The following is a 72,089-nucleotide window of genomic DNA, read 5'->3' on the forward strand; positions in this document are numbered from 1 at the left end:
AAAATTGCACCCATGTTAAAGGGCTCATTAATTTTAAATGTAACTACAGGTTCAAGGAACATAACATCTTAGTTCCCAAGGTTAGTGGCACAAGTTTTCCCGTCCACCAAATTATGCCAAAATAATGTAATACTTTTTAGACATCTGGAATATTACTAAATACTGGTTAAAAAAAACTGATAGAAATGTAATTGTTCAAAATTCATTTGTAAGATAAGAATTAAGGGCCTCCAGACCTCCAATCTGGTTCCATGGGACATACCACTGTAGGTGTAAACAAGTCAACAATGTCTAGTCAAAGCACGCTGTTTATTTTATAGTTTTATTGAGAACTTGGAATTCCATTCTTGTCAAAACATATTCAAGAATAAATAAAGTACAGCTCGGAAATCTACGAGGTAGTCTAGGTATCTAATAAAGATAGTCGGTTGACAAACAAATCAGAAAAAGTTTCAGAAGTATTTTTCCTTTTCTTTATTTATAGAAAATCGAGTCTGCAGTATTTTTTATAAATTATTCGTATCATTAAGTTTTCAATACTCTCAATACCGAACAGTTCTATAAAACCTAACTCCTAAATTATACTTTGTATCAACATAATAGTCAGTAAACGTTTTATTCTACGGAATGGAAGGATTCTCTCAGTCAGAATGGCTATCCTTATCGGAAAAATATACAAAGTTGATGATAACATTGTATCATTAGACACACGTAAAGCCACTTATAACTATTGTAAGAAAAACTTCGTTATCATAAACTATTAACGATAATTTAGCAAATGTAACTACGTTTTTTTGCATCACTGGAAGCTATGTCCATTTCGGAAATTGATTTGTTTATTTATCAGGAATATCTACTTACTATTATTTGTTAGTGTGTGTTTTATTACGTTAAATAAGATAGTGTGTTTTATTGTATTAGATTATGAGATAAAATAGCTTTCATTTACTTCATAAACGTCATCTATATTTTCGTTTTGATCATTATTGTCACAACTTCAATCATCACCGCAACAGCCCATAAATTCCCCACCTCTGGGGTAAGGCCTCCCCTCCCTTTTAAGGAGAAGGTTTGGAACATGTTCCACCATGCTGTTTCAATGCGGGTTGGTGGAATACACAAGTGGCAGAATTTCTTATGAATTTGGTCACATGCAGGTTTTGTCACGATGTTTTCCTTCACTGCCGAGCACGAGATGAATTCTAAACACAAATTAAACACACGAATATTCACTGGTGGCTGCCTGGGATTATCGTTTAAGATTCGAGCATTCTAACCACTGGGCTATGTCGTCGAAAATATTATAAGCGTTCCATATTAATTGGATTACTAAGAAATTTTTGCGCATAGTCGGGAACAGCAAAGTAAAATCTGGAATATAAAATGACTATGATAAAGGATTATACACGTATATCGATTGACTGGGTCGAACTCTTTCTAAGTATCATCAAGTAGCAATCATCGGTTGCGATATACGCGTTCTAACCACTGGGCCATCTCAGCTTTTTAATTAATTTTTTTTTATTTTATTTTTTCACTTGGTGATAGGGCTTTGTGTAAGCCCGCCTGTGTAGGTACCACCCACTCATCAGTTATTCTTCCGCCAAATAATAGTACTCAGTATTGTTGTGTTCCGGTTTGAAGGGTGAGTGAGCCAGTGTAACTACAAGGCACAAGGGACATAAAATCTTAGTTCCCAAGGTTGGTGGCATTGACGATGTAAGGAATAGTTAATATTTCTTACAGCGTCATTGTCTATGGGTGATGGTGACAATTTACCAGCAGGTGGCTCATATGCTCATCCGCTAAGCTATTCCATAAAAAAAAAACAAATAATCATCACCGAAATCGTTATCTTCATTTCATGTTGATCGTCATCTTTCACAGCCAGACTTTCATCATATTACTAATATTATTATTAAGTAATCTCTTCTTGGATTGTGATTGGTGCAACAGATGTCCATAATGTACAGACCACTTAATAATTATCTAAACTACCAACTATTTAGGAAACTATTCGAAAAATGAATGCCACATAGATAAAAATATTTTGCAACTGAAAAGAAAACAGTTTTGTCGACGTTACATGAAGCTTAATTTATTATGATCGTCCGATCATAATAGTGACAATTTTAAATTAATTATCAATATAAATTAATCTCAGAGCATACAGCTATTATATTAAACGAATGAAACAACGTGTCATCATGAATTAATTTTATCGATAATTATGTATCATTTTTATTGGAAGCGTTAATATCGCAATGATGAAAGCGTAGAGATGTTCAGTCGCATGATCGATCCTGTTCCCTTGGGTAATTGGCTTTCCGCTCTTAAAACAAGCTTTAAGTTTAAATAGGTTATTCTTTAAGTAAATTGCGGCACTTACATTCTTTTAAATTATAATAATCAATCAAGTCGCTGATCTGGCCCTTCACGGACTTGAGTATAATTCAGAAATTCCCCTAACAAAAAGGTTAGTTTCTTAAGCTTAATTCTGAGGTCTAAGTAGGCTTAGTTGTGAGCTTATAATTTATTTCGTGCTCTGGTTAGATAAACTCGTAATAAATATGAAATTTGTCTATTGAAATTCTGTAACTTATGAATTCACTAACCTTCTCCTCGATCGAGCAAGTGCTCACTATGGTGCACAGACGATCACGCTATAAGAAAAATTGTTCATCCCTTCCATCGCCCATGCGTGACCAAATTAAGGAATTAAGATGTTATGTCACTCGTGTCTGTAGTTACACTGGCTCATCCTGCAAATCGATACACAATAGTACTACATATTAGTATTTGGCGGTAGAATGTATGATGAGAGGGTGGCACCTACCCAAATGATATGTACAATGCCTAGCCAAAGAATGAGATAAAACAATAATACAAAGTGTTATTCTATATTGATGGCGATAGGTCTAAATGGCTCCAACCTTGCGCGAATTCTTAGTGGTCTTGTTTTTATTACACAATAACTGTTAAGTGAAAGGTATACTAATAGATTTAAACCGCCTTTTATTACCCTAGAATAGATGACCAAATTCATTTCACAGGAGTTATATTTGATATTTTATTGGAGATAAAACCAAGTTGAAATAAAAAATAAGTTTTGAATTTAGAACATTTTGTTGATATGGATAAATGAACTGTTACTGCTACTGTTTTTATATATAAGTCTACAAATTAATAATACATAGAGTGATACAATTAACTCTGCATACAATTCTGTCGTGTTCAAATATTGTATGCGTTAATTGAGTATTATTGTAAATAATTGGGGGATATTAATTACACATAGTAACAATTGAATAGGGCTGAGTTGGATTCGTGCAACAAGCTTTGCATTCTAAACTTGGAATTGTATATAAATCATATTAGTTTTAAACAATAGTCTGTTAATGTCCTGATGCTTCGTATGTTTTCTTTTTGCGGAGGTTTGGAGCTTTTTCCATTAGAATTAGAATTAAAAGAAGTAGAAGAATTAGACATATGCAGGTGTCCTTCCTACACCGTTAAGTATGAGCTGAATTATAAACACATATTAATCATATGAAATATATGGTTTGAACCCTGGATGAGGTTTGAACTGACAATCATCAGTTGAAATGCACGCGTTGTAGTCGCTGGATCACCTCAACTCTATATTATATTATGTAATTTTGTACTGAATCATTATGGTTTGTAAGTGTTTATAAATCTACGACATATAGGTAAATAGGTACATGAGTCACGATTAGTAAAAGGATACTCTTTTGGTAGATAACAGAAGTCATTAGCTTCCACACTCGACCTTATTCCCGGGGCGATTTTTGATTAAGCCAGAGTCACGCAGAATTGCTGCCCGATTTGGTGTAGGAAAATGATATTCCTGTAATATATGCGTGAGCTTAATATTCGACCAAAGGTAATCGTGAAAAATATTACCCGAAGGCTTTATATATTTTATCAACGAAAAAACTACATGTATTAGAGTCCTTGATTGCTTTCAATTGTACGTCACATAGAAACAAACAAATATAATAATTATGGTCCTTCGAGCCGGGGTACTCCAGAAAATAAGCTTAACCCAACCGATCATTTAATAAGGCACGTGACTAAATGTTAGAGTACGAAGCAAAACTCTTTCAGTATTTTTAGAAGTTTATATGATATTAATTAATTCCGTAATTAGATTGATAGAGATTTCAAGTCTCAATTAGAAGTGGATTTGACTTGCCGTATATTTTTTTATATATGAGCCAAATTTGACACGTTTATGTCAAATAGGTTTTGAGCTATGAGGTGGTCAAAAGTGAAACCAAATGGCTCGTAAATTACACACTTTGTTGCTCGCCGAACTGGTGAGCTTACCTGACCTTGGCTGATACGCTACCACGTGTCTAGATTTCCTAACAACCCACACCAGCTTCGCACTGCAAATTATTTAAAAAAATGATATGACATAACCTTCATTTATACCCTACTCTGGGTAGCCCAAGAAAAAGCTTACTATCAGTTTCCTACTAGTAAAAAAGAAATAAGTATAATATGAAATAATGAAATAAAATAAGTAATGATTACAAAAAATCGTGTGAATTGAAAAGTATACAAAATAAGTTTTATTAGGAAGAGAAAGAGATATTAATTTCATCTCTTATTATTGGAAGCTCGCTCTACTTTTGGCTGCGTATATTATTTCCTCTACATACAAACAAATTTCACCTCTTTCATCAAAAGTATAACACCTCGCCTCATTGCCTCCACTGGAGACAGGAGGGCTGGTTCGTTTTTTGCCCAGAGGATCGGAATTGCGATTCAACGGGGAAATGCTGCTAGCATTCTTGCCACCATTCCACGCGGTCAAGATTTATACAGTAACTAGTTTTAGTTCATATTTGTATATAATATATATTTAAGCATTTAATGTTGTTAATTATTATGTTAATAAATTTATTATTTATCCTCTTTTTAATTACGGTATAGACGAACGACGACCAGGCGTTCGACCAGAAATGGGCACTTTACTAATCTACTTATTATATCTGTGCGAAAATACCCGGCCGTTGCTAATTCAATAGCTTGTACGTAATATTACTGATTATTATCAAAATACCGACAATATTTCGTGACTCAGCCGCATTCGTTTCGTATGACAATTTCTCTTTAAAATATTTTTTGTAAATACAAAATATTATCGTTTTATTCATTATATATTGACTACTAGCAGTGATCTTGATTCGCGCGTTTTTGAATTTCACGATAAATTTATTGTTCAGTTCGATCTTACTATAACTTATTTATTCTGTACTAGCTGTGCCCGCGACTTTGTACGCGTTTGAATTTAACAAAAAAAATTATTGTAGCCTAAGTTATTTCTTATTATATCAGTTATCTGCCAGTGTAAATCCCGTCGAAATCGATCCAGACGTTCCAGAGATTAGCCGGAACAAACCGACACACTGACAAAAATTGTAAAAAATCTTATTTTGATATGAGTACCGTGTGTATTGTAGTGCATTGAGTAAAAAAGGGTTCTTTTAATATTACAAACAGACACTCCAGTTTTATTATATTTATAGATTAGGCAGCTTTTGTAAGAGACGAGTGGCCATGCGCGATAGTGTTTGGACATCGCAGCGTGACTTTATTATTACTTTACATTTAATTGTAAAATAAAAGTAAGTTACCTCTTATAACATCAGCGAGATCAATCACCACTGAATTTTCTCGTACTCAATTTGTGTTTATAATTCATCTAGTGTTACGTGATGGAAAACATTGTGAGGAATGTGCATGTTACATGTGTACACGCTTTAGAGCAGCGTGGTGAAACATGCTCCTTAAAAAAGGAGAGAAGGCCTTAGCTCAGTAGTTGGAGATTTATATATACTGTTGCTATCTATCTTATGTAATATCTCGTATTATTAATGCAATGATTTATTGCGGAAAAACAAAAGGCTCGTTCGTCCATATTTCCACAGACATACATTTGTAACAATAAATTATAGGCTTCGTCCATTCGTACATTCTCTTATTTGGTATGCATAATTATATATTACTAGCTGGACACACGGCTTTACACGCGGTATTTATGAAATAAAAATTTCCAAATCCTGATTTTCCCCAATGGGGGTGAAGTTTCGTAAAATTTCTTAAGCGATGTTCTACACTCTATAAGAAACCTACTTGGAAAATTTTAAGTTTGTAGGTGTTATAGCTTCTGAGATATCATGATTGATCAATGAGTCGTATTTTGCTTTAACATTATCATCAAATCAAATCAAATCAAAATAAACTTTATTCAAGTACTTTTGAATCGTCATTTTACAATTAAGTGAAGCCACCACCGGTTCGAAAATAGATTCTACCGAGATGAACTGGCAAGAAACTCATTAATTACTCTTTTTCAACATTTAAAAAATACAAAGTCAAGTTAGTTTAATACAATTATTTAAATTAAAATATCCTGCTTGGAAGTCAACAGGTATTAATAAATCCACGCTTTTTAATCATCTATAATCATCATCATCATAACATAGTATATAACAAAGTCGCTTACTGTCCCTATATGTATGTTTACTGTCCCTATATGTATTGTATGCTTAGATCTTTCAAATTACGCAACTGATTTTAATGCAATTTTATAATGAGTAATTTGAGAGGAATATATTGTATATAATACATGGACATTATAGTAAAGAAACACTAATAACTTAAGAAATTTCTAATTGAAGATAAACAAATTCAGTATTATATTTAGTATCAATATTGCACCCGTGCGAAGATGGAGCTGGTCGCTAGTATATAAAAATAGATTATTTTCCAACATGACGTGTTATATGCCCGTATTTTTCTTACTTTAATAGAACATTTAAATGCAAAACATGAAATTCGCGTTTAGAAATAACTTAAAAGGAAACATACAGCGGTCGACAGTTTGAGAAATAGCGTACCGTACTTTTATTCACATATGCACTATAACAACTTACATACAAAATAAGCTTAAGCTGGTTTTAGAATATAATATTTAATAACTAAATATATCATGATAAAATTAAAAAAGTAAATTTCCCACTACTGGGATAAGGCCTACTCTTCCATTAAGGAGAGGGTTTGGAACATATTCCACCACGCTGTTCCAATGCCTGTTGGTGGAATGAACATGTGGCAGAATTACGATTAGACACATACCAGTTTCCTCACGATGTTTTCCTTCACCGCCGAGATGAATTATAAACTCACATTAAGCACATATATATGTGCTTGCCTGGGTTTGAACCCGTAATCATCGGTTAAGATGAACGCGTTCTAACCATTGGGCCATCTCAGCATGATATCATGATGATATTAAGATATTATTCAATAAATAACATTAAATGCTTAAATGTATACAAATATACACTAAATCTAGTTACTGTATAAATCTTGACCGCTTGGAATGGTGGCAAGAATGCTAGCAGCGTTTCCCCGTTGAATCGCAATTCCGATCCTCTGGGCAAAATACGAGCCAGCCCTCCTGTCACCAGTGGAGGCAACGAGGCGAGGTGTTATACTTTTGATGAAGCTTTTTGCACCACCACTCCAAGGGCCAAGCGTTTCGACAGCAAACTAAACTAACTAAATAATATATTTCGGACATATTTGTTTCAACAAATGAACAATTTAATATACTACTAAGTTTAGTAAGTAATTGTTTAAAATGAGCATATTTATTTAAAATCATATGCAAAATTATTTTAGGTTTATGAAATGTTAAACTACCAATTCGAGAGTAAATTCTACAAAGAGAAGGGCAAGAAACTCGGTTTTTATTTTTTTAATAGAATTTCAATTATTGTTGGGAATTATATAGGAACATATTTATAAAGCACAATAACAAATGCACATCATAAAATTACAAGTAAATAAATGTGAAAGTAACTCTGTCAGTCATGGTATCAAGGTATGAAGCAAGTTTGAACTCCAAAAAAAGACATGGACTAGTTTTTTCCTTGGTACATGACAACCAAGAATCTAAAACGCGAACGAAACCACAAGCAACAAATTTGAACGAATACGTCCTACCAATTAAAATAGAAAAGGAGTTGTTTTTCATTAATGAAAAACTTACAGTACGCGTTCCAACAGCAGATTAACCATCCGTATAATGTAAAAGGCTATTTCAAAGATTTGACATGAATGATATTAATTAGAACCGGCGGTTTTGTTGTTTGTTGTCATCATCTAATTACGTCACAAAGTTCCTCCCACACGAGTTTCCTTTCGGAGTTTTCCTTATTTCTTGATCACAAGTTAAGAGAAGACAAATCAGGCACTTTTGAAATACGGTATCCGTATTCAGACTTGATTAGATTCACGTGTCTAATGTATCTCAATTTAGTAACAGGAAAAGTATGTTTGTTAGTTAATTGTACGAGTATATTTCTTGATGTCGCCTCATTATGTAGTTATAACAAGTATACGTGTCGTATATCCTCAATCTATTTTTATAAACCGCAGCGAGTTACTACATGACTTTGCGTCATGAGTCGATATAGCCCAGAGGTTGGAACGCGTGCATCTTAACAGATGATTGCGGGTTCAAATCCAGACAAGCACCACTAAATATTTTTGTGCTTCATTTGTTTTTATAATTCATATCGTGCTTGGCGGTGAGGGAAAACATGCATGTGTCTAATTTCATAGAAATTCTGCCACATGGAGGAGTAATACCTTGTACTCCGTGGATGATAATGGATGATTCTAACAAAAACTTTAAAAAAAGTCGTAAACTAGATTAAATATTTTTGACTATTTAATGTTCCTGTTTACTCAAACCTGGGTTTTCAGTTTGGTATTTTAAACAATATGCTTGTTTGTTGACCGATATCCTTAAATCTAATTTTAAATAAGAAGGTTATATGTTTTGAAGTAAATCGAAATTGCTTAGTCTGTTTGTAATCAAATCAAATCAAAATATACTTTATTCAAGTAGACTTTTACAACCACTTTTAAATCGTCATTCAACAACTATTTTAGCTACCACCCACCTACCACAAATACTACGTATACATGTATATTTATATATGAATATATATCATAATAACATTTTTTAGTATTTTATCCGTCTACCAATTTTTTTCTGCTAATTTTTGGAACGGCTGGATCAGTTTTGACGAGACTTTCATTGCAAAAATCTGATGTCATAGGGAGTAACTTAGGCTACAGCAATAACTTTCTTGTTAAATTTAAACGCACAAAATACGCGGGAACATCTATTTAAATAAAAGAAAAGAAAAGATTCTATAATAAGATATAGATAAAAATAGATGTATATATGTTAGCTTGTCATTTAATTCCGTGAGATTCGTCATATTCAAAATATGACGAAACAAATAACGGGTCCTGGTCAGAGTAGCCCTTGTCATAAGTTATGTTGTCATAATAAGCATCATATTACGTACGTACGTGATTTTCGTATGTGATGTTGTCCAATATTTATTTTTATCTCAAAAGGCGGTTATAGCTTGCACGATACAAAATACCAAACAAAAATAAATATTTGGAAATTGCGAGTTTTATTTAATTTTTTACTCGCGACTCTCTCCGCCTACGCACGGGTGCAATACTGATAATAAACGTACTACATTTTTATTTTTTTTTTTTTTTTTTTTACTTTAAGTTAATTTTATTTCATATTTTGTCAGTTTATTATAATAATATTTTAATAATAATAATAATATTTATTTGGCAATAATAGAAGTACAGAAAATAAATGACACATACAGAGTACTTAGAAAAACATTTCACAATATAAGAGATTAATGACCCCATGCTAGGAAAATCCTGTGTTATGGGGAACATTCATCCGTCCACTACAACTAATTAAAACGACTATGTTTTCAAAGTAGAATACACATTTCATATTATAATAGCAGATAATATATATATACTTGTTTATTTATTTTTTTTATTTATTATTATTTTTATATATTTTTTTTTTGTGTCCCGACCAACGGTAAGATTTTGTTAAAAAGTGTAATATATGGTAATTATGTAAAAAGTAGGAAGTAAGAAGTATGTCTATTCGTGCGTGATAAGGTATGTATGAGAGTGGTTGTGGAGAGATGTGTGTGTGGGTGAGGTTGTGTGGGTGGGTTCGTGGGGTGTTGTGTATTTATTGAATTGTTGAATGTGGTATTTGTACCTGATAGCTATGGTAATAAGGTAATTAATATGTGTGTGACTGGGAATAATTGCGAAATTGATAGTTTTTGTTTTTTACTCCAGTTGTCCTTTATATGCTGGTTTAATAAGGTTTTCTGTTTCGTGATAGTCTAGCGACATTAGATATTCTTTGGTGTTGTTTTTGCATTGGTGCTTGTTTAATTTATGTAAGTTAAGTTTTGTGTGTAACTTGTTGTACAGTAGAGAGCTCAAGAATGGAAAATGACGTCGTGCGAAGGCTGTATTAACGTGGAGTTTCTCGCAAGCAGGAATTGGTCTTCTCCTTGGAGCGGAGCTGCTAATTTCAGGGGGCAACAGCGCAGCGTGTTTACGCATGATTGTGCGGAGGATGTAAAGCTGCCTCACTGTTAAGGTTTTATACTCCATATACAATTGACGAGTCGGATAATGGAACGGCTTTCCCATGAGAACCTTGATGACAGCACGTTGGGTGCGCTCCACCTTGAGAATTGCTGTCTTTGCAGTCCCTCCCCAGACCGTAATACAATACCCTACAATTGATCCACAAAGTGCATTAAAAACTACATTTAAGGTGTCAATGTGAGCCGATAGTCGAAGTTTTTTGAACACAAATATAAGTTTTCGTATGCGTGATGAAAGGGCTTGAAGGTGTGTTTTCCACGATAGGCAGGCGTCGAGTTGCAGTCCGAGATATCTTATCACTTTCACTCTGGTCAAGGCAGGGCATGTACAATTAATGCCCTGTGTGTCACATTGGTGTGCTTTGACTGTGATTGTGTGTTCTGCTGGTTGCACAGAGGGTCGAGAGGTAAACGTTATGAATTTAGTTTTGTCGACGTTTAAGGTAAGACTGTTCTTGGATAGCCAGAAAGTTATTTGCCTTAGAACTGCTTCCGCAACGTCTATTGCCGCCTGCCAATCATGGCCGTGTGTCACAATTGCCGTGTCATCGGCGTAGACCACTACGTGCGCCGATGGATGGGAGAGCTCACAGAGCTCATTTACGTAGATAGAGAAGAGTAGGGGACTGATCAGACTTCCTTGGGGCACGCCGAACTCAATCAACTCATCAGCACTAATGTAGTCTCCTATTTTGACACACTGTGATCGGTCGGAGAGGAAGCTCTTAAATATATCGAGAGCAATTCCACGTACCCCAATGGATTCTAACTTCGATAGGAGGATAGGAACAGAGATCGTGTCGAAGGCCTTCGAGAGATCTAGGAAAATGCCTAGGCACTTCCTTTTTTTGTCAATATTGTTTACAACACAGTTAAGTAGGTTGGAAACAGCATCTTCGGTGGAAAACCCCTTTCGAAACCCATATTGGTTTCGTGATATAAGTTTGTATTTGTTTACATAGTTGTTAAGGTTTTTATATAGTATTTTTTCCAGGATTTTGGAAAGAGCTGGAAGTACCGAGATAGGGCGATAGTTTGTGGCGCTGCCTCTGTCACCTGATTTGTATATAGGATGAACTAGGGCCTTTTTTAGGGCTCTTGGGAAAATTCCTGCAGACATAGAGAGATTGCAAATGTGTGTAATTGATGGAAGAAGTATGTTGCTAGCGGATTGCAATAGCTTGCACGAGATTCCGTCCCAGCCCGCGGAACTATCGGTACGGAGTTCCATAACCATTCGCTCAACCTCTTTTTCATCCGTCTCCAGTAATACCAATGAGTTGGGGGATGTTGTTGTTTTCCTGAAGAAAGATTGGGAGCAGTTCTGAGGAAGAATAATTTTGGTAGCGAGATTCGAATACATAATTTGTTTATTTACAACATCACATTAGAAACTTCTAAAATTATCAGTGTTTCTTTACTATTTTGTCCATGTATTATATACAAAATCTGTCTCAAAAATCAATCTATCTATTTAAAATAGCAATAAAATCCGTTGTGTATTTTCAAAGATTTAATAAGCATACGTAGGGACAGACAGCTGTATACATTTTGTTTCATATTATGTAATGATATTAATTTATATATTTAGAAGATGTGTAATGAATTGAGACTGGAAGCACTTAGTATTCCATGGGTTCACTGTGCCCTTCTGTCGTGATACTTTGAGCCGGATACTGGATACTTTGAGCGATTTTCGAAACTTGTATCACGGGCGTAGTTTTAAGCAATCCCCTTTTGCAATTAATTTCTCCTTTTCCTGGTCACGTTGCCATTAGTCAAATTTTGTAGGAATCTGTTAGCTCATCTTTGGAATACCTCTCCCTCTCCCTTCCAATAGGTACATATAAATAAAATAACCTCCTAGCCATATTTTATAAGCAGAAGTTGTAATCTTTATTAGCATAAAATTGTATGTGATTTGTATAAAATTGCCTTTAAGTTATATAAAACTTTGAAAGACCTATGTGTTCTATATAAGATTATAAATTAACATGTTTTTTTTTTTTAGTATTATAATTATTAGTCTCGTGAACAAGACATTCGTAGATCATGTCGAAATATCGAGCTGACCAAATAAATATAAAAAACATGGTAAATATCCCGTATTAAATAACTTTAGGAGAAAGACCACAGTGGCGTACACTTGGAGAGGCCTATGTCCAGCAGTGGACAAAAATGGGCTTAAATAAAACTAGTTTGAACGAATTTAAATCGCCTATCAGAGTAGGGTAGAGTCTACCCGTGACCACGAACGCTGTAAAGTGCTCGAAACGTCGGGATGATAAAAAACAATTAACATACGCGATTAAAATCCGTTCAAACTAGTTTTATTTCAATGTGTAATAATCGCGAAAATCTAAGACAACAAAAATGAGCTCATGATGATGATGATGAAATAACTTTAATAAATTGTTCTATATTATATTTATTTGTTTCAGGACATTACTACAAGAGACGTTTTTAATAACGGATCGCTGGCTAGACGACGAGTCTACGTTTCACGTTCCGAACTCGCTGAAGATAGCATTATAGTGAGTTTGTACATTTCCATTATTTAACAAGACCTGCTAAGTATAACAAAGGGTTTGTTACGTATTTTATACTAGCTGTGCCCTCGACCTTCTACGCAATTGAATTTAACAAAAAAATAATAATATTGTAGCAAAATGGGTTATTTTAATATTACAAATAGACACTCCAATTTCATTATATGTATAGATTACTATGCCTCATTGGTTGAATGACTGGCTTATAAACCTGCGAAGCTAGATCGATTGCGAATCTTACGTGGGACAAAAGGAAATTAATACTCTTTCTGTAAAAAAATAAATCCCCTTCTTTTTGGGTAAATAAAGTCCTACTTACCAATCTCATGGGCTTCTTTTACTCAGACGAGAAACATGGAGGGTAGCCAAACAAAACTAAAGAGAAGGTTATCGAGGCACAGGTAGGAATATTCTGATTTTTACTGGTTTTTTAAGCTATTGCATAGCTTCTATCGCGGGCCTTGAGCGCGGGGACCGAATCCAGAAATTCCGTAACGAAAAAACCTCACGCTCCCCACTCCGACGGGCCGTGCATCGTCTAACGTCGTTTCAGTTCGGCAGTCTTCGACACGGCGTTGTGTGCGTGCGATTAGACGTATTGTACGACTACGAAACTCGAATATTTATGTTTCTTATTTCAGTTATCATAAACCTATAGTTTCAATGATAAATACTCTTGAATAACCAACAGCTACTGTAAGATGATAAAACCCTATGTGGGTTTTATTTATTGCAAATTAATAAAAATATTTTAAACAATATTAACTTTTTATTTATTTAATAAAAGAAAAAAATGTTTTCTTATCGGTCACCACGCTCAAAAAGTGTAACTTGAATTAATATCAAAGAAAAAGAAATACTGCATAAATAAAATAAATAAATAAATATAATTTCATACAAGTTGATACAAAATACTATGCAATAGCTTTAACGCGGCAGTCCCCGAGTGCCACACGTCTTTTTTTTTTTAATAAATAAAATTTTAACAAAATGAAAAACCGACTTCAAACAAAACACTATTTTAAAACAAATGAATATGCACGAAAAAGTAATAAAAATAATTGCGTATTCAACATATTTTTTAGAGTCTTCCTAAGTTAAATGAAATGAAAAATATTAGACTACTTAAAAGTCGATTAACGATTATATCATGTAGTTATAGTTATTGGTATATTTGGAGCTGGTGTCTACCTTTCAAACAAAAAAAAAATTAAAATCGGTCCACCCAGTGAAAAGTTATGAGGTAACAAACATAAAAAAAAAAAAATACAGACGAATTGATAACCTCCTCCTTTTGGAAGTCGGTTGAAAAAAAGAATAAATCAAAATTTTAACAAAAAGAATAACCGACTTCAAACATAACACTATTTTAAAACAAATGAATATGCACTAAAAAGTAATAAAAATAATTGCGTATTCAACATGATGACAACAACAATGAAATGAAAAATATTAGACTACTTAAAAGACGATTTACGATTATATAACGTAGTTATAGTTATCGATATATTTTCATATGCATTACGTTTTCATATTCCTTTATTAGAACTGGACTTAGTTAAAATGGGACCACACGGGAAGCACTAGCTTTAACATAAAAAAAATACAAACTAATTGATAACCTCCTCCTTTTTTAAGTCGGTTAAAAAAATTTTTCCTCGAAAATAGAACCAAACACTTTACGTATAATGAAACTAAACTTCAACTAGAAAATGTGAGTGAAAATTTAGTCCGATTTAACGTTTTATTCATTTAACAGAACACTTAGCTAAACTTACATTTATAAGCAGCATCGCACTTCCCAACAATTCCGATGCAATTTATACCAACGCAAGTAGAATCAATATTGTTAAAGCAGTCTCGACGTCCAAGTACGATTCTTTTTCTTTCAAAGTTTCTTAGCATTTTCCAATATATTTATACTATAAATGAATAGGGTTAGGAAAACAAATAAATATTGGTCAACATCACATACATTACCCTGATCCCAATGTAAGTAGCTAAAGCACTTGTGTTATGGAAAATCAGAAGTAGTGACGGTACCAAAACACCCAGATCCAAGACAACATAGAAAACTAATGAATTTCCTACATCGTCTCTGCCGGATCGAACCCGCTACCTCGGAGTGATGCACCAGACCAGTGTACACACTACTCGACCACGGTGGTCGTCACAGAATAGAAAGATCTAATTGTATTGTGGAAACTGGTTCCACTAATTTCGAAAGTTAGCCAGTCGATTCCGTTTTAGTAGCAGTTGCAAGACTTGAATTCGTGTTTAAGGTAACCAATGTTCGACTATTATTCAAAACTAAACTTGCAAACGCAGAATAGTAATAACTTAGTTCTATTTTACTTGTTTACACTCGGAGTATTATGGGAAAGCTTTAGACAATTTAAATAACGTTAATTAATTTGATCAGCTATTCAAATGTTTGTCTAGACTGTATTGTGTATTCAGGAACAAATATCTCGTCAGTTTAATTATGAAATGTGAAATCTATATTAATATTATAAATGGGAAAGTGGGCCAAACCGTTGAACCGTATGAAGTAAATTTGATTTCCAAGAAAGGATATAGGTTACTTTATATCTGACATGTACCAACGCCCTAAAATGCGAGCGAAGAAACAAGCGACTACTAGTATTTCATAATCGTCATTTTTTTTTCAAGCATTTTGTTACCCTCGTGATAATAAAGTTTATAACATTTTTATAAATACTTTGAATTATGAATTGGTGATATAATTGGATGTTTCATGGGAATGTTCCTTTTTGCTCAATGAATGTAAATATTATTATGCAAAAATATATTTAAAGAGAAATACAAAAATTTATTAATCTTACTCAGGAGTCCCGGTAGTGGTATATTTATATAGTGGTATGTCAAATATAAAGTAGGAAAAAAGTAAAATAACAGCCTGGAAATTTCCCACTGTTGGGATAAGGCATTATATCCTATTAAGGAGAAGGCTTGGAACATATTCCACGACGCTGTTCCAATGCGGGTTCGTGGAATGCACATATGGCAGAATTTCAATGAAATTAGACACATGCAGATTTCCTCGCGATGTTTCCTTCACCGCCGAGCACGAAATGAATTATCAACACAAATTAAGCACATATATACATATAGTGGTGCTTGCCTGGGTTTGAACCCGAAATCATCGGTTGAGATGCACGTGTTCTAACTACTGGGCCATTTTGACTCTCATGAAATATGTAAACATTATATTACTAATTTAAACTGAGTGCAACAACGAGAACTTAGAGGTTAACAACGCAATTCTCTTGTCAACCTCTTACTGTAGATTGATGTTTATAAATTTTAAACAGCAATCGATATTATGAAATTCAAATAACACGCCTGTTTTTCAACAATTCAGAAAATATAGAATCCAGAGCTAAAAGGAAAGGAACGGGAGTAATGAAAGAAGGGAAGTTAGTCCTTGCTGTTCTTATTTCTAAGGCCAATATATAAAAAGGTTTGCCACTAAAAAACCAGCGGTACCCTCTCCACCTTTTCAGGAGGCGCCACAGGATTTCTTTCGAATGATACTGTGACGTCCTGACTTGTACTACTACCAAGTCCAAGCTATCATAACTAATACATAAAAGAGATCTGTATTACAGCCCTTTCCGGTCCCTTAATGTCGGTAAATACTACAGTTTTACGTTTTTTTATAAAATTGCTGGTTGGAACGATAGCAAAGTATTTTTTTATGGTATAGGTTGGCGGATGAGCATATGGGCCACCTGATGGTAAGTGGTCACCATCACCCATAGCCAATGACGCTGTAAGAAATATTAACTATTCCTTACATCGTCAATGTGCCACCAACCTTGGGAACTAAGATGTTATGGCCCTTGTGCCTGTAATTACACTGGCTCATTCACCCTTCAGACCGGAACACAACAATACTGTTATTTGGCGGTAGAATAACTGATGAGTGGGTGGTACCTACCTAGACGGGCTTGCAAAAAGCCCTATCACCAAGTATACTAGCCGTAATGTGAATCCTAAATACCATGTTTTTTATGATTAGTATATTGCTACTCATATTAATTAAGGAATTACTAATGTTTATTACTTGTGTTAGGAGTGAGGACGACAACATGGAGTCAGGATCGATAGTGTCTTGAAACCATTGAGCTATTGACAATTATGAGAGCATACAATATGTTAAATATGTTATGGATGTTATATGTCCAAGTTTACTATTAAACTTTTTTTATAAATAAATATTGGACAACATCAACAACATCTATGTTATATAATATATAAGACAAAAAACCCGCTGAGTTTCTTTCGCCAGTTCTTCTCAGGTCAGGGTATTTTCTTTTCCGAACCGGTGGTACTGTTTCAATTGACCATCAATAAGAAAGTGTAATACTTCTATATTGAATAAAGTTATTTGAGTTTGTGTTTCATCACAAACATTCAAGAAAATTAGAAGTTACAACGGTACCACAAACATCCAAAACCCAAGACAACATAGAAAACTTGAACCTTTTTCTATATCGTCTCGGCCATGAACACACAATAGCGTCATTTGAAATAAAATAATATTTGCGACGCTTACCTAACTCAGAAAGTATATAATAACTTCCGCATACCGCCTTTTTACCTGCCCAGAATAACTGAATCGATGGTTTTTTTTGTGAGTCTTTTCCCTTGTTTAGTCTGTGTGTATTGGATCACCATCCACCGCCATCGGCTATATTGTATCATGGTTTGAATGTTAAATGAGCTAGTAATTACAGACACCATAAATAGTTTCCCAGGTCATGGATGGTTAACATATCTTACGGTACCAATGTATATAAACCGATATATACCTTATTATATTATTAAATAAGCAATGCGTAACTTACCCTGACACTTATAAGTTACAAGTCCTGTTTATTCCATATCCCTTGAAACTTCTAAAATATACAAAAAATAGCTTTTAGTTGTTGTTATAACCTACTTGCATGCTAAATTTGAAACCCTTAATAATTATCGTTATGGAGATAGAGCTACTTTGGTTCGAAAATATAAATGCCAATTATTCCCTATCCCGTGGGAATTTTGAAAAATCCCTTATTAGTGCACCTCTAGGACTTTTAAGGCATACATGTGCAAAATTTCAAGTATCTAGGTCCAGTGGTTTAGGCTGTGCGTTGTCTGTCAGTTATTCAGTAACGGAACAGTTTTATATATATTGATTCCTTAGCGTACCACTTTATTGTTTCGTAATATTTCTGTGTGCAGTGAGTACAGTATATTACAATTTATATAAGATTAATATTAAGAGACTGAGATCATACTGGATGAATTATATGTTTAATAATAAATATCTTACAAAATGATTCTGTAAGAACTCACGAAATATTTGACTGAAATACATAAAACCGTCCATCGGGATATAAACACTTATATATTTTAATATTAATTTGTTTTTCAAAAGGATCAGAATAAAAACTTTTTTTTTGACAGCGAAATTGTCAATTATATTATTGAAGTGACTTAAATGTATTATTTTATTTAACTGTCAGTCACGACTGTCAAAACTATTACGAGTTAATTCAATAGTTCCCGTGACGTAGGCTTATAGATTTTATTAGAAAATTACCTTATATAAATATATGAGCATACAAAATAAGTATGACTATTGTTAAATATGACTATTAGCTAAGTACTCTATTTACATGTGGTTTAGCACTTTAAAAAGAGTGAAACTTATTATCCTTATGGGTTATTAACATAACCTACGTTAAGGATGATTAAAGACTTTTTGAAGTTGTAATTGAATTTATTTTTATCACATCGTGAGGAAACTTGAATGTGTCTAATTTCATCGAATGTGCATTCCACCAACCCGCATTGGAACAGCGTGGTGGAATATGTTACAAACCCTCTTTCTAATAGGAGAGGAGGTCTTAGCCCAATAGTGGGAAATTTACAGGCTGTTAATTTTACTTTTTATTTTTAAGGTCTTTGGTTCTCTATAAAGAAATTGCTGTTGCAACTGATTTTAATTTTGTAATAATACAATATAAAATACACTTTATTTATTTATATTTTTTTTATATATAACATTTATTTATCTTAAAATACAAAGGGATGTTACTTGAATATAAAACTAATTAACAATAATTAAGAAAAAAAAATTTAAGAATTTAACTGGTAGCTTTACTTTAAATTTGACGACCTCCGTGGTCGAGTGGTGTGTACACCGGTTTTCATGGGTTCGATTCCCGGGCGAGTCAATGTAGATTAGAATTAGTTTTCTATATTGTCTTGGGTCTGGGTGTTTGTGGTACCGTTGTTACTTCTGCTTTTCCATAACACAAGTGCTTTAGCTGCTTACATTAGGATCAGAGTAATGTATGTGATGTTGTCTCATATTTATTGATTAATATAATTCCGTAAAATGATGATTCGAAAGTGCTCTTAAAAGTAAATTTAATAAAGTATATTCTAATTTTGATTATGTTTATTACAAGTTATCAACCAATGCACCTAATCCAGCATGACACACGGAGCAGAAAGCCTATGTTCAGTATAAGATTCTATTCGGTAACGATAATGATCTGATAAGAGATGAATAACATTTATCAAGAGTTACGAATAAATGATTATTTTTAAAGTATATATTACAGTATCAATAAAATAGTAAGAACAGACATATTTATTATTCAATTTTTGAATTTCTCAATTCAAAAATAGAATTCTATCTATTCAATTAAATTCTATCTGTAGAAAAAAAATAATGTTTGTGCTATACCATAATTTAATTTTCTGCTTAGTTTCTTCAGAGTATTAATTGTAAAGAGGAACCGCAATTCTAATAAAAAAAAATACAAACTCAAGCGACCACCTACACGTAATGCTTTTGCGGCAACATGTGTAAACACCCTAATTAAAGGCAGTTTGTAAAATAATCAAATTCAATAATTAAACAGCGATATTAGCTGTGTTCGCCTGCGATATCGATTTTATATTTAATTGTAAATTTATTTATCGAAAGAGGTTATACCTACGTTTGTTAATGGTTTTTAATAACATTATTATGATATAATTATAGTAAAATTATCATGAGCTATGAATAAAAGAATATAAAACAATGGACGAGGCGCATGAGGCACCATTAAAGTGAAGCAATAAAAGTGAATACAAAAGAACACCAGTAGTATGAAAAGACTTCTTATTTTTTTATGGTATAGGTTGGCGGACGAGCATATGGGCCACCTGATGGTAAGTTGTCACCATCACCCATAGACAATGACGCTGTAAGATATATTAACTATTCCTTATATCGTCAATGTGCCACCGATCTAGGGAACTAAGATGTTATGTCCCTTGTGCCTATAGTTACACTGGCTCACTACTGTTATTTGGCGGTAGAATAAGTGATAAGTGGGTAGTACCTACCCAGACGGGCTTCCACAAAGCCCTACCACCAAGAAACTTGTTTTTTATTTACACATAATAGAATATAACGTTAATATAATTTAAGGGAATTTTGACATAGCAATAAATTTAACATTAATTTTCAATAGGCTTCACCTTCATTTTGTTTTATATGTGGCGAAGCAGCATATTAAGCTAAACTATTTGTATCTTATAAAAAAGTCTTTTCCCACAATAAATCTTACTTTCATCGCACCCTGAGAAGTTCCAGCGCTCTGCTGTCTGAGTCTAAAACGATACAAGGAACATCTTCGAAGAATTCATTGCAACTTAATCTTTTATCAGTAAGGTTAAATTTAGATTAAAGTACAAATGGTACTTACGACGTTTCGGAAGGAAGCTAGGAAAATGTACAATTTATGGTAGCTTGTAGAACACTTTAGAAGATTCGAGGTGCAAGTTCAAGTGTAAAAGCTAATTACTTGATTGGTTGCGATGCTGTTTTGCTAATTGGTTTGGAGGAGGGTCTTTGAAAGAATGCTTCTTTCTATAATTTGATTCTTTTCTCAGCTCTCGGTACTTAAAAGAGAAATTGCCTGAAAGAGATCTCTTTTGAGAGTTTTATTCAAAAATCAAAATTAAAATAAACTTAATTCAAGTAGTAGTATATAAGCACTTTTGAATCGTCATTTTACAATTAAGTGAAGCTCCCACCAGTTCGGAAAGTAGATTCTACCGAGAAGAACCGGCGAGAAATTCAGTAGTTACTCTTTTTCAACATTTAAAAAATAAAAAGTCAAGTTAGTTAAATAAAATTATTTAAATTAATATATCCTGCTTGGAAGTCAACAGGTATTAACTCCACGCTTTTTTATCATCTTCAAAATCTTGTATCGAATAATATGCCTTTTTCAACAATGTATTTTTTACGAAACGAATTTACGAAACGGCAAAGTTAAAAATGTCTGCGGAATTTTATTATAGAAACAGATAACTTTCGCCAAGAAGGATTTATTGTTTTTATTCTTTAAAGAGGTTTTGTGAAGTGTAATAAATAATAATAAAAAAAGATAGATATTGTGGGACAATTAGTTAAATTGAAATTTCTTTCTCTTTGTGTATTAAATAACAGGCACACACACCTCTTCTAGACCAGACGACTTATAGACACATTATATATGCACAGATGTCTGCTTCGACACTTGTACATACGCTATTCATAGTAAAGTAAAAGTAATGTAACAGCCTGTAAATTTCCCACTGCTGGGTGGGAAATTTACAGGCTGTTACCACCTCCTCTCCCATTAAGGAGAGGATTTGGAACATATTCCACCTCGCTGTTCCAATACATGTTGGTGGAATACACATGTGGCAGAATTTTGATGAAATAAGACACATGCAGGTTTCCTCACGATGTTTCCCTTAACCGCCGAGCACGAGATGAATTTTAAACATAAATTAATCACTTATATATATAATGGTGCTTGCCTGGGTTTGAACCCGAAATCATCGGTTAAGATGCACGCAACTAACCACTGGGCCATCATGGCTCTTCGCTATTCATACACTCTCATAATACGATGGTACGGTTACTCGACAGAACAGGAAATAATTCAGGCGCAAAATCAAATTTACATGCTTTCCGAGGTACGGAAGCGTACACTGCTAACTTCTAGACTAAGACTACTGAGAATTTGTTGACGGAATATTCTAATAACTTTTATCGGATGGACCTCGGTTTGGACCTGAATGTCAGGACCAATGGCCTAAAGCAGCTAACCGAAGTAAATAAGCATGTGTGAAAGTAAGTAAAAAAATAAGTAAATAAGACTGTGAGTATATTTACACAGGTTTTAGCAAAACTTTCGCGACAGTCGAAGACTTCAATTTATTTTGGTCTGGCTCGTCCTTTGAGACTTTGGCTACAATAAATAGAATAAGTTTCGTTTCAAATATTTGCAAAATAAATTAAGTGTTTCGATTAAGTACACTTTCACCAAAATAACATTTGGTACAAATAAAACTCGTTAACGAATCGATTGAATTAAGCCTCAGTTGATATTTGAAGTTTGATTTTGAGTGACAGATTGATTTGGTGTAATTTGTTTACCTTATAGGCTATTTATTATCGTTGAGATTTTTTGTATAAAAAAGAGCAATGCACTTTGGGAATTACTAATATTCCTATTTACCCCTTCAATTAACTGTGCGCAATAGAAGTGAGGGCGACGAGATATAAGGGCCAAACTTTTACATTGCTTGGCGGCCACAGTACCGCTGTTGATGTAAAAGTAGTAAAGTAACAGCCTGTAAATTTGCCACTGCTGGGAAAAGGCCTCCTCTTCTATTAAGGAGAGGGTTTGGAATATATTCCACCACGTTGTTCCAATGCGGGTTGGTGGTTGGGGTAAAAAAATATAATAACGAATAAAACCAAATATTCTAAGTATCAAAAGCAGTTAAATTTCAGGCCACTCGATTGGGTGGAACTGCTTTAAAATTCAGTGACAATATTCAGTGGTTTAGCCAGTTGGACAAGAGCCCCGGTGCGGTGGAGCAAAAATTAGATCCTTGCTTTCGCTTGCTTGTGGTTTAAACTTATATCAAGCCTTTTAACTGAATAGATTTAGATGAGGAAAAAACGTAGTGCTTCTAATAAAAAGTTTGATAAAAGGAAATAAGTAAAAATCTGAAATTAAAATATTTTCGGTTAGCTGTTCACTTATCTTTCGGACCTTAGTCGTAGTAACACCGCTAGCCCTATAAATACTATCAAATTGACAAGATTAAAAAGAAATAAAAAGAAAGAGAAAGCGTGTGTTATAGTCTTAATAGATTAATTTTTCCAGTTGGATGTTCCACACTTTCTGCCTGAGAACATTTTTTCTTGGTTGTTTCGTTCATACTGTGACTAAATATAAGGCGACAGATCCTGAGGTACTGGGGTTAATGCCTGGGTCATTGTTTTTGCAATATCGCCTTATACTAAAGCTTATTACACATACGACAGCATAGACACGTTGGGAACACAATTGAATAAGGCACAAAGGGGGGGGGGGGCTATTAAAGATATTGATATCTAAAAATGTGCGTTGAGTAGGAAAGGTAATTTGACTTCCAACATATTGGTAAAATCCCATCTAGACCAGACCAGACCAGAGGAACTCGTCGTCGTTCAATGCTTGGTAATCAATTTCATATCCATAAATACAAATGCATGCTGGCAACTCCAAAAAACATGCTGGCACGTTAAAATAACACAAATATAGTGACCGAACGGACAGCAAAAGTAATTGTCTGAAAATACAATAATAAAACTAAAAGAAGACCAGGGCAGGTTGACAGAAGAATTTTTTTAGTTAGTTTCTCAGAGTATGGAAGTTCTAAGTTTGTACGGAAGTATATATACTTACAAATACATAAGACAACTAGTAAATGCCGTTCTTAAGCTTCAACTCTTTCTGGTCGAATCGAATTTTCCTGCATAGCTGATAAGTCTCCCTTGAGATTGGCCGTTATAGACAAAATCGATCAAGATAGTTCTTTCTTTTTCTTAATAAAGTATTTTATATTTTTATATTCACATTATTTGCATATCATTGATTTCAATAAGGAGTATTTATTACGTTATGGATTCTATCAATTCGTTTGCTTTTCTGACACTACAACACAGTTTCATAAGGTCCTATCACAAAGCTAAGAGCATAACACATAATATAATGTTGGGATAATACAAAAACTCTCCTCACAATCAATACTTTATCTCTCTTGAAGTGGTTCACAATCATAACTGATACAAGATTGATTATTTTGCTCGATCCTTCCAATTCGACGACTAAAGTAAGTATGACCATTTCTAGGCTTACTCCTAGTATTTAATGTTTTCACGCCCCTCTTCCGACTGTAGCAACATCCGGTTTCGATCCATTTAAAAAACAATTTAGTTTAGTCAAAACCGGATGTTGACAATCAACGCAAATTGTAACAACTATTTGAATCGAATTATTTATGCTGATACTACTTTAATACATTAGAACAATAAAATATGATCATATTAAAATAAATATGCTAACAATAATAAGGTTTAATTTAATTAATTTTAATTAACTGGCAACCAACTAATACGTCAACATGAAAAAAATGGGGCTGTCATAAAATTATTTAAAGAAATTAATGAAAAAATTCTATATTTATCTAAAAAAGTGTAAACAGATATTCTTGGATCATAAATAATAAAATATACGTACAATTATACAAAAATGAACAGATATACCTACATCAATAATTCTACCAAAAATAAAAGTGACATTGTCAAACCAAAATAAGAATGTTTAAAACCCAAAAACATGTTGACAAGAGCCAGACAACGAGCGCACAACTATCCATCCCCGGACCCGCCGCTCAGCTCCGCCTCGCAGACACAGGACCCCGCACAAGGAAGTAGTCTGGTGTCTGCAGTTGCGTCGAGCTCGAGCGACGAGTACTTCTCCCCGCCGACGTCGCCAACACCTGTACGTCGAGCGGGGAGACGCCGGCCACCGACGGGCTTGGGAGCCAGAGGCCAACCGGTCTCGAACAGGGTCCCCGCTTCCGGTGGTGGTGTGCAGCGCATGCGATGGACACAACCCATCAATGAAAATGTCATGCGCGCATACTATGGGGCTACAAAGGGGGGAACTAACCTCACGGCGTACCGTGTTAGGATGCTCTCTCTGTTTCAGGCGCTTGAACCAGCTGTCAACGTCTCGGCTCAACGACTGTCGGATCAGGTGCGAGTCATTCTGCGTAACAACAGGCTGAGTGACACCGTACTTGATCGGATTCGCTCGGAAACATGTAATAGCGGTGTCACTTCCGGCCCGTCAACGCCCGTGGTTGAGGAACCACTTCCTACAATACCACAGGGCCCAGAACATGATGACGAGGGCGGTGGTGACATGGCTATTACAACAAGTAAGTACAGTGATCATTTGAGGAGCGCACTGGGGGATGCGATTCGGGAGTATCGTAACACTCCCGCTGAGCTTAGGCCACGGTTGCCACGTTTACCCATGACTAAACGGAATAGGGACCTAGTGTGCACTCTGGATTCACTGCTCACAGATTATTTTGAGAGCAGTGAAAATCTCGAGGATACGCACTCAATTCTGTTTTGTGCGGCTGTTGCAGCATGTCGTGTAGCTGGTGTTACATTTGAAGACACCGAACGTGCTACACGACCAAAGGCTGTTGCACCGGCCTGGCAGAGCAGGATTGAGAAACGTATTAATGAGACCAGAGTGCTCATTGGAAAACTATATTGTTTTAAGGAAGGGAATACGCGTCCACGTGTAATGCGTTTCGTGGGGCGGGCGTTCTTGGGGACTGGTATAGGTCCGCAAGAATATCCGTCCCATGTCGTGGAGCGTATTGACTTCCTAAAACAAAAAGTTTATGCATGGGCAAGCCGCATCCGTCGGTACAGGCGGCGAGTGGACCGTTATCACTTGAATCGCAAATTCCAGAGCGATCAAAGGTGGGTGTACAGAACGTGGGAGCGACTCGACCAGGATGTGAGCGATGAATGCCGCCCAGATGATGATGCCACGAATACATTTTGGCGCAACATCTGTTCGGTGCCCGTCGACCACATTGAAGGTGATTGGATGCTGGAGGTCAGGCAAGCGTGCGAGCCTTTGGAAGTGATGGGAAAAATTTCCATTGCTTCTGAAGATGTAGCCGCTGCAGTTCGATCCGTTTCCAACTGGAAGTCTCCGGGACCGGACGGGCTGCATAACTTCTGGCTAAAATGGCTACGCAGCTCGCATGAATGCTTGGCATCCCAGTTCCAGTCAGCTCTAGAGTCTGGGTCGCTACCACAGTTCCTTACCACCGGAGTCACCCACCTGCTCCATAAGTCAGGTAGTGCAACGGATCCTAAAAATTATAGACCGATTACTTGTTTACCGACGGTCTATAAGCTCCTTACCGCCATTCTGGGAGATAAGATTAATAGTCACATACAGAATAATAGTATTTTGTCTGTCTCTCAGAATGGATGTAGGGGTGGATCACGAGGCACTAAGGAGCTACTCCTCATTGATATGACCATTAGCCAACAGGTTCGTCGTTCTCGAAAGAGTCTGTCGACATGCTGGATAGATTACAAGAAGGCCTATGATTCCGTGCCGCATACATGGCTCTTGAGGGTGCTGGAGTTGTATAAATTAGATACAACTCTATGCAGTTTCTTGAGATCATGTATGGGGCAATGGCGGACAGTCCTTCGCTATCCAGGATGCCGAACGATTCATGGTAATGACGAACCGATAAGGATTGAGCGGGGAATATTCCAGGGCGATAGTTTGAGTCCATTGTGGTTTTGTTTAGCCTTGAACCCCCTAAGTACTCTCTTGGAGAGTTCAAGGCTGGGCTATCGTTTGCGGAGAGGAGGTAAAGTAATATCCCACCTACTTTACATGGATGACTTAAAGCTCTTTGCACCTTCAGATTCACAACTAATGGAGTTACTAAAGGTAACAGAAACTTTTAGTAATTCTATTAGAATGGAATTTGGAGTTGACAAATGCGCGGTTATGCATGTAAAGCGAGGAGAGATTATGGAATCTGACGGATTACAACTTTCAGATTCCATAAACTTTAAGTCACTGTCCGCAAACGAATCATACAAATACTTGGGTATGTCGGAAGCGTTAGGCATCAATGTGACCGACATGAAACAATCATTGCAGGAGCGTTTCTTTGGTCGCCTGAAAAAGGTACTCAAAAGTCTTTTATCGGGTGGCAATAAGGTTCGCGCCTTCAATGGTTGGGTCATGCCGGTCTTGATGTACTCTTTCGGCATACTCAAGTGGACTCAAAAAGAACTAGACACCTTGGATAGGAAAGTCCGTGTCCTGCTGACTGCATATCGAATGCATCATCCTCGGTCTTCGGTGATGAGATTGTACATCCCACGGAGATGTGGTGGCCGTGGCTTTTTAAATGCCAAGACCCTACATAACCGTGAGGTATACAAACTCAGGGAGTATTTTGTCCACACTGACTTGGATATGCACCGAGATGTAGTTACAATGGACAAGGGACTAACTCCGCTCTCCTTAGGCAAAGAGAACTGGCGCAAACCTGTAGTACTAAGTACTGAGAACCGCAAGGAGGTATGGAAGTGCAAGGAGTTACACGGACGCTTCTATCGGGTCCTTCATGGACCCGATGTGGACTTTATGGCGTCCGTATCTTGGCTACGGTTCGGTAACCTATTTGGTGAAACCGAAGGTTTTGTCTGTGCGATTATGGACGAAGTTATCATGACGAACAATTACCGGAAGTATATTGTGAGGGATGGCACGGTGGACATATGTCGGGCGTGTCACACTCCGGGCGGATCCCTTAGACATATTATTTCCGGTTGTTCTCGTCTTGCTAACGGAGAGTATTTGTACAGACATAATCAAGTGGCCAAGATTATCCATCAACAACTTGCACTTCGATACGGTCTTGTGGTATCAGAGGTACCGTACTACAGGTATGTGCCCGACCCAGTTCTCGAGAATGGTCATATCACACTGTACTGGGACCGATCTATAATCACTGACAGGACTGTTGTCGCCAACAAGCCTGATATAGTGGTGATAGATCGGTCAGAGCGCCGCACGATAATTGTTGACATCACCATCCCTCATGACGAGAATCTCGTGAAAGCTGAGAAGGATAAACAAATAAAATATCTTGACTTAGCTCACGAGGTTGTCGACATGTGGGATGTGGATACAGCAGTTATTGTGCCGATAGTTGTTTCAGCGAATGGCCTAATGGCCAAGAGCCTCGACCAACATCTTAAGAGGCTCTCGTTAGGCAGCTGGGTCAAGGGCCTGATGCAGAAGGCAGTACTCCTCGGCACGGCGCGTATTGTGAGGAAGTTCCTCTCTTTGGAGCCCTGACCACCGGTGGCTTAGACCCTGTTCCCGCCACTGGTTGGTCTCTGTATTTTATATTTTTAAATATATTTTATACATATGTTTGTATTTTATATTTAAAAATGTAACTTTATATGAGTAAAAATAAATAAATAAATAAGGTTTATTATGTGGACTATATAAATTACGAAAGAACGACGAGTTTTGTTTTGAAATCAAATATTATTATTCATATTTTATTCAAGCAACGTTCACAATTAAATGGTTTGAATTGTCAATGTTTCTACTCTACTACCGTTTCGTAAAAACAGCCTACAGTGAGAAGCAACGGCGAGCAATTCGCAGACAATCTTTTTAAATAAACCAGATCAAACCAGATTGACGTACAGACAATGAATTAATAATAATAACATTTTAATAAACATGTTTATCAACTTTCAGACTTTAGAGTACCTTTTTAGATATTATAATTTCTCAATAGATTGAAGAAGACTAACTTGAGATGCTTACCAATATAAAAATGAAGTTTTTTGTTTATTATTATTTGCTTCAAATAAAAGAATATTAAGTCTATGATAACATATAAATAAAATTTTAACAAAAAGAAAAACCGACTTCAAACAAAACACTATTTTAAAACAAATGAATATGCACGAAAAAGTAATAAAAATAATTGCGTATTCAACATATTTTTTAGAGTCTTCCTAAGTTAAATGAAATGAAAAATATTAGACTACTTAAAAGTCGATTAACGATTATATCATGTAGTTATAGTTATTGGTATATTTGGAGCCGGTGTCAGCCACGGTGCCCTTGCCCCAACAATCAAAAGAAAGAAGCGATACGAGCCCCTTGATTGATCCAGTATATTATTTTGTAAAAGGTAATTTGTAAAAAACATATTTGTCAAAGTATTCTCGTATTGATTTTTGATAGATAGACTGTAGGGTTTTATTGGCTGACACCGACTCCAAATATAACAATAATTATAACTACATGATATAATCGTTAATCGACTTTTAAGTAGTCTAATATTTTTCATTTCATTTAACTTAGGAAGACTCTAAAAAATATGTTGAATACGCAATTATTTTTATTACTTTTTCGTGCATATTCATTTGTTTTAAAATAGTGTTTTGTTTGAAGTCGGTTTTTCTTTTTGTTAAAATTTTATTTATTTTTTGATTTTAAGTGAAGCTGATGTTGACTAACTAATTTTTTTTTAATATGGATAGATTAAACGTTCCGTTTATATGAGTCAGAAACTACTTCGAGGACAATTTCAAAGGAAACTTGCGAATAAAGCAAAAATAGACTTTCGAAAATGCGGATTTAATACGTCACGCGGCGTAAACTACAAGGATCCCTCGAAAGAGCTGTAATCGAACTCAGCAAAAAAACTTTGAAAAAGACCAACTATATTTCGTACCGTACATCATATGACATCACATCACATACACAAAATTTGATTAAAGATATTAAGAAATTCTGCCCCATATAGCACCCTAACTGCGAGCTGTATAGGAGTTCCATCACTACATAGTATAAAACAAAGTCGCTTTCTCTGTCCCTATATCTTTAAATCTACGCAACGGATTTTGATGCGGTTTTTTTTAAAAGATAGTGTGATTCAAGGGGAAGGTTTGTGTATATAAAACATAAACAATATAGTAAAGAAACACTGATAATTTTAGAATTTTGCGATGTGATGTCGTAAATACACAAATTCTGTAGTATATTTAGTATCAGTATTGCACCCGTGCGAAGCCGGGGTGGGTAGCTAGTTGATTATAATATTCGACTATGATAATTACATAAACATAACCAGATTACGGAAGGTGACTCAAATATCCAAATAACCTATAAATAAAAGATTCGACCGAGTATCGCTAACGTGCTCCTCAGAATTGTTCCGTTCCCTTCCGTTCCGTTACTTTGTCATGGATCCTGTACTTAGAACCTTACCAAACTTTCACCAAATTACCCTTGAAGTATATATTTTATATTAAAAAAAGAATGATCAAAATTGGTTAACGTGATTTTCAGTTATTCACCTATTTGTCGCGCATATACATAATGCAAATTTAAGACTTACGTCGTTTTCATATGGATGCCGTCATTGGAAAAAAATAAAAAAAAAATGGGACCCCACGGGAATGACTACCTTTCAAACAAAAAAAAAATTATCAAAATCGGTCCACCCAGTGAAAAGTTATGAGGTAACAAACATAAAAAAAAAAAAAAAAAAAAAAAAAAAAAAAAAAAAAAAAAAAAAAATACAGACGAATTGATAACCTCCTCCTTTTGGAAGTCGGTTGAAAATTCAAAGAAATTATACTTTTATGAGTTCATGGTATGAACAAAGTTTGATCTTCGTTTTCGTAAATTGTTTAAATGTGTTTATATTATTATGTAAAATTGATAACTTATGTTTTTGTAGACAAATAAATTAAGTAAAGGCTGTCTAAAATTTAGACATTTATAAATCTCGATAAAATTTGACAGTCATTATTCAGTAAACATCACAAACGGATTACTTGATATAAAATATTTTATTTAATATAACATTAATAATAATCTAATCGAAGCTTTTTTTAAGCGCCACCCCAGGTTACTGAAATAATACGAGGGCGCTACATTTATTTAAAAGTGGAACTAGGTGGTGCTGACTGTAATCATCAAATTTCTACATCGTGATGTCTAAATTTCCTTGATTGATAAGTGCTTACTCTGATTTTCCACCAATAGTTATAAATCTACACCTTTTAAACTATTAAGATAGCAACTCGACACCAAATAAACAAATTTTTGTAGCCTTGTAACCGGTTCAAGGTTTATCAATTTAAATAAACGTACTTTAAGTTATAAAATACTTCGGTAATTGCAAAATTTTCAAGTTATAAAGAACATGAACTTTATTTAATAAACGTTACGTAAATTAGAACAGTAGAAGTATTCACATATTATCTTTACACCTGAGTACCACTAAGCAAGCATTATACACATATATATTTTTTAGTTCAGGCTTGTAATTGAAAGAGCCAAACCAATTAAGTGAGACAGCGATACATTTTTATTCATTTCAAAAGAAAGATCATTGTTATTTTTATAATAATAATGATAAATATGAGACAACATCTCATACATTACTCTGATCCCAATGTAAGTAGCTGAAGCACTTGTGTTAAGGAAATCAGAAGTAACGACAGTACAACAAACACCCAGCTCGGGTCTGGGTGTTTGTTGTAACTGGGTCAACATAGAAAACTAATGGTAGTCTACGTCGACTCGGCCGGGACCTCAGAGTGGCGTACCCATGAAAACCGGTGTACACACCACTCGATCATGGAGGTCGTGGAATTTTTTATCTTAAATCTATTTATTCGATTTTTTTTTGTAATAAATTAAATTTGGTATATATGTGAGATTTGTTTTTTTTTTTAAATAAACTAAAATCTATAAATTCTGTGTATTTGAGATGATCGCTGGTCTTAAATGTTGAAAAAGTTTGACGTGTAGTGTTTGATTAATATTTTCTGTTAACAATAAGATTGATTAGTAGATTTTGCGATTCAACGGTGTGATGCTGCTAGCATTTTTGCCACAACAGTAACTAAATTAAAAACTAATTCTTACTTGGTGGAAGGGCTATGTGCAAGCCCACCTAGGTAGATACCACCCATTCATCAGTTATTCTACCGCCAAAAAACAGTACTCAGTATTGTTGTGTTCAGGTTTGAAGGGTGAGTGAGCCAGTGTAACTACAAGGACAAGGAACATAACATCTTAGTTCCCAAGGTTGGTGGCGCATTGACGATGTAAGGGATGGTTAATATTTCTTACAGCGTCATTGTCTATGGATGATGGTGACGACTTACCATCAGATGGCCCATATGCTCGTCCGCCAACCTATACCATAAAAAAAACTAAAATCGATTTTTATTCAAACAGTACAATTCACAGTAAAATTATCTTCTTAATTGTAATTGTTAAATATTATATATTCTTAGACGAATGTGAATTTTACTTTGATAATTCATTAATTCAAATCAATTGAAAAAATAAAATAATAAAAAAGCCAAATCTTATACATAACATATATGATAGAAGAACGAAACTAATACTCGTTGATTTACAGGTAGGATGTATATATACACATATACTTAATTGTATTTAACTAAGACAATTTTGTATTTTGTCGATTTACAACGATTAAAAAGTGCTTGTAAAGACTGTGAATAAAGCTTATGAATGCTGACAACCAATTAGCGAAATTATTTTCAACACTTGACATCAGACAAGCGACTACTCTAAAAGCTTGACAAATCCGATTTACGTAAGCTCCCTCATACGCGCTTCTTTGTTACACACCACCCTATAGGATAGGGGTGACGCGAAGGTTCTATTGTAATATTTTTCTATAAACATGTTTAAAGTTTTATAATATTTGTGGTAAGCAAAGAGCTCTACCGGCAAAGAGCATATCGTTGTGTTCCGGCTTGAATGGCTAGTGACCCAGTTTAAGAGCTGTTATAAACAACAAAGTATCCAGTTCTATTTTGGTGGTGGCTATCTTTTGATAATATTTCTCACAGTGGTGGTGTCTAAAGGCGGTGGTTACCACCTACCAGCAGGTGGAAAATATGCCCATTCACCGATCTTGACTATAAATAAAACTCAGTACAATATTATACAAATATAGTATGTATGTAACTGTATTTTAGTAATCAGTAAGAACAACTATTTAGTATATATAAACAATTAGTTATCTTCCTTAAGATTTAAATAATTAATCTTCTATACATATAATAAAATTGGAGTGTCTGTTTGTAATATTAAAATAGCCCTTTTTTACTCAATGTCTATGTATGTATACACGGCACATACGAGTATACCAAAATAACATTTTTTACAATTTTTATCTGTCTGCCTGTTTGTTCCGGCTAATCTATGAAACGGTTGGACCGATTTTGACGGGATTTTCACTTGCAGATAACTGATATAATAAGAAATAACTTTGACTACAATAATATATACTTTTTGTTAAATTCAAACGTGTTCGCGGGCACGGCTTGTTAAAATACTATTTAAATGAGATTTTAATGAGATAAAATTGAGCGGACGTATAATTGTATAAACTTCATGTCTATGTATACGTGTTATAATCTGTGAGTATATGTGTGTACATTTTAGTTTGTAATAATTCAAATTAAGAATATTGCTATTTTCATTGTAATGAATTGTTGAATATGTTGTGTAGCTGCTTGAAAGCAGTAATGTTGCTTTGCACGCATTCTAGGTATTTGAGCGGAAAATTTATCTTTTACTTATTAATATTCTAGGAGTAGAAATATGGTACTAGTGGATACAGTTATAAGTCTAAAGTTTCCTTGCACGTAGGGGTTTAGCTTTGTTACACAGTTCAATTTTAGAAAACTAAAGAGGAAGAGATAACATAACTTTAAGTAGAGGATGTCGTGCACGTTTCCTTCTCGAAAAAACTTGTTTTGTTAACAGTTCGCAAAGCTAAGCTACTCTAGATTTAACAAGTTTACGTGAGTAGCTGAAAATTAGCTACTCCCGAAATGCAGAAAAAAGGTTTGACATGTATTTCACCACGTTTCGATTTAGTAATTACATTGAAATTATATACATACATGCAGGTTTCCTCACGATGTATTTTTCCTTCACCGAGCACGAGATAAATTCGGAACCCGAATTAAGCACATGCAAATCCAAAATCTTCTTCAGGGTTGGAACTGCAATCGCCCCTTAAGATAAACGTTTATCTTTTAAAATTAAAAATAGAAAAACCCATTGATTTATTAGCAGGATATGCTATGAACTAATGCAATTAATTCACGTTAACGAAGCTTTTAAATAATGTTATGTATTTTAGGACATAAATTTGGCAATCAGTGTCTGAAAGATCAGACAGAGTATACCCGTATAGACGTAGATTAACAAAATTTACATTGAAATTTCATGCAGCCATTTTAGAGAGGATATTTTGAGCATATCGTAAGTATTTGAAATATTCTTCATATTGTTTATTAATTTTGGATGATTATTTAAATTCGGTTTTACATAAATACCATCAAATGTCTATTTGTATGCTGTTGGTATATATGTTACCAAATGCTTATAATGAAAAGCATGACCAATTTAAAAAAGTAGAGCTTTGAACAGAATTCGTAGCAAAAACGAAACTTTTTTTTTAACGTCAGAATAATTTAAATGCGATTACAACAATAATTTATATTGCTTGACATATTCCTAATCATATACGTTTATAATTAAGTTACACAAAAATCTTTAAATTTATATTGTATTAATATTACAGAAAATCTTTCCAAAAATATGTTCCAGAAATCTGAAGAAGGAGGACCTGTTCAAAAGGATATCAATATATCAACAAATAAATGCTGTGTTACTCGTTTATCTCGTGAAATATGCGAGGACCACGAATTCAGCTGTATGGAGGTAATTTAAAAAACATTTAAAATTACTTACAATACTCTATAGTTAGGATTTACTGATATTCCTTAAGCTTACTTGTATTAGGAGTGGGGTCGACAAAACCCAGGTTTCAGGATCGAACTCCCTACTTTTACATCGCCAGACCGCCCTTAAAACCATTTCACTCTTGACACAATGAGTGACAATATAACCGAACAAACATGACCCTTAATGGTAACCAGTAATCTCATTTTTTCACAGACATTAGTACTCTAAGTAATTCTTTAAACGCTCAAATTGATTGGTTTATTGTGATAGTTTACGTTCTAAGATAAAAGTTTCAATGTCTTCTGAGTATAAGTTACAATTCTCTGAAAGCAAAACTTTAGAGCTTATTTCACCAAGCTACTCTTGAGTGAGAGCATGATACATAGAGCATATAATATTTCGATACATAAAGGTGTCCTGATGATGTCTTCCTTTACTCCCAAGCCTGTATTAAGTTTTAAGAATGAAATAATATTTTAAGACTCAGTAGTACCTCCGAAATTTGTACATGTAATGTACAAACGTTTTTTTTTTTAAAGATAAAGTGATTTGAGGGGATGGTTTTTGAATATAATACATGGACAATATAATAAAGAAACAAAAAAAAATTGTAGTATACTTAGTATCAGCATTGCACGCGTGTGAATCCGGGCGGGTCGCTAGTCATATAATCATCGTATTCTCAGCCATCTCGGCTCTCATGTTCACCAACAACCTAAAATCTGAATCCGTGTAATAAGCGCAAGGCTTGTCCATATCCTATTGCATTTATCGGGTATTGTAATAAGCCTTGTCCATATCCTATAGTATTTGTCGGGTATTGACTAATGCCGTCAGACAGCATTGTATATGTGATATGATATATTGGTTTAATTAGGATTGACTGGCTGACTGGAAGAGTGGCTAAGCCCATATAGCTAGAAATTTCGGATAATCGAACCAAAGCGACAGGCTTTGATAATGAAAAGATTGGATTAAGATTTAAATTTAAATATGTATTATATTATATCATATTGATCACAACAAAAAATATTAGTGTGTATTATACATATTTATCGTAGTGAATAAACAGTTACATACATTCAAAATCAAAATAAACTTTATTCAACTGGGCTTTTACAAGTAATTTTGAATCAAATATGAATTAACAATTAAGTGAAGCTACCACCGTTTCGGAAAGTAGATTCTACCGAGGAGAACCGGCAAAAAAGTCAGTAGTTTCTCTTTTTCAACATTGGAACACCATGGTGGAATATATTCAAAACATTTTCCTTAAAGGGAGAGGAGACCTTAGTCCAGCAGTGGGAAATTTACAGACTGTTATTATTTTTGTTCTGTATAAGTAATTTGACATTCAAAAGGAGAAAACAAAGCCATTTGTAACAGCACAATCGCTTATCAAAATGTATTAATACAAGTATGACACTAACTTTATAAATATGATTCTATTAAATTTAAAGTTATTTCAAAGTCTTTTAGATCAAAGTTGCTGCAACGCGACTGCAATTTAAGCGTAAAATCCGAGGTATAAGCCGCACAGACAGCGTTACACAGTGTCTGCCAAATCCGACCATCCATTATAAACAATGATTTGGGGCAATCGGATTTATTCGACTGGACAACTCTTAATTCTCTCGTAATGCTGTTACGAATGTTTATTCTTGAAATATAAATATTTATGTAATAGTATATATAGTTCTTAACATAAGAGTTTTTAAAATTAAGTCCGTAAAAGATTTTAAATTAAAATGGTTATTTTTATTAATACAGTTATGTTAAATACGGGATATTTACTTTTTAATTGATGAAGCTCGATATTTATGAATATTATATTACTTAAATACTCGTATATGCAAATATGAATTAAAATTAGTTACTGTATAAATCTTGACCGTGTAGAATGGTAGCTAATAGAAACTCTATTTATTTTGTACTTGCCTGCTTTTTAAGTATTTGCACTAACGATGCATAAATATGCCATGAAGAATTCCGGTCAATCCGTAGTTAAAATGCGAGAATTTTTTTTAAAGCTCTTACTTAAATTACTTTTTAGCGGTAGCTTTTTGCATCTGCGGAAAGTAATTTTCAAAGGCTTTTAAAGACTTAATATGGAATAAATTGTAAAGCAAATCAGAGCATTTTTTATTGATCTAGATTCCATTTGATTTATCCAATTCTTGTTATTGCAGTCTAAAATATTGTGTCTGCAGCAGAGCCCATGTCAACAACAACAACTGTTGCCGGTCTGTTGATTTAGTTTCTCGCTTAGCTTTATAAAATGAAAATGCATTTATTTTATTGTTCACTTATTAAACATAGTACCGGAAAATATCACTACATGGTATATAACAAAGTCGCTTTCTCTGTCCCTATATAGGGATATTTAAGCATACATAGGGATGTATGTTTAAATCTTTATTACGCAACGGATTTCGATGTGTTTCTTAATAGGTTGTTTCTTAAAGATTTCTTCTTTTTATATATATATTATTACAATTTAGTAAAAAAACACTGACAATTTTAGAAGTCATCCGTGCGAAGCCATGGCGGGTTGCTAGTTTAGAAAAAAATATTAAATTGAAACAGGAACGGTGTTTCGGAAAATACATTTTTTTGAGGATTGTTTCAATCAACTTATGTGATATGTTTACTTTTTAATATGATATTAGTTATAACATCAAAATGTAAGAAATTCAAATTTAAAGTTAATCAATATTTGACTCAGCCATGATTAATTTTGTATAATAATGTTCCGGTTTGAAGGGTGGGTGAGCCAGTGTAACTGCAGGATTGACGATGTAAGAAATAGTTAATATTTCTTACAGCGTCATTGTCTGTGGGTCATGGTTACCACTTACTATCAGGTGGCCCATATGCTGGTCCGCCAACTTATACAATAAAAAAAAATATTTTGTCATTTATATGGTAATCCATATACATATAGTATAAAAAAAACAGTCCCTCCCCGCCGTCTGCTTAGATCTTTTAAGTTACGCAACGGATTTGAATGCGGGTTTCATCAATAAGCAGAGTGATTCAAGATGAAGATTTATATTTATTAGACGCATATTATTATCTTGCCTAGCTGAAAATCTCAAAAAAAATACTATTTGTTCTTGAATGTAAAAGACCCTTAACATATTCATGTGAATCCGGGAAAGGTGGCTAGTTAATAAATAAAATACAATTAGAATGGATCAATTTGGTCTTTCTGTTTATTTTACTTATAATCTATTGAAATTGTCGTAATTAAGCCATTTATTTAAATATCTCGTAAAGTGTATTTTAAAAGTATTGGTGAAAAGGGAAAGAATAAATGGATTTATTTTTTTAAATGAAACTAGTTTTCTATATATTTTGATATAAACTGTTCACAAATACATATTTTAATATTTTAAATGTTATATACATATTAGACAAAAGCGAAACCGTACGCTACGCAACTTTTCTTTCAGACCTTATTTAATCCATACCATTCAAGAGCAGTACAATTCGTTCTATCTCCTAATTAACATTTATTAAAAAACAATCAAGTATAAAACTTTCCACAGACAAACTTATATGTAGAATTTTCTGTAGTATTCATATAAAATTTAAAGAAGTAAGAGAACAGATCAAATTACGCAAACTTTGACAACATTGTTTAAAGATTCATACATTCAATTTCAGACAGTTGTCAGCAACTTACGAACTCGTGCAAACAATGGACGAATTATCAATTGCATTCACAATGGTCACGTTCTCAACACCTGAAAACCTGGAACGAATCCAAAAAGCGCAGAACCACCTGGCCGTTGCGCTGGAACACCTGCAATCGACTGTCCAGTACTTGGAAGTCGAGAGGATCAATACCACGGAGCTTGAAGAGATTTTAATATTGTGAGTATACTCTGTTATAACTGAAATTAAATTAAGCCAAGAATTGGTATAGTGATGGTTTTTTTTATTATTCTTGTTTTGTTTCAGTCAGAGAAATTAGTGATGAAAAAGTACTTTAGTCTTACAAAAAACATGAGTGTTTTTCAGTAATTGTAATTAATTATTTAACGTGGGGTTGAGAATTAAAATACAGAGTTACGTTTAATTGATTTTTATAATAATTAAAAAAAATATCTTGTATGTTTAGTGAGTGGGTTTATAAGTCTATCGAGGTCCAAGGTTGAGGTCTGTATTAAGCGAATAAAATGTTATTGGAATTCTTTTTTCATTCTTTCTTAAAATAGGAGCCAATTGGTCTAGTGCTTAGAACACGTACATCTTAACCAATGAATGCGGGCATAAGCCCAAGCAAGCACCACTAAATTTTCATGTGCTTAATTGAAACGAAAAAATCGTGACGAAACCTGCATGTGTTTAATTTCAACGAAATTCTGTCACATGTGAATCCATCAAACTACATTGGAGCAGCGTGGTGGAATGCATCTACCACTCTACTTAAAGGGTGATGAGGCCTTCGCCCATCAGTGGCATATTTACAGGCTGTTTCTGTATACATATATATTATAATATCACTATAATATTAACTGCAAAATTAGCTGGTCTCCCTGGAAAAATATCGCGGTAGCCGAAAACGGTAATAAAGATTCTCATAATTTTAAAATATCATGTTATCTTATATTTTCAGTTACAAAACATCCACGTTGCTAGTTTGGAACGAAACGAATATAGCGGCGGGCGCGTGGCACTACACTTCGTACAACTTTACAGAGAAAACATACAATTTCCTTGAGAATTTAAGAGAAATACAAAACAACTTGTGGATTGTAGTTCGGTAAGCTTAGTCAATATTTATTTCTACTAGTGGCGTTTGTAATCGAAATTCTCTGACCTTATATTTGGCTGATGTTTTGCTATTTTTCAAATGCTTTTGTATTTATGAACTTATTTTAATGATTGTTTCTGCGTTATGTTCGATATAATTATAATGATAAATATGTGTCAATATCACGGGTTTATTTAAAAAGCACGTCTAGGCATTTGCCTATGAGAGGTCACAGATACCACTGGTGGTAGGACTTTGCAAGTCAGTGTGGGTAGGTATCAACCACTTACGATTTATTCTACCGCTAATCATCAATACTTGTATTCTGTATTATGTTCTATGTTGAAGAGGGAGATGTAAATAATGGTTAAAAAAAATCTTTTGGCACCAATGTCTATGGGCAGTAGTGACCACTTACCATCAGATGACCCATTTCGGGTTAAAGTATTACAGCGCCAATCGTTTATTATTGGACATCGTTTATTTCTAATGTATGATGAACGGATGGTACCTCCCAATATGGTACCCATTAGTATTAAATAATTTATTAAAGCCATGGACTCAACTTTTTCATTTTTCAAGCGGCTTCGTATGCCAAAGAAAATAAATGGTATATGTTTTTCCAAGAAATAACATAAATTCTTCAGTAATGTTGTTATTTTGTCACGAATATTTCTGAAATACGTAACAGTCTGTAAATATCTCGCTAGTACGCAGAGCATAATAAACTCTTAAGAAAAAGCATTGGAGCTTAATCAACCACGCTGCTCCAATGAGGGTTGGTGGATAAACAAGTGACCGGAAATTTCATTCAACAGATGTAGGTTTATTAACAACGCTTTCTTACGTCGTCGAGCACAAAATTAATCACAAAAACAAATAGAGCAAATGAAAACTGCTGATTTTCGTCTATTGTGTGCAGGCCTTCTCACGATGTTTTCCTACAACGAGTACGAGATGATTATATACAAAAAAGCCCCTGAGTAAGGTCGCCCTGTGTTTGAGCTCAGAGTCATTGGTTTTGATTTATGTCTTGTGCACTACCATATGTCTGCTGACAAACACCAAAAATGTTTGACCCATTGGGCTGATAGGCCTCTTTTGCCATTATAGCTCAATACTAATTGTATGAATATAAACCAATCAATTAAGGATAATAAAATAAAATATTAAAAAAGACATTAAAGAAAAAATGAAAATACGATTGAATAATCAAAACTACAAGAAATATTGTAGCTTAGCATAAGACTATAAGAGAGCGTCTATTTGAAAGTTTAATTTTATTCGGCAAATATGCAACATAATATTGGGCCATTGCATATGAAATGGTTGCCAATAATGGCTTCCAGTGACCAACTTTTGGAATAAAACAAGTCTGAAACATTTACCTAATACTTCTACATATATAAGTGCAATCAAATAGATGACGATGATGATAGTATGTGTCAAGTCTTCCTAATTTTGTCGAGTTGTAAGCACAGATCGTAAGGTCTTAAGATCCAATTCAGATTCTGATACTAGTTTACTAATGAATGCATACGTGTTTGGTATCTAAAAGCAATTTTCCCTGTATCGATATATGTAAATAATGCTCTTACATTAATTTCCTGAACACGTTCACAAGAAAAATGGATTCAACAAAGATGGAATGAACTTATTCATGTAATATATAAATACATGGTTATTCCATAAGACTAATATAATTATTTTCGGGTTAGTTTTAGTTCATTAAAAGACATGTCACGTGGTCTTGGGATTTAAGCCCAAGTTAGTGCAGTAAGTATTATTATCGTTTCAGTGAAGTCATCACCGCAATATGTGTTTACAAAAAATATATATGACTTATCTATATTTATTTATACATACGGTAAGGTAACGTTAAAGTATTGTGTTTGGTTGTTACTTAAACTACTACTTTAAAGAAACGTGGTATCAATAGCTTACTGACATAAGTATAACTCTAAACGAAAATAAAGTAAATAAAGAAACATAAGAGGACTTATGTGGTCACTTGTTCCCTCTAGGACAGAGGTTTGCACCTTATTCCATCATAGAATTTCATATGACACAAGCTAGTCTTCACGATGTTTACCTTCAATTAAAATATTCAATGATGCTGGAAATTGGCTTGAACCCCCGATCTTTTGTCAAAATTGACGTGATCTAGACACTGGGCCATCGCGACTCTTGCATCCAAAATAATTGTTTATACGTATTAAAGTTGGACACATAAACATTTTTGCTACTTGAATATTTTAAAAATTAAAATACAAAGTTGAAAAACATCTGATTGCCTCTGCGTCAGCATGCGGAATATTTTAATGAAAATCACCATGCCTTGTTCGTGATTCAACGAGCAACTTCTTTTTTCTCATCCGGACTTCAACTCTTTTCAAAGGATACTAAGACCTTAATTTTACTGACTTCACAAGACGAGGTTAGCCGTCCTTTCGTTTCTTTGTGTTAGTTAGATGTGAAATATCTTTGACGATTTTTAACTTGTAATATTAACATTACATAGAATAAAATAAAGTTTCGTTCCGCTGTCTCTATGAATGCTTAGATCTTTGAAATTACACAATGGATTGTAATGCGGTTTTTTTAAATAAATAGAATGATTCAAGAGGAAGGTTAATATATACATGCTTAATATAGTAAGTAAACCCTATGAGAAAGATCAAAATAACAGTACTGTACACATTATAAAGATCTTCAAAAAAGTCAATTAAACATTCTGTAATATATTTTTTATCTGTCTATTTGCGAAGCCGAGGCGGGTTGCTAGTTAAATGTACGACTATATGATGTTTTATATAACGAAATGTATATCACACCATCAAATTGTGGATATCGTTAGGTTAATCTTACGAGATTGCAACCACCCAAATATTGGTAACTACTATATACTGTTTACAATTTTAAGCATTGCGAGTATTTACCTAGATTATAATCTTTAAGAATCAAGATGGCCCAGTGGTTAGAACGCCTGCATCTTAAACGATGATTTCGGGTTCAAACAAAGGCAAGCACCACTATATATATCTGCATAATTTGTGTTTATAATTCATTTCGTGCTCGGCGGTGAAGGTAAACATTGTGAGGAAACCTATATGTGTCTAATTCATCGAAGTTCTGCCACATGTGCATTCCACCAACCCGCATTGGAACAGCGTGATGGAATATGTTCCATCACGCTGTTTCCAACCCTTTCCTTAATGGAAGAGGAGGCCTTATCCCAGCAGTGGGAAATTTACAGGCTATTACTTTACTATAATCTTTTGAAGTGATTTGATGGCAAAGGAGTAAGGTCCCACCGATTGAATTTCCAACTAATTCGAGCAACTTCTTATTGATTTTGTTCTTCAGGCAATACAAAATAATAAAACTTCTTCTAATAACTGAACAACAAAGAAAAGTTCTTATACGCATTATAATGTATATTGTATTCTCAGGAAATAAAATAATGGTGACGGGATAAGGTGAATGACCTGCTCCACACGTGTTCGAGCAATTGAATGAGGCTTATCATATGTAGATTTTTCAGTTACTAAAAGCTAATAAACAGTTAAGGGTTATCTTCATATTATTTATAATAGCGTTTTCTATATATGTATATACTGATAATATCCCTTCTGTGTCAAATATAGTCAAAATTCTTGTTTCATCATAAATATACTATTATTACACGACGACATTTCTAAATTATGGACTTAACAACATTAAATGCTTAAATATATATGTATATACAAATATGAACTAAAACTAGTTACTGTATAAATCTTGACCGCGTGGGATGGTGGCAAGAATGCTAGCAGCATTTCCCCTTTGAATCGCAATTCCGATCCGCTGGGCAAAAAACGAACCAGCCCTCCTGTCACCAGTGGAGGCAATGAGGCGAGGTGTTAATTCTTATTTCTACTGCATTATACAGTAATATACGTTTACAGTTGTGTTGATTATACAATTATGGACTTGCTCTTTTTATGTCATAGATTAGGATGTTGTTTTAGGGAGTATCAACTGGGTCATATGACGGTAACAGGAGATATTAATTTAAATATTTGTATTTAACTAACATGACTTTGGTGTTGTCTTAAATTTTCGCGATTATTACACATTTAAATAAAACTAGTTATAACGGATTTGAATCTTTACAGCGTTCGTGGTCACGGGTAGACCCGTGACCACGAACGCTGTAAATTGCTCGAGACGTCGGGATGCCAAAAATAATTAATATACGCGATTCAAATCCGTTATAACTAGTTTTATTTAACATGACTTTGTATTATTTAAATGTTAAAAAAGAGTAACTACTGAGTTTCTTGCCGGTTCTTCGCGCTAGATTCACTTAATTTATAAAAATGATAAAAAGAAGCTTCACTTAATTTTAAAATGACGATTCATAAGTCCTTGTAAAAGCCTACTTGAATAAAGTTTATTTTGATTTTATTTGATTTTTTAATTTCACTGCTAATAAACATTGGTCCTCAAAGAAATATTAATCATACCGCATATCACAATGATGCAGTTAGACTGGATTATAATACTCAAAAGACGATACAAAGTTTTGCTGTTTGGTAGTAGTAGTAGAATGTCGTATAACATAATGGTACCTACCCAAAACGTTACCTATAGCCTATACTCAAGTGATCACGACGGATACACTTTCAGGGAATCAGCTGCGACGGAAATATGGAACTCAAGACGTACTCTAGTGCTGGGCGCGAGTGTACTCTTGATTGTACTGTTCGCAGCTCCTGTGCTCGTTGTGTTGTTGCAGCATACTCTTACCACAATACAGGTAAGCTTAAATCATTTACCATTTTTATTTACTATTTTATTACTTTAATGCGTACTATCTGTACCTCTTTTAATTCTTTTAAATAACTATCTATTTTAATAAAAAAATAAATATTTGATTTGAAAGCCGCACCAAGCGAGAAGAAACGGAAAGAAACTCGCTTAGTTGCTCAATCAGTCCTGTGATGGAATCCGAGTTGTTTCTAAAAAGTATTATTTTAATGAATGATAAGATTTGTAGATTAATTCAGTTTTATATTCCTTTTATACTAACTTAAATATAATTTATGTTATCCCTGTTTTAACTTATACATTTTAAATGAATATCAAACCTCAAAAATTGAGTGCAAATAAACAATTTTCAGATATTCACAGAATCCATAGAGCTGAGTACACAACAGCTGATGGCTGAGAAACAGAAGAGTGATATGCTGTTGTCGAGAATGTTGCCGATGCCGGTACTGAGGCGGCTGCGGGCTCAGAGGACGGTGCCGGCGGAGGCTTTCGACGCTGTCACCATCTACTTCAGCGACATCGTCGGCTTCACCAATATATCCGCAAACAGCACGCCCATGGAGATCATCAATATGTTGAACATGCTGTACAGGTCTGTGTAATTTGATCGTGATAAATATATTTATAGGAATTAGAAATACTTAACTATGACAGTTCGGTGACTATTATGTTTAACTGGTGAAGCGTATGGAAAGAAATGCTTATGTATGTTTATGTATGTGTAATAGGATAATATATAGGAAATATATTACTTAAACGCTGGAGTCCGATACCGTATACTCAATTAAAACTTATTTCTAAAACTGGTATAATATTGATATTAAGTAAAAGGAAAGTAACAGCCTGTAAATTGCCCACTGCTGGGATAAGGCCTCCTCTTCCATTGGAGTCTTTCGCATTCGTATCTTGTAGTTTGATGCTGATATGGCAGCACCTTTATGTATACTAAACCTAAGTCTAAATCTTGTCTTTACAAGGAAATATTTAAACAAACGTGGACTAATTACGTATGGCTGCCGTTGAGGATGCAGAATGAAACCGAACGAATTTAACTTATAATACGTGACAGTCTGTTCGATGTCAGAACAAAAAGTGAAGTTCTGTAGTCTGAATTACATGTTTATAACGAAATCAGTAAATCACTGAATGGTCCCCACGGTGTGGTGATTCTTGGTAGCGCTCGATGTTCGGGAGGTCTTGCGAAACAAAGCAGCGACGCTGGCAACAGGTGGTAGCTTCAAGGAATGCATGGTGTGATTATTTCTCACGGTATGGTAATTCTTGGTAGCGCTCGATGTTCGGGAGGTCTTGCGATTATTTCTTAACAGACTTATATTGAGCATTAAATTCAATATAAACAATTGTATCAGATTCAATTGATTTATGATTAAACATTCGGATATATTAATTAAAAGATAAACTTATTAAAAAGAATCATAGCAAGGTTATTACATGGGTTTTTTATTTATAGAGCCGAGATGGCCCAGTGGTTAGAACGCGTGCATCTTAACCGATGATTGCGGGTTCAAACCCAGGCAAGCATTACTGAATATTCATGAGCTTAATTTGTGTTTGTAATTCATCTCGTACTCGGCGGTGAAGGATAACATAGTGAGGAAACCTGCATGTGTCTTATTTCATAGAAATTCTGCCACATGTGTATTCCACCAACCCGCATTGGAAGAGCGTGTTAGAATATATTCCAAAACTTCTCCTGAAAGGGAGAGGAGGCCTTAGACGAGCAGTGGGAAATTTACAGGCTGTTGTTGATGCATAGGGTTATCGAAAACATAAATCATTAAAAACACTTGTACGTGTATAACCTACATTATATTATTTGTGTTTTTTTAAGCATATAAGTATTTGTTCAATATAACCATGTTAGTTTATCGGAATTTATCGATCATTATAGCAATCGTCAACGGTCATTCATGCCAATTTAAATACGATTACTTTTTTACGTTCCAGAATGTTCGATGATACAATAATGCATTACAATGTATACAAAGTGGAGACGATAGGCGACGCGTATATGGTCGTATCTGGACTACCACAAAGGAACGGTAAGTCATTGTTTCAGTATTGCAAAGGGAGGCATTTTATCACTAGATATCACACCTTTGACATATCACATATAGCATAAAGCCTTATTAAGTTAATGTATGCAATCTATTTATGTAGTCTTTTGTCTGAAAGCTTGATTTCCAAAACGAAAGAAATACCTCACGATGTAACTGTATAACGCTCTCATACTATTTTTATCATCAAAATATGAAGTCGTCATAACCGATTCAGGTAGCGATAGCTAATTAAAGAAGTGCTTCTGGACATATTTATGCACTAAAATACATCCTGCGTAGTCGACTGATGTAATCGAAATTAGTCAGGACGAAATTATCATCAAAAATTATTTACCATTACGATATATTTATTAAGACAGCTTTTCAAAAATACAAAATTAAAATAAACTTTATTCAAGTGGGCTTTTACAACCACTTTTGAATCGACATTTAACATTTAAGTGAAGCTACCACCGGTTCGGAAAGAAGATTCTACCGAGAAGAACCGGCAAAAAACTCAGTAGTTACTTTTTTTCAACATTTAAAATATACAATCATATTAGTTATATACAATTAATAATATATGTATGTAATGTCGCCTGGAAGATAACAGGTATTAATTCCAATTCATCTACAAAATCTTGTATCGAATAATATGCCTTTTTTACCAATGAATTTTTTTATAAACGATTTTAATTTAATTTATCGCGAATCCTCTATTCTATTACTACTGTCAGAGCATTAGCAAACAGACAAATCAATCATCAAATCACCATTATTGTAGGCAATCGCCACGCGTCTGAAATAGCGGACATGTCTCTGGCGCTGATGCGAAGCGTGCAGGGCGCATGCGTGCCGCACCGACCTCTTGAGATGCTGCGAGTGCGCGCTGGTGTCAACACCGGCCCTTGTGTAGCTGGTGTCGTGGGCGCTACTATGCCACGATACTGCCTCTTCGGTGACACGATCAACACCGCTAGTAGGATGGAGAGTACTGGGGAACGTGAGTTGTTAATCTTTTAACACCAAGAGAGAATGTTTAATGTGTACGGAATATTTTATTAATGAGGTGGTGATCTGATGGCGCTCTTCTAAATCCCAACCCTTGCCGGTTTCGATAGATCGAGCACTACGTAAATTTGAGGTGTCAGTTATTTTGCACCTTAAGCTCGTAAATTCACACATTAAGATATAAGCTCTTTGAACTCATTAAGGGACTAAACGGGATCCGTTTAGTCCCTTAATGAGTTCAAAGAGCTTCGGGCATCCATACCGATTTTTTTCCATTGAGAAACCTTCATTGAGAGATTAGGATGACTCATTTTAGTAGTGAAGATACAAGCCAGTGACGACTCAGAGTTGTAAATCAAAGTTACCCCATGTTGTATCCTGTCCGTGATGAGGACAGCCATCATACGTGATTTAGTAATAATTCCACATGGAACACACAACGATACCATTAATGGAACTGTCCTTAATTTATACTTATATTATTCATGTGAATGTAATTGTCTATCTGTGTGTCGGTCGCTCTTTCACGACCAAACCAATGAACAGAATTTGACGAAATTTGGCATGAAGCGAGTTTTAGTTTAATTAGTTTTTATTTTTTATTTTATGGAATAGGTTAGCGGACGAGCATATGGGCCACATGATGGTAAGTGGTCACCATCACCCAAAGATCACCTTACATCGTCAATGTGCTACCAACCTTGGGAACTAAGATGCTTGTGTCTGTAGTTACACTGGCTCACTCACCCTTCAAACCGGAACACAACAATACTGCGTACTGTTGTTTAGCGATAGAATATCTGATAAGTAGGTGGTTCCTACCCAGGCGGGCTTGCATAAAGCGCTACCACTAAATAAGTTTGAACTCTAAGGAAAAACATAGTCTATTTTTCTTGTATAACGCATGACAACCAATCGCATAAAACGCGACCGAAGCCGCAGACGACAACTCCTTACATATGTATAAATGTCGTACGATCTGGTCAGATGAATAATTAAGAACATTTTCTTGTTATTAACAGCAATGAAAATACATATATCGCACACGACGAAGACTGCTCTGGATATCATCGGGAATTACATGGTGGAGTCACGGGGAATGGTTGATGTGGCGGTAATTATCGCAATTAATGGCTTTTGCAAAATATTTGATTTAGATACGATTTTGAATATTGATAAGATAATTTATGTTGTGTTATCTCCTATATTCTTTTTAAAAATTGCATTAAATTTCGTCCATTAAATTGTTCTGCTATCGATATTATTAACATTCTTCAAATTAACAATATTACCTAATACATAGGCATCGTTATAAAGCAATTTAGTGACATAGGAATTTTAAGATTGATTATAGTTTGTCTGTATAAAACCTTCGAATAATTCATTGAAATTCATAATCTATCATTTACTTCTTCACCGAGTGATGGGTCACCCGGTGATAAGCGGTCACAATTTCCTGTAGACAAAAGTGCTGTGAAAAATATTAAACATACTTTATCATCATCAATGCGCCAATCTTGGGACCTAAGATGTTATGTCCTTTGTGCCGGTTACACTTGCTCACTCAAACTTAAACCGGTACTCAACATACTATGTACGGGCGTTAGAATTTGTTAAAAGTAAATATGGTCTTTGAAAAACCATACCAAAAAACCTTAGTACGCTTCCACATTATGTTCGGATGAGTTCGGTGGACTTTCCTCTAATCTGATGGAATCTCAATTAAAGTAAGCGTACATATCATTTTTCCAGGGGAAAGGCTTGATGGAAACCTTCTGGCTGCTCGGGAAAGTCGGGCAAGTGCAGATGGAGAGTCCAAGGTGTCGTTTGCAGGACTACGACCAGAATGTTCTAGAACTACTCATTAAATAGTTATATTTTGTTGTTGATTGATAAATTATTGAATAAAGAGTTCCGTTTTGTTTTTGATTATAATGATTTATTCTATAGTGGTTGAAAAATATTCATCTCTTAATCAAAATGATATTCTTGTCTCAATTCCAATTGAAACAGTTCAGTATAAGTCACTGAAGCGTGACAGAATCTAAATCATGCACTTTTATTAGCACGACTGAAACACTATTATGTGGTCTGCCTGTGTCTTAGAACCGACTTATGTGTTTGCTTTATGTATCTAATAATATCAATTATATATATATAAATTTTAACTTTGCTGAAATAACGTAAATCTTTATCAAATTTAAGTAGCTTTGAAATTATAAAAAATATAGAAGGAATCGGAGCAAGTGTCTGCCATTGAATTTTTCTATATATTTTAAGATATCAAAAGTGCAGACTTGCTGCAATTACGATTTGAAGGTCAATTTTTATGCCTTTCGACTCCATGTCACGCTCTAAGGAACCGTCTATAGGAATGGTGAACCTCAATTTTCCCAACAGCGGGTGAGGTGTTCACCTGATAGTAATTTGGAGCTTGCTACTATACCGCAAGTGTGCCGATCACTGGCTCTTGGACTATAACTTGTATAATTATTACGTTCGTGTATAATATGTAAACTCTTTAATACCTTCAAAAGACAAAAAGTGAACGTAAGATTAAGGTAAGTTAATAATAATTTTAACTTTTTATTTCTAGTCTAGTCTAGTTCTAGTAGAAGTCGCGGGCAAATAAAAGCATTGCATAAATTCACTCAAATTATAAAAATTTTATTAATAATATTCTTAAAATCTTTCTTTACGTCAGTAATGCTTTTCCAACTATTCCAAGATACTGTCTCCCTTGACTGGCTCACTCACACTTCAAAGGAAGACACACAATACACATTTAAGTTAGTCGAATAACCGATAAGCGAAATATACATAATATATGTAATTGTTTCAATATATTGGTTCACATTTTCCTTATCTAGAGTTTCCATTTTACCGAGAAGTTATAATAATGATTCTTAGCGAGAAACTAAGCTGATCGTTATTGGAATAAGTCAAGAGACTTACTTCACGAGATAGAATAAGAATTTATTCATTTTTTAATTATAACATACAGGATGTTCCGGAATGCGACGTCAAGCCGGTACCAGATGATAGGCCAGGTCATAACACGATGACGTCGCATTTCGAGACACCTGTATAAAATCGACAACCGATCATTTCTTCCGTACAACATGCGTTGCATTTTTCACGTTTTTGTACATCTCGTAGTATTTCTATAAGAACCCTCGTTCGAATTTCAAAACTTCAAATTATTAATTATCTAGATATATATTTTTAATGAATACATTATTTATTTTGATAAAGGTATATATCAACGTTGTGACAATTAAATAAAAATTAAGATGTCTTTAATTTCATCCCTTTTTTTCTAAACATAGTAATATGTGTCGTCACTAACTTTCATTAGACATTTTGGAGGCGTAAAATTCTATCATACAATAATTAATATGATGAGTATCTATTATAGATGTGGCAGTGTTCGCTTTGAAAGCGACTGGACCGCCAATGTTGTCTCAATTATGATGCTCTATATGTGCTTAATTTGTGTTTATAATTCATCTCGTGCTCGCCGGTGAAGGTAGTGTTGCATGTGTCTAATTTTATCGAAATTCTGCCACATTTGCATTCCACCAACCCGTGGTGGAATATGTTCCAAACCCTCTCCTTAATGGAAGAGGAGACCTTAACCCAGCAGTGGGAAATTCACAGACTGTTACTTTACTTTAATTTTATACTCTATGTTAGGGATTTTATGGTTCTCTAATATGAGGATATGAATACGCAAATATGAATAATATTTGAGCGGGTTCGAAACGTTTCAATGATGAAGATTATTTAGAAGTTATAAAGTAAAAGATGAGGAAACTATTTGTTGGTTATTTTTTTATTGAATGAAATTATTTTGGATATATTTTTATTATCGGAACGTTATAATGTCCCCGACCTATGTCAGTCATAAAACTATGAATACGAATTTACGTGCATTGGAACGTGGTGGAATATGTTCCAAACCTTCTCTTCAAAGGTAGAATATTTTAAATATATATTATTTGCCACATGTTTTTATTATAGATTATGTATATACTATTTAAAATATTTAAAAAAATGCCAGTGTGGGCCACGTCTCCCAAGAAGACGAATGAAATCCATCAAATGAATCTTTAGTATAAAATATAAATCGCCAAAATGTTTAAAAAAAAAGGAAGAAGAAACCTTAGCCCAGCAGTGGGGAATATTTATAGCATGACAGCCATAATGTTGGATAAATATCTCGATCTATATTAATATTATAAATGTGAAAGTAATTTTGTCTATCTGTATGTAGCGCTTTTCTTTTTGTACATTGGGGAAAAAACAAAGAAACAAAACTTACCTTCTCAACACGAGTATATATTCCAAGAAACAATATATTATTTATAGCATGTGCTGAACAGCTGGGCGTAAGTTCAAGGTTAACACGGAGCGATGACATTATGACATAATACGTCATGAATTCCTTACACAAGCGTCATATCGTGACTCAATCGTAAGGAAGGTCGGCTCTGGTCACTTTAGATGACACAAGTTAATTTAACTATAATTGAAACTTTACGAATCAGTTTGATTGTTTGGTTTATGAACATCTTTAAAATTAAAGCGACTTATTTACAATTTTCGAAGAAAATAAGGTTTTGTATGAAGAGAAAAACTGCAATATGTAGTAATTTAGGCCCCCACAAGGTGGTCCGATGACTTGGTGAAAGTCGCAGGAGCCGCTGGTTGCGGGTTGCACAAGACCAGGCGTTGTGGGGATCTTTGAGGAAGGCCTATGTACATTGTACAGCAGTGGAATATCAAACAGCAATTAGTACTTGAATGTAAAGTAACAACATATAAAGGAACAATTGCTGGGATAATACTTCTCATCCCTTTTCCAATTAGATACAAACAGATTTCGAGATTATTATAAGCCACGCTTTATTATTATATATCTCAAACCATGTAACCTCTGTATCAAATAATAGCTATTATATGTATTTATTATATGTAATAGTTATTATAGTATATTATAAGTTCTAAGAATAAAATCCATTTAATCGTGGAAATCATTAAATCAGGATTAGCCTTATTTTTTTAGTTCTAAATTCCAATTTGGTAATTTTTCTCTATCCCTTAAATATTTAAACGTTATATGCACGCAACAGACCTTAGACTAAAGATAATAATAAGTAAGCTTGAGATATTGTCGTGTTCATCGCATCGGAATACTCTTTTTTATATGGTATAGGTTGGCGGACTAACATATGGGCCACCTAATGGTAAGTGGTCGCCATCACCCATAGACAATGACGCTGTAAGAAATATTAACTATACCTTACATCATCAATGCGCCATCAACATTGGGAACTAAGATGTTATGTCCCTTGTACCTGTAGTTACACTGGCTCACTCACCCTTCAAACCGGAATATAACAATACTGAGTACTGTTATTTGGCGGTAGAATAACTGATGAGTAGGTGGTATCTACCCAGACGGGCTTGCACAAAGCCCTAACATCAAGTAACTCTAAAGGATTATTAACAATGCATTAAATGCAAGGAAGGTACTAGGTAGTGGAATGCACATGTGGCAAAATTTCGATGAAATTAGACATGCCGGTTTCCTCACGATGTTTTCCTTCACCGCCGAGTACGAGATAAATTATAAACACAAATTAAGCACATAAATATATAGTTGTGCTTGCCTGGTTTTGAACACGAAATCACCGGTTAAGATGCACGCGTTCAACCAACTGAGCCATCTCGGGTGACCGCTTACCATCACACTACGATTTGTATCTCGACAACATGTATTCAAAATATCATATTCGGTTAATTACTTAGGGAAAAACAAACAATCTCACAGTAACATTTTTAATATTAATTAAGCGTACAGCCGTCTTATATCATAGATATACTCAGCCTGACTCATTTACAAGCCCTTAAATGTCAAGCGAAATGCATCTTCCCTGTTGCGGGGAATTTTATTATGAGCATTCGATGACATAATTTTAATACGAACTTATAATAATATACTCTTAATAAGAAAATGTTTTTTCAATTGACAATAATTTTGTATGTTATTACATATTAAAAATAAAACTGTATAAAACAACAAATATTATTATAACGAATTATTTAAAAAAAAAAGGGGACAAGTGCGACGGTTGGTAGAATGCACATGACATTCCACCAACCCGTATCGGAACAGCGTGGTGGAATATGCACCAAACCTTTGCCTCAAATGGAGAGGAGGCCTTTGTTGTTGTAGTTATAAATGTTTTTGAATTGTTTCGTCAATGTCTTATCGTCAGTTCAGTTGAACTGCAGATAGTACCAGGATATCCTTTCGAATTAGAGATGGATATTTTTATCCTTCTTTCCCTTTAGAATATCCTCTGTTATTCCGGCATGTAAAATTTTTATCCTTATATAACATGCGATCAATGCATGCAGTCCCTATGGTCAGTTCATTGCATGTTTAAAAGACGAATCCAGACAATTTACAATTGTATCATATTATTCGAATTACGTAATCAAAGCAAATAGCTTCACTTAATTGTAAAATGACGATTCAAAAGTGCTTATAAAAGCCTACTTGAGTGAAGTTTATTTTGATTTTGATTTTGAAAATTTTTATGTGTCGTTTTGGCGAAAACTTTATTCCGCCAAATTTTCAATTTTTGTATGTCGAAAATGTATGTAAAAAAAATGTAACATATAATTTTAAATATGATATAAAATAGATATTTACATTAATTTGCATTATATTTTCCCGTATGTCATGGGAAGTCTGTGTTCTATTTGACTTATCAGTGACTCAATATATGCACCCTGAGGATAATAAATACAGTAGAGGTAAGTTATCATAAATCGGTAAAAATTATTGCAATAGTTAATATTCTGGTTATCACGATACACCGATCCTCAGATTATAGATTTGTATTGAATACGTAATGTATCTTTGCCCGATTACAGGTTTAGTAATTCTTTTATCCGACAATGTATATTTTTTTACAATAAAATCCTAAAACACGTTTATTATATATATTCAATTGTAAAATTCAAAAGAATTGTTACAGAGCGTTTGTGTGCTAGATGATAGTATAAAATTTACTGCGAATGAGATGATGAAAATATATTAATTGTTATTGTATGAAAAAATCATTTTTAAAAAGTCCCGTTGACTTTCTTTGGCCGGTTCTTCACAAGTCTAAAGTTCTTTTTCCATAATTGGCGAATCTTCATGAATCATCTTGCCTATCAATTAGCAGATAACGCTTCCATATTGAATAAATACTTTGACTTTAACATTTTTGACTCTCCATTCAATGTGTGTGTGCGTTTTATAGTATATCTAAAGTGAGGCACAAATGGTTCATCTGATGGTAAGTTGTCACCATCGCCCATAGACATCGGCGCTTTAATCCAATCCTTAGATAGAATAAAATAAGCGATTACTACTTAAGATGTCGTTAAATGGTACCCACTGGAAGCTTTACTAGTATGTGCCGTGTAAATAGGTGTAATGCAGTGCCTGTGCCGAGTACTTTACTAGTATGTGCCGTGTAAATAGGTGTAATGCAGTACCTGTGCCGAGCCGATACCAGTAGCCAGTAAACTATTTCGAATCGATTAAAAAACGAGTTATAACAAATCAACTGAATTATTAAATGAATGTAATATGCTTCTTCTTAAAATTCTAGGAAGGAAGTATACAATACCTCAAAATTTGTTACAAAAAATACTATTATCTCCAAATCAAATATCCCTTCGCGGTATATTATAATTCTATACAATTTTGTTTCAAATGTAGGTATTATTTTGTTATCTAATAATATTATTTCAGAAAGTTTTTGTCATTGTTATATATTTTGTAATCATTTCGTGATATTTTACACTTACTAAATGATAAAGGACTACTAAGGATCCCAAATTTTATACGCTTTTATTTGCAATTTGAATTACAATCATTTGCTCCGATTCTATGGATTCGAGATTTACCATGTCGGTTTCCATGTTGGTCCTTTGAAATGTATGTATTTATATCTTACCATTAATGATACGCATGACTGGATTCAACTACCATAATTGACTACACAGCGAACTACTAAACTGCCAAAACTACACGAAGTGAAGACACACTTCACTACAGGAATTCGGTTCATAAAAGTTTCTTATTAAAAATAAATGATTTTTTTTCTTATTATATTTTACATTTATCGCTCGAACAGTCAAATTCATGATTTTGACTCGAGAATAATGAAGTTTAAGTTCAACCGTAAATAGTGAAAATTCTTCTATAAATAACATAAGAGAATCATCAACTTGCCTGTAGGGCTTTGTGCAAGCCCGTCTGGGTAGGACAGCCCACTCAAATATATCGCATAGCCGTAATACTTTATATAGGTTGTATTCCGATTACTGAGTTTCTTATCGGTTCTTCTCGGTAGAACCTACTTACCGAACAGGTGGTAGCTTCACTTAATTGTTAAATGACGATTCAAAATTGCTTGTAAAAGAATAAAGTATATTTTGATTTATGATTTTATTTTTTTAATTGAAGGGTGAGTGCGCCAGTTTAAATACAGACACAAGTGAGATAGAGCGCATAGGAGATGTAAGGAATTATTAAAATTTCTAAGCGTAAATATCTATGCCGTGGTCACTTTTCATCTGGTCGTCCATTTTCCAAAAATAATATAAAATGATAGTAATGTGACTAGCTTATCACTAGAACAAATGAAAAGTCAAATTATGCCTGGAGAGAACCTCAGTTCACAAAGCCCGGGGTTGAAATCAAGGGCAAAAATTCTTATTTTCTGTCAACATTCTCAGAAAAAGTCTGAAGTTTTGAAGTATACTCTCCCATTAGAGAAAGTTTAAAATTTAAAGAAAGTGTGACAGAGTACAGTTATATTTGCGCAAAAATAATGTTGTGAATTAATTATAGTTTTAGTAACAATCTTGACCGATGTCAACCACAGAGTCCATATTAAATGACCTACAGTGATAAAACCGATCAAAGTAACCATAAATATTTTATTTACATCTCATTAATAGGAAAATCTCGATATCTTTCATAAATCTAGATACACGGTAGCGTATCAACCAAGTTCAAGTTAAAGTAATTACAAGCGCCACGATAAAATTATAATAAAACAAAAATTAAATCTCATACAGTTGAAACCCCAATTATAAAAACCTATTATGAAATGAGAAATATGTAAATGGATTATATCAGAAAACCCCAGAAACACTATGCTAGCTGTAAAGGTAGGGCGTGTTAAACCAGTTTAAAAGTGACGTGAAAACCCAGCCAGCGTGTGTTTATCGTTATCCTCTAAAGCCTTGGAGATAATAAGACGTGTTGATGCATATTTTATCACACAACGACACGCGACTAAGGAATTCACGATATATATGTAATATACAACTAGCTGTACCCGCGACTTTGTGTTTAGTCATTACAAAAGTACACACTGAGATAAAGACGTAATATTTTCATCTTAATAATAATAGTTTTTTATGTCTCCTTATTACGTGAGTTATCTTCCAGTAAAAGTTACAGAGATTAGCCGGAACAAACAGCCAGATGAACGGATAGACAAAAATGGTAATAATATATTATATTAGTACATGTACAAATATTTAGTAATAAGCAAGTTTTATTTTATAATATTACAAACAGACACTCCTATTTTATTATATGCAAAGACTAAGTCGTGTGCCTCCACCTGTACCTCCCCTTACATTTCCTCAATTAGTCAACGCATTTAAATACGGTTTTTCACTAGACATACATAGTAATAAACAAGGTATGTTCATGTACATCACTAGCTTTTGCCTGCGACGTAGTCCGCATAAAAGTTGATAATATTAGTAAATTCACGCTATTATCAGTAAGTGAAGAACTTTAGAATGTCAGATTAAAGGTAAGATTATAATCTTAGTATGCAGTTACCTAGATGCAGTCGAATCTTTACATCGTCGATCCCACAGTGCCTTAAGACGAAAATCTTCAAACAGTCCGTCCTACCCGTCATGACATACGGAGCCAAAACGTGGACACTGACGACAAGGCTAGTCCACCAGTTTAAAGTCGCTCAAAGGGCTATGCTCGGGTTTTCTCACGGTGGAGTGACGATATACGCAAGGCGGCAGGCAGGAGCTGGATGCGAGTAGCCGGAGAAAGACCACAGTGGCGTGCACTTGGAGAGGCCTATGTCCAGCAGTGGACAAAAATAGGCTGATAATGTGATGTATGATGTGATGCAGTTACCGTAAATTTCGAGGTATTTGATCATAATTTTGTCACTGGTTTATTTAAAGATATCAGTTTTTAAGATGTTTCTTTAAATCAAATGATCTAAAGAAGAATTTTATACATAGGTAATCTATATCCAATAGTACTCCTCTGATAATACAATATAGGCTATCTAATACTTAAATGTTTTTTCGAAAATTACTAGTAGTTTCCGAGACTAGCGCGACTCTACATAAGATAATACATGAAAACATCGTACAAGACTAACTTGGTGGTAGAGCTTTGTGCAAGCCCGCCTGAATAGGTACCACCCACTCATCAGATATTCTACCGCTAAACAACAGTACGCAGTATTATTGTGTTCCGGTTTGAAGGGTGAGTGAGCCAGTGTAATTACAGGCACAAGGGACATAGCATCATAGTTTCCAAGGTTGGTGGCGCAATAAAGATTTAAGGAAAAGTTAATAATTCTTACAGCGTCATTGTCTGTGATTTTCTTTAAAAAAAAAGAAAGTAGTTGATCATAGAAATATTTATTGAAAAGATCACAACAGCGTGTACTTATCTCCTAAGGCATACTTATGGTAACAGATTATTAAAAGCCAGAGTGAAGTGAAGTGAATATGATGAATGTTTATATACACAATATTCGCTGTCATTATATTTTGAAATTTGTCTGAGCAAAGGTTAATATTTGTCGAAAAAAACCACAAGTATAAAAAATACATATTTATTTCAAATTATAAAAGCAATCAGTCTTCAAGGAAAAATGAACATTATTAATTGAATAATAAATAACAATATAAATATTTCAAATAAATGTTAATCTTAGCGTAAATTAATTATACAAATAACAGCCGATTTATATCACTTGTAGATAATAGAATGCTTATTACAGATCTGACTTGTCACACACTCACAAAAATAAATTATGTATTTATTTATTTACTCACACATACAAAATACAACAAGCACTGGATATACAGCAAAAACAAAAACATTCTTATCACTAGCGATCTCATCTCGGCGAACTTATTAACTATAACTTATTAAAAGTATTAAAAATATGAAGCAAATTACAGAAAATCAACTTGGCTAGTTAATAAAGAACACTTGACAATAATTTTGTCATATTATATAAGAATTAAAAGTGTCTTTGACAATTGCATTGAATTAAAAGTAATAATAATTTATTAATAACTTCCTTACGAGCTTTTAATCATCCTCATTGCGTTTATAAAATTATAACGTAATAATTATATTATTATTATTATTATGCATTTGTTTGATACATTATTAATGAGAAACACATCACTGTTGATATTATTTGACGTGAATTAACGGGAAATACATTTATATATAGTTTATTTATGAATGGCACTTCGATTAACATATACAAACATATACGTAGGGATAACCCCGCTATGATACAGGAAACAACAAAACCTTTTATTAGGCAGGTGAACTGACAAGGGGCTACCGAGTCACTGCTTTGCAGTGATAAAACTTACTAAAATTACCTTAATCTATTTACTAGAAATTACTTATTTATATCACATAAATAAATATTTATAAATAGCATCTTTAAACCAGCTAAAGATACATTAAAGCTATTATGTATTAGATAAAGCTAGACGATTTAAAAAAGTCACTACATTTATAGTCATAATATTATAATATTTATGAAACAATGACCTGGCTAGTTTTCATAAATAGTCTAATAGCTTAATAAATCAGGTAGAAGGCTATTGAGGTATAGAGTTGATAGTTAAATTATATTTATGCTCTTATATTATTCAGTCTTAGCCAAAGTATGGACTATAGCAGAGTCTTCAAGAGCTTAGTAATACTTCACACATCAAGTTTAATTTATAAGATATACATATGTAAGAGAAGGTTCGTCACCTTAAGATGTATTTTCGTGTGCTCAGTATGAGCGATAATCTGATTTACCAATCGAGAATGACATATTGCATCGCAATGACTTGATCTTTAGATTCAAAAGGCACTAAGAGTTTAAGACTTGATAAAGGATTGAATTTAACTGACGAAGGTTTTCTTACCCTGACTGTACATATTTTAAGATATAAGTTGACTGACGGATATATGAGCCACCATAGTGCTGTAAGAAGTACTCAACGCACCTTACATCACCAACGTGTATCTAACTTTAGGAGCTGAGATGTTGTGTCCCTTGTGCCTGATGATCCGCTGGATCTTTCACCCTTCAAACGGGACCGGGACGGAACATGCTATATTATGTTGCTTGACGGACGTTGGACACCCCAGACGGGCTTACACAAAATTCTACCACCAAGTAAAATTACATATATCAAGAATCAACTTATAATACTATCACTGGTCTATTTGTTTTTAATAAACGCTTTCGTCTAGTTCATCTGCTTATACTAAATTCTGCTCTAGTAGATCTAGAACACTTGTCAGCTATAGGACTCTGGGAACTGATCCGCCATGCAGGAGTGACGTCACGTCAGCGCCGGAAGTGACATGCTCAATCTCATTCCCGTTTCATCCCATTCATTTCATCCTAGTTGCGATCTATGGAGGTATTGTTGATTTAATTTTTTTGATGACGCCTGTTGTTTCGATTAAATTTCCTCCTGTGAACAAGAAAAAAATGATATTAATATTTTAATTGTATTGCAATGTTTTAATTATATAATATATTGTCAAATACAATCACAGATTCTAGTATAGATGATTAAATAAAGTTGTAGTTTGAACCACTTTGGTTTCTTCGCTAGAAATCTATATGGTTAATGATTATTGGCGTAGCATATTATTATATAGTATTTATTGAAATATAGATCTCTATAATGAAGCAAATATTATGTAACACAAGATAATATCACTGGCTAGCCGTACTATTTATTGACTGTTAACAGGAATATCTTAACATTTTTGTACTTATGTGAAAATTTTAATACTAAAATTTAGTAATACAACTTTAATTTACAACATTAATTTACAACTCATTGTGTTACAGTACGCACAAATATAATTGGAATAATTTAGAGTATTCTTTTAATTTTTTATGGGTTTTCTAATTTTTATTTTAATTTACATGCAAGATTTTTCGTCACATAGTTGACTTATTGTGTGTGTGCACGCACACAAATTAACAGTATTAGTTTATTTGACATAGAAATAGGAATACTATGTCACATATTTTTTTGCTGTATAAAAAGGTACTTTTAAGCAAATCTCCATTTCAATATTTGGCGGAAAAACTCTTAAATTATGTCAATATATTATTTGCTGATATTCCAAATCCTTTATTATCAAATTCAATCATAACATTAAATCATAAACTTGAAAGGGCAATCATCATTATCTGTTGAACGAGTTTTTGTTGATTTTCATTTATTTTACGATGCAACTTAATTTACTGTAATAAAAAGACTTCTTACAATTCTTTTATAATAATATGTTATAACTTCCAAATCGTATATAAATATAATACATCATTAAATATTATAAAGGCATTATATTATGTTTTAGTTGTCACTTAAATTTAAAATGACATAATAAAAAAAAAAATCTTACTTTTTCTCAGGCACGCAAAGAGGTCCTATTCGATTATTCGATCCAGAGCATATGTGCACACGTGCAATTTCACGTTTCATTCTCAACACATTTTCACCATTCACTCGAGGATTAACATCGGCTGGTAAAATAGAACGAATGATTTTAGAATCGAACGGACCGATCGTTCGACATTCGACGCACTCTCTCATCGCGGTGAGCGCCACACACACAGCACACAAGAGGATAATTGACTTCATTTCGCGTGTGATATCCAGCGACTGATGATTTTGTTGGAGTGTTCACATGTTTTATACAACGCTCTGGCGACTCATAGTGTGAATCATGAGTTACAGTGTCTCAATTGTTAAAATCCAATTGACGCTATAAAAAACCTAAAATGTACATAAATCTTTTACCTTATAAGGCAAGACCATTTATTTAAAATAGTTGTTATCATTAGATTTGAAAAAAAATTACGAACAAATATAAAATTTTATTAATTAGTGTCTATTAATTAGACATTTGAGGCCGATACTGAAATCAATTAAAACAATAAATTGCTTCAACAAACTAGTTTAATATTTATATTCTTGCAATTTTATCTATAAATTGTTTCTTAGACATTAGTACTCTGTAAGTGAAACAAACAAAAGAACATCACAGTACCTTCATTCGCTTCGACACAGTATTTTCTCTTTTTAAATGTTGTAAAAAAAGGTTTAATATATGACAAAATATTGTAAGTAATAAATTGTAAGTAGTCACCATCACCCATATACAATGACGCTGTAAGAAATATTAACCTTACATCGTCAATGTGCCACTAACCTTGGGAACTAAGATGTTATGTCCCTTGTGCCTGTAGTTACACTGGCTCACTCACCCTTCAAATGGGAACACAACAATACTGGGTACTGTTATTTGGCGGTAGAATAATTGATGAGTGGGTGGTACCTACCCAGACGGGCTCGCACAAAGCCCTACCACCAAGTAGAGATTAAAGTGTAGTATATCTGTTCTTTTCAGCTTAATAAATTAATTTAGATGTATATATAATACAGATATCATTAAAATAAAAATCGTTGGCGAACAATGACGGTTTTTTTTTTATTTTGCAACATATGTTTCACATTTGTATTCAAATTTGTAAATTATTGTTATTGTGTAAAATATTATATAGTTCGCTTTGGCTGACTGATTTGATTAAAATGCATTGTATAAGAAAAGAAATCTGAAGATAAACTTGTATACTAAATATCAAGACTATGGAAAATAAATAAATTATAGAGAATACAAAAAAAATATTTAAGCTCATGTTAAAAAAATCTTTAATAAATTAAGTATATCGTTCAGTAAAACGATTCACAGATCATAAACCTGTTTTTACATAAATGGTTAAACAAATAGGTTCCGAATCGAAGGTTAATTAGTTTAATCGAAAACTAGTATGATAACTAACAAAAAGCGCTTGTAAAAATTTACCTTTCCCCGAATTATATTATGTCCTATTTATTTCCATTTTAACTTTCTAATTGTATTTAAAACTGTGATATATTATATTATACGTGTTGCTTTGGTTAAATCATATTTACTGTTATTCGTGTTAATATGGAAAACATTCTTCTAAGCAATAAACAAACAAGCAATTTAAAGTGTTTTTCTATTATGATCTATTTCTACTTTTATGTAATAAATACGGGATATATAATATAATGGGATCACAATGATTTATATCGATAGGCTCGACTTAAGTAGTTGTATTTAATACACATAATATGAAGTATCACGCAACAAACTTGAGACTTCAAGGAACTGTGAAATAGTAATTGGAATAAACGCTTTTACTACTCGTTGACTTTCAGGGAGAGATTGTATAAATTTCATTGATATATTATCACATATAATACAAGAGAGTAACTACAAAGTTACCTGCTGGTTTCATTCTAGTTCGATGGTAGCTTAATGTTTACTATATATTTATTCTGTGCAATAACCTTTCATAAGCTTATTTGAATACTTTAATGTGCTATTATTGAATTATAATTCAATAAGAGAATATCAATTTATTTATCACAATTTTTTATTTTTAAAATAATGTTGAATAAAAATAAAACAAAAAACAAACAATTTCAGACATTAAAGCTGTATCTACTGCGATACTATAGAGTTAATTATACATTTTATCTTCCCTTTTATTTATTAATTTATTTATGACAGAAAGAAAAGGCAAAAATGCCACCAAAATGAGGGTAAATTAGGGTTATGACGATGTAAGAAATATTAACTGCGCCTCATCATCAACGCGCATCAAAAATGCGTGGTGCATTGATGTCTAAGAAGTGGTGTACAGTTAGCCACCACGAGCGCACCCGCACCACCAGCCCTTCAAATAGGAATGCATCCAGAGAAGTCAGATCATATCCCGATACATAATATTATTTGTCTTAACTACTTTTATCCAGTTTAATTTTACTTGCAAAGTTCGAAGTTGCAAGTTTAGAAATACCATTTTTTTCATAAACCCATAATAATGTCAACAATTATAAGCCTATATAACGATATCGCGTCAACTCGATACCAAATGTAATTTATGTAGCTTTTGTTTTATTGAGGTTAGAAAAGACTATACGTGTCTATTTGTTATTTAATTCAAATAACATAACGGTCGCCTTTTTAATATCTAAATTATTTTTAGTAACAATACTAATATGAATGTATTAATTATTATATGTAACGGTAAATTACTCTGACGTAATAATTTCGTTGCATACGAACACGCCTGTTAGTCAACCTATATGCGTGATAAATACGAAACCGCCTAGCCACTTGACACGTCACTTATCACAAACTTTTGAATAAAATTGCTTCGGCATGATGCGTGTTTGAAGGTCACGCGTTTTTTTTAATACATAATCTTTAGCATCTTAAAACAAAATAAGGCAAATAAAAAATCCAAATATTTCATACTAGCATTTAACACTAGGAGGAATGAGGATCATGTTTTAAAAAAGGTCTTGAGAATGGATATGGATGGATATAGAGGTAGAGGACGACCAAAGAACTAAGGATGGATTGTGTGAAAGACGTATGGTTGAAAAGAATGTTACTTGTGAGATGACGTCCAACAGAGAAATATGGAAGAAGAAGACATGCTGCGCTGACCCTAAGTGAAATTGGGATAAGATAGGAAGGATTTTTTTTTATGACATAGGTGGCAAACGAGCAGGAGGCTCATCTGATGGAAAGTGACTACCAACGCCATCTGCAACACCAGGGGGCTTGCAGGTGCGTTGCCGGCCTTTAAGAAAGGAGTTCACTCTTTTCTTGAAGGTTCCCATGTCGTATCGGTTCGGAAAAACCACCGTCGGAAGCTGGTTCCACAAAGTGGTTGTGCGTGGCAATGTCTAAGAAATCACGCTGTTGTTGATTTTCGGATATCAAGGTGGTGCGGGTGTGCACATTGACGATGTAAGGAATAGTTAATATTTCTTACAGCGTCATTGTCTATGGATGTTGGTGACCACTTACCATCAGGTGCCCCATATGCTCGTCCGCCAATCTATACCATAAAAAAATAGTTTATAAATTGAATAAGAATTTTTATAGTAACAATATAACCCATTTTACAAATGAATTTAATACCGTTTCTTTGAATGAATTAACCATATAAGGTTACTTGTAGATATTACATATATTCATCATTTTTCCTATTACGTAGTGTTACAATGTAATCGTCACAAAATGGAATTTTGCATAGTATTTATATAAATCGGATGTAATATCACCTAATCATTTGTACTACGGATTTTTTTTTATCAAATTAGATACTTATATAAGGTTATATAAGAAAATGATAGGCCCTCTCCACTGCCCCTTTCTACATTTTTATTTTTAAGAAAAATACTTTGATTTTAGTGAAGATAAAAATCTTTGTTTTTTTTTTTTGTAATTCATAGTTTGCCAGCCATTTTTGTGCTTGATAATAGAGACTATTTGTTGAGAGAGTATTTGTTATCAAAATCAAAATATACATATATAAATTTAATTATATTTAGTAAAAATGACATAAATAATATAACATTTCTCTATTTTAACGTTTCTTCTCACTAAGTTGATTTCCAAAATCGTGGTAAATATTGATGATTCAAATGAGCTTTATTGTAAAGTGTAACTAATCCCTACCTAAAGTATTAATATATAATTTTACGTTTTTATTTTAAATTGCGTTTTGGCTCGTGATTTCGTCTAGATGGTTTGGACCCAATATACGTTATGTATGCGTAATAACCGTGTTCTTTTAGAGCGTCAGAGATCACATGCTCAATCGACTATAGCGGAGTCAAATAAAACTAGGTTAATCATTTAAATACGTGTTATAATAATAATTTGTTTAATTAAAAAAAATAATAAATAATCAGATGTATGAGATTCCGGTCCCATTTCCTTTAGCACCTCTTACGAGTAGCTGAAGGATGTCGCTCCAACCCATCATTTTATATTTAACTAATTTTGAAAAATATAAAAGTGGGGGGGAGGTTGAATTGGCCCCGCGCCCGCCATCAACAGTAGATTCCAACCATTGATCGGCGAACCTTCCTCGAACATGGGACGTGCACTTTTATAGTGCGCACACACTTTGTAAAATAATATACGTATAAAGTGGAACTAAAGTCCAACAGGTATCATAGACGTAGCTGAGGTGTATAGAAGACTCATAGTCTTACTAATAAACTAAACCGTGGTTCGGTAGTTTTCACAGTCGTAACTGCGGTGTATAAAATATTATTGTCTTATTAATAAACTAGACCGTAGTCCAGCAGATATCACAGCCGTAGCTGAGGTGTATAGAAGACTCATAGTCTTACTTATAAACTAAACCGTGGTTCGGTAGTTTTCACAGTCGTAACTGAGGTGTATAAAGAGTAGCCAATGCCACAAAAATAATAATCAATGTGAGGATCAAAGTCTCATAAATAGTAAACCAGTTATCGCTGAGGAAAACTGTAGCCATGGGTTCAACCCTGGATTATCACAGCATCAAATCACTGTCTCTCATACCAGTTCAAGCGCACTGTCAGGCGGCCTAATGTAAGGAATACGTATTTCGTTCAAATATCCACTAACGCAGAGTGTTGTTATATCGTATATATATAATACGTAATAATTCCAAACATAGTGGAATAAAATTCGATGAAACTCATAGATTACCGCGTAGGAATCATACGAGTGAATATAACACAATTTGTTATATTTTCTACCGTAGTAGATTATAAAGTATGAATATACATCATAACCGTATAGTTGTGTGATCGTTATCGCCGTACTCTCTTATAACTAAAACTTAAAACTAAGACTTATATCTAAACCGTACGTTTCCTTAACTAGCTTATAAACCTATTATACGCTTCACATATTTCGTTTTACTTAAACCTAAAGTGGATATAAAACTTAACTTCAACCTACAACAGGCACACACCCGATACTAGTTTACCCAAACCAGCACAAAGCACAGATCATTAATTGCATGTGATAATCAATTTCAATGTGATATGCAGACTTATAACTAAATTAGGTGTCCTACTTCATGTCTCGTATGATATTCTTAACACTAAACTAAAGGGGCGTCCCTAAAAGGACGAACATTTTGCTACAAACGACACTTCTTGTATAAAACGATTAGTGCGCCATGATTGTGTATATAGTTATTGCAGCCTGGATGAAATCCATTATTTGAGCCCGTCACTGCATGAACGTATCACTTCAGCTTATTACAGCCTCCGCAACGCCCTGCAGCATTCGGTCGTGATACTGGTACTACCGATTGATGAAAGACATCAACAACGCCATCGTAACGTCAACCAGCCATAGCTCAGTACCACATAGTACATACACTACTCTAGCAACCCAGTAAGACAGAGTGAGGGATATTACCATATCGTTATACAGTAACCTCGAACCCCGAAACCATCTCACATAGGCAGCCTCCTCGGCAACAGAAGTGGGGACACTACCGTATCGCCGAAGACGTTATACAGTAACCTCAAACCCCGCAACTGTATCACCGAAGCAAATTCAAGACGACATCGCCACGAGGGACACTAATGCAGCGATCAAGCCGCACAGCCTCAAACCAAGCGTCGAATCATCAAGAATCCACCAGAGTATATGCAGTACAGTATTCGTGCGCGATCATTATGCATGTGCACAATACAAATATATTATAAAGGTTTTGTTATTAAACAATAATAATCTTAAAACAAATAGATCATCGTCTTTGTGATCGTACCAATAAGTATGCTTTTATGCATATGTCTGATAATATTTATAGAGTTTTTAAAACGACCGCTTTACGAACTTGCGTCCGTCGATCGACACAGTTTTACATTGAAGAGTTTAGATTTTAATTGTTACACGAACTTATGTTCGTCAATCATCACAGCAAACCTGTGATCGTACCAAAACAATGCTTGTATGCAATCTGTTTACTGACAATATTTATAGATTTCTTAGAACGACCGCTTTACGAACTTGCGTCCGTCGATCGACACAGTTTTACAAGAAGAGTTTAGATTTTAATTGTTACACGAACTTATGTTCGTCAATCATCACAGCAAACCTGTGATCGTACCAAAACAATGCTTGTATGCAATCTGTTTACTGATAATATTTATAGATTTCTTAGAACGACCGCTTTACGAACTTGCGTCCGTCGATCGACACAGTTTTACATGAAGAGTTTAGATTTTAATTGTTACACGAACTTATGTTCGTCAATCATCACAGCAAACCTGTGATCGTACCAAAACAATGCTTGTATGCAATCTGTTTACTGACAATATTTATAGATTTCTTAGAACGACCGCTTTACGAACTTGCGTCCGTCGATCGACACAGTTTTACAAGAAGAGTTTAGATTTTAATTGTTACACGAACTTATGTTCGTCAATCATCACAGCAAACCTGTGATCGTACCAAAACAATGCTTGTATGCAATCTGTTTACTGACAATATTTATAGATTTCTTAGAACGACCGCTTTACGAACTTGCGTCCGTCGATCGACACAGTTTTACAAGAAGAGTAAACTCTTCAATATAGTATATTCCATAATTAATAGTCATTGAGGTAAACCTCTGACATCAGTATGTATCGCCCCGTACATACGTATTTGCAATTAAATATTTTCAATACGGCCACCATCAAACCGTTTTATATCATATTGATATCATTATTAAATTTTATATAATATATATGATGTCTCATTGAGAACATTCATTTATATGACGGCCTGCCATACCGTCATTTGTAATAATAATTTGTATTATTGCACGCGGCCGGTGCAGCGAGCGCGTCGCTCCGCGCGTTCAAATTGCACCGAGTCGCTGGGCATCATAGCCCCTATATATGCCTGGCGATGAGTATGACATTCGGCGCGGTCTAACGTTAAAATCAATACATGAAACATATTATTTATTACACGAACGTTATCCACAATAATGTATATTAAAAAAAAGTATGTTTATTGTAATGCCATTCCTTTTATCATCCTTATTTATTACATGTATATGTATTCAATTACTATGCAATGTAATCTCTATGTATGTGTTGTGTTCTTAATGTTATAAACATAGTATGTTATAAGTATAGGGTAGTTGTCAACGTCGAGCAGTCCGAATAAACGATTCATGCGAATAGACGTGTATTATTTAATCACCCTCAAACGGAGCCGCTGAAAATGCGGTCAAAACATGCAAGAGAGTAATAAACAAAGCATTTAAACAAAATTTAGAAGTATCCGTAGCGTTGAACAGATTTCTTTTAGCATATAGAAATACCGAACATCCTACTACCGGAGATAGCCCAGCAAGAATCTTGCAGGGGCGTAATTTGCGGATGCGACTAGACAACTTAAAACCGGAAAGGGCCTCGCGAGTTGCAAAGCAACAGGCGCGCAGCGAGCGAGCTGCGGGAGGGGCGCAGCGCCAGCTCGAAGCTGGAGCGCTCGTCTGGTATCGTGAGTACAAGGGCGTAGATAAATGGGTAGCCGGTACGATCGTTGAGGCATTAGGGAATAGCGATTACCGAATAAGATCCATTTTTGGAACAGAAACACACAGGCACATCGATCAAATTAAAATAAGAGTTACTAAAAACCAACTTAACGATATTTCCAGTAAGGTTGTTTTAGATGCAGTACAATATAAAAATCAAGGTAACAAACTATCTCGAAAGTCTTTGACAGCCTCCGTGACCAATGGTGATAACTCAAATCAGACTAATAATGGCGTGTCCAATTTAGAACCGCCACTCTACAATAACGATCGCTCCAGTTTAAGCACCAATGATAACTCAACTACAGGACCGAAAGAGGTGAGCGATTCGTTGATCCCAGCCCCCGTGGAAGAGTCAAATGTGTCGGAGGAAAGGGAAGGGCCTAGCCCCGGTAGTAGTCGGTCATCAGATCGTCGGGTTATGCGAGTCCGGAAACCACCAGTTCGATATGGTTTCGGCGAGAACGATTAGATGATATCGAGCAAAAAAAAAAAAAAAGAATTTTTATTGTTTATATGTTTTTGTTTAAGTAGTATTACAATAAGTGTATTTTAAGTATTTTTGTATAAGGGTGGAGGTGTTGTGTTCTTAATGTTATAAACATAGTATGTTATAAGTATAGGGTAGTTGTCAACGTCGAGCAGTCCGAATAAACGATTCATGCGAATAGACGTGTATTATTTAACAGTATGTTTTTATGTTTCCGTATATGTATTTATGTGTGTATGTATGTATGTATGCATGTTTTTAATATCTCCAAAACAACGCGACCAATTTTGATTACATTTTAATACGTGCTTTATATGGTTCACCGACGACTTATATTGAACCCGGATAGTTGCTCTACAACATACTTTTAAAAAAAAAAATGTATTAAATCAATCACATTCATTCTCATGTATATAGTATAGTCCGTTACAAAAGTATATTCGAATAAAGTTCATTTGATTTAATTGATATGATTTTCCCTGTGGATTTTGAATAAACCTATTTCCCTACAAGGTATTGGAACAACGCAAAGAATTACAAGAAAAACTATAAATAGTTAGGGAAGAAGGAAAACAGCATTTTAAGAATGATTCATAAGCAATCTGAGATCTTCTGAGTGTTACTGCTAACACTAATAGAAAGAACGATAAGAAGAAACCTTTAAGTAATTCACATCACATATTCATGGCCAAACTTAAACCTATGAACAAAAAAATACCGACTTTAAGCAACACACTATTTCAAAACAAATTTGTATGCGTATTCTTTTAAAAAATAAAATTCAGCAGCATTTTCTACTCATTAATATAAATATAATATGATCTATGAATTTACCACACCAGAAGATAAGTAGGTATCTTCTTACTTTACATCTAATATACTGATGACTAACAATGATCAAAATATTTTTTAGAGTTATCCTTCGAGCTGAGATGGCCCAGTGGTTAGAACGCGTGCATCTTACCCGATGATTTCGGGTTCAAACCCAGGCAAGCACCGCTGATTCATGTGCTTAATTTGTCTTTATAATTCATCTCGTGCTCAGCGGTGAAGGAAAACATCGTGAGGAAACCTGCATGTGACAAATTTCATAGAAATTCTGCCACATGTGTATTCCACCAACCCGCATTGGAACAGCGTGGTGGAATAAATTCCAAACCTTCTCCTCAAAGGGAGAGGAGGCCTTTAACCCAGCAGTGGGAATTTACAGGCTGTTGTTGTTGTTGTTTGTTGGATTATTTTTTCATTTTTAACGGTCTATAAGAAGGATTAATTAGTGGACTAAAATTTGCTCGGGGAGTCGCCCGCGTTCAAGGGGTTTGTCTGTGTCTTATATCAATGAGACTATCACATCCGCATTGGATCATCATCATCATTTCAGCCGAAGGACGTCTACTGCTGGACATAGGCTCATGTGCGGGCCGCAACCAGCGGCTTCCCGCAACCTTCGCCAGGTCGTCGGACCACGTTGTGGGTGGCCGACCCACGCTGCGTCTTCCGGTCCGTGGTCGCCACTCGAGAACTCGTCGGCTCCATCGACCGTCAGTTCTTCGAGCAATGTAGTATTGGATCAGTTTGGTGGAATTTCCTACTTTACTTCTTAAGGATCAGATGCTTTAGCCCAGCAGTGGGATATTAATAGGCAACTAGTTAACATTATGAAAAATGTATACATTGCCATCGATTAATAAACAACGTAATACGTTTGATTTTAATATAAAACCTACCATTAAATAGATTAATAGACGCTAATAATATATACGAGGTAGTTAAAATAATTACTTGGAGGCGCCGATATGATAGAATGTCGTGAAGACCAGTCATAACAAACATTTCAAAACACAGGGGCACTGAGTGAGAGGCGAGATGGCCCAGTGGTTAGATCGCGTGCATCTTAAACGATGATTGCGGGTTCAAACCCAGGCAAGCACGACTGAATATTCATGTGCTTAATTTTTAATAATAAGAGCTGAGATGGCCCAGTGGTTAGAACGCGTGCATCTTAACCGATGATTGCGGGTTCAAACCCAGGCAAGCACCACTATATGTATGTGCTTAATTTGTGTTTATAATTCATCTCGTGCTCGGCGGTGAAGGAAAACATCGCGAGGAAACCTGCATGTGTCTAATTTCATCGAAATTCTGCCACATGTGCATTCCACCAACCTGCATTGGAACAG

At 34.3% G+C, this 72,089-nt stretch overlaps 1 protein-coding gene across 1 annotated transcript; it reads left to right on the forward strand.

Annotated features, from left to right (window-relative positions):
* Positions 1-13,016: 13,016 nt before the first annotated feature.
* LOC124534483 (atrial natriuretic peptide receptor 2-like) lies at positions 13,017-49,513 on the forward strand. The gene is made up of 11 exons (XM_047110386.1): positions 13,017-13,102; positions 34,420-34,449; positions 34,798-34,911; positions 38,605-38,814; positions 39,560-39,706; positions 44,369-44,498; positions 44,863-45,104; positions 46,481-46,575; positions 47,357-47,575; positions 48,606-48,697; positions 49,336-49,513. Exons 4-11 carry the CDS (start codon positions 38,639-38,641, stop codon positions 49,453-49,455), a joined length of 1,221 nt encoding a protein of 406 aa, XP_046966342.1. The 5' UTR covers positions 13,017-13,102; positions 34,420-34,449; positions 34,798-34,911; positions 38,605-38,638; the 3' UTR covers positions 49,456-49,513.
* The last annotated feature ends 22,576 nt before the right edge of the window (positions 49,514-72,089 follow it).

Source organism: Vanessa cardui, chromosome 12, assembly GCF_905220365.1.
Source record: "Vanessa cardui chromosome 12, ilVanCard2.1, whole genome shotgun sequence".
Classification (NCBI taxonomy): Eukaryota; Metazoa; Arthropoda; class Insecta; order Lepidoptera; family Nymphalidae; genus Vanessa; species Vanessa cardui.

What these genes read in the sequence shown, in the direction of transcription:
- LOC124534483 (XM_047110386.1), top strand. Translation starts at nt 38,639, where the DNA reads ATGGACGAATTATCAATTGCATTCACAATGGTCACGTTCTCAACACCT. An exon ending in AACTTGTGGATTGTAGTTCG is followed by an intron (nt 39,707 to 44,368) that starts GTAAGCTTAGTC and finishes ATACACTTTCAG; the next exon opens with GGAATCAGCTGCGACGGAAA. An exon ending in GATGGAGAGTACTGGGGAAC is followed by an intron (nt 47,576 to 48,605) that starts GTGAGTTGTTAA and finishes TGTTATTAACAG; the next exon opens with CAATGAAAATACATATATCG.